Source organism: Ostrea edulis, chromosome 3 (assembly GCF_947568905.1).
Source record: "Ostrea edulis chromosome 3, xbOstEdul1.1, whole genome shotgun sequence".
Taxonomy (NCBI): Eukaryota; Metazoa; Mollusca; class Bivalvia; order Ostreida; family Ostreidae; genus Ostrea; species Ostrea edulis.
The window spans coordinates 41,036,389-41,104,905 of record NC_079166.1 but is presented as its reverse complement, the minus strand read 5'-3'; the positions used below and the strand labels follow the sequence as shown (position 1 = coordinate 41,104,905).

Here is a 68,517-nt window from a genome sequence, read left to right as displayed (position 1 = left end):
TCAATATTCCTCACTACAGTTCAGATACAGAATTACAACTGCTTCTTTCGTTAATCACAAAGTAAATACTATGAGTAATAAAAGACATTGCATTATACTCATAGATAGTAAAGCAGGAAAATTGATGGTAGGCAAACTCAAATCTTGATGCCTAATGGTCTATAAAAATTCCTCCATGATAAAGAATCAATGATTAAGATAATCAACATTGTACGGTGTGATGTATTCGATCAACACAAAATTTCTCATATTGGAATTTTGTCTTACTAGAGTCGCAATAACAACTTTTTATCATGTAACACTTACACTTGTCTATGTTTTGTCTCTACTAAGACTAGTATCCTGTTTTTCGTTGAAAGTACTGTGACAAGCAAATGGTCTCTCGGTATGACATATAAATATATCCTTTAACAGTGTACAATCTGTTTGATCACAAAATATAAGTACAGTGTATTAGAACTATTTATTGCTCCATCGTACCTGTACTAAGATCAATATAATCTAAAATTCCCTAAATGACATCCATGTATAATGACTCTGTTCCAGGTATTTATTTCTTTTAAATGCACACACACAGTTCCGCAATTTGATTATAAAAGTACCTAATTCTATTTACTTTCGTTTGCAACATATTGATGCTTTGTTAGAAATGCAAATAGGTCTATATGTAAATCATCCAAACATATGTTATCATACTATTCATTTCAGAAAATAAACAATATATAATATTTCAAAATGAGTTGAAATAATTCAATAATTGCTAAACATTTATTGAAGCATAAATTTTGAAATGCGCAGAAAATGCTGTCCACCTCAAGAAAAGATAAGGGAAAGATCGAAGTGCGTGACCTTGCTCAACATAATCTGTAAAAATCGAAACTCCATTGAAACTTTCATTTTTCTGACTCTTATTTATTTTATATTCTTTGTGAGATTTATAAGATCAATCACTGTTCGTTATCTTCACTTATCATGTTCAATGTACGGAGTTGACCTATACAATGTTTGGTTGTATATAATCAATGTGCATTGTACACTGTGCATGTACCCACACAGTCGTCGGTTGTATATGCCATGCAGATATGATTTAATCGTAGATTACAAACCTACTTTATATACGCTACCTGTAACTGAAATTAAGTTCCTATATGCATCCATACGGCATGGATTATTTCACGTTGTACACCTGCAGTGGTTAAAGAATAAGATAGGTTACCAGAGGAATATGTAATGGTTCCAGTCGACGAAGGTTGCAATATAACAACCATAGTTCGTAAAACTTGATATTGAAACCTGAAGAATTTGAGTTTAATTCTACATTTGGTAATGGAACTTATGCTCTCAGTTCCATTTCAAAGAACGAAATTCTTCAAAATTTACGTTTCAGTCAATGTTACAAATGAATTGAAGTTATCACACTCATATCGGATTTCAAAACTTCTTCAAAATCGTTACAAAGTTTTTTTTATATACCCATCAATGTTTTGTTTTTGATACTGTGGGTTTCACAGAATGTGTTCCGGTTTTCCGGATTACCACACTGTGGTTTTCTTATTCCGTATCAGTATCCTCTGAAACTGATGTCGTCACAATGCATCAACGCAACGATTTTTTTTGTGGAAAATTTTGACCACATCAGAAAAAAAAAACTTCATGCACATAACATATTTTCACTGTATGTCCGTATTTTTGATGATTTGAATTACATTCATTATCTTATAAATGTGGATTTAAAATGCATAAGAGGGTATATGATAAATTTATCACCACTACAGTAACTTGATCCGAAGAGTTGAATCACGTCTCATTGACTCGTCGGATTAAGTTACTGTGGTAATTATATATATACATGTACTCGTATATTGCGAATCCGGTAAATTATCTATTAAGCTCCTTTCTTTATTCCTCAAAACGTATCGACTCTCGACAGGTTGTTTCAATATAAAAACCAGTGAATTTGTGTAATGCTGATTTTAAACCAGACAGTCAAAACACCAGTACCTCATCTTATTTGTCACTGCCTCGTTGTCAAAATTGATCATGTGCAGAAAATCTCTAATTATTTGAGATATTTAAATAGTGAAGATAACGAATAGTAAACCTACATGTATAAAGAGTATGTTAAACACGAATCATGCTCTTAGTAGAGGAAAGCACTTCCTGTTGACAGGGCACACCAGCCCTACATTTTTGTATTCAAGAGACAGCCTGGATATCAAACATAACTTTGACAAAATGTACACATTCGTCACATTATCACAATTTGGATGAACTCTTCAGTTACACCAGAAATAAAACATCGGCAATTGCGTATTGAACGATGTTATTCTAAAAATAAAATTCAAGCTAAATAAACAGTCATAAAATCACGATGTTTAGTTGTTTATAATTTTGTGTACAAATTTTTAATATAAACTAGTTTTAAAGCAAAACTTCAATGCAAGCATTACAAAATGAAGCGAAGGTTAAACAAAATGGCGAGACAGGTGCAGATAAGCGAAGCGTGTTTAGAATATGAATTCAACATTAAAAGAAAAAAAAATGAAAATGAGGGAACAAGAACTAGGAGAAATATGGACATCTACGATAAGCCGTAAATTAAATATAATGCCCGAGGCTTTAAAAGAAATAAACACCCTCCCCTTATTGCAGATGATATACGATTTATAAATGTTTTATTAGATTTCACTGGCAACTCTTATTACGTTGCCCCCAATATTATGCAATTTCATTGTAACAAAATTAGAAACATAACGACATTTCACTGTATTAGTATTTACGACTAATAATGATGAATGCTGCTCTGCTACTCATCGTATGAGGTGATGTTGTGCACTTACAGTTCATATGAAACGATTTCTAACAGTGATATTTTACTTTAAAAACATAAAGATGGGTATGAATGAAGTTGAAATAGCGTTTAATAAAAAAATATTGTATTTGGATTGATAGGAAAGCTGTAAACTTGTACATAGAATGAATTTGTTACCCGCTTATCGTTTTCGTTTCTATGTGTTAGTGACGTCACAAAGACCCATCGAGGTAAACAACACAAGGAAAATAGTGTAGGCCTACCGTTTTGTTCATCGAAATATCTCACTGCATTTAATGGATATCGTCTAATTTCTGTTTTTTGACGAACTGTCCGATTTTGTGGTTCAACCATATCAGTTTAAACCAGTCAGGAATGATACACGGCAAGCGAATAATGTTCTACAACAGAGGAGGAAACTACTATCTTCTCCTTTTCCGACATTTTTTCGGGGATAATTTCTCCTCCAAGATGTATGGATTCCTTGTTTATCCCATGCAAATTTCGATTTATGTAATCCTTTCCCAATTTTTGTAAGCTTTAGAGGTTGGCCTTCTACCGGTAATAATAGAGACAGTAGACGACCAATCTCTAATTAATACAAAAAGTAGGAAAGTCAAACGATTACATGCAAGGTGAAGATAACGAACAGTGATCAATCTCATAACTCCTACAAGCAATACAAAATAGATAGTTGGGCAAACACGGACCCCTGGACACACCAGAGGTGGGATCAGGTGCCTAGGAGGAGTAAGCATCCCCTGTTGACCGGTCACACCCGCCGTGAGCCCCATATCCTGATCAGGTAAACGGAGTTATCCTCAGTCAAATCAGTGTGCCAGGAACGGCTTAACAATCGGTATGAAACACGTCAGACAGCATTTGACCCAATGCGAGGTTGTATTGACGAACTAGATCGTTATAACGACCATAGAATTTGCGAAATGCTGACATCAATCGAGACTGTTGAAATCCCTGTACCATCAACTTGTTTGTCAGTAGCTTACCTCGATTTAAAAACTGACTATACCCAGAACAAGGTATAACGTTTTCCAAATGAAAAGTACAGTGGCGTATTAGACTTTGCTTATTTTACTTTTACCGATAATTGCCAAATATAATTATCTATCTATCTATCTATCTATCTATCTATCTATCTATCTATCTATGTGGATGTATAATGAAATCTTATACTGAGCATATCCGGGCCAAGACTTTTGACGTGACGGAAAGGTCTTTGACGTCCGGCATCATATAAAAGAGGAAGCGCTGAATCTAATTAGGAGATCGTTCAGTCTGCATTTGAAAATAGTAACCAGTTATGTTTACCTACCAGTTTCAAGTCTTTGCCATGCCTCGTGACGTAAATCATGTTGAAAGCCCAACCCATCCACCCTCACTGGTTTAAACCGGGTTAGTTTAACATGAATGCACGTTATGAAAATCATGAAATACACCTGATTACTACGCTATGTCTGGTTTGCACAGGGATCATGCTTGCCCCTGTCGTGACTTCGTATTCTTCATAGAATTTATGAAACGTATTACTGTTCGTTATTTACATTTGTTCATACGCAGAACAGGAACATTATATATTTCTTAACCTTTGGCGCTAGTGATGAAAATGTGAAGATAATGAACAGTGATCAATCTTTACTATTAAAAAAAATCCTAACATGTTTTCCCGCTATGCTTGTGTCCAAACATATCTTCAAATATCCATTAAAGTCGCATACGACCCGAAATCTCACAGCTTCGAATGATTTCGTTTGTTGACGACAAAACATTTTTATAAGGGGGATCTGTAGCTCTCTGATCTCTCCCAATATTTTCTCAAAGAGCTGTAGTTCTGCTTAATTAATCATATGATTCAATGTACAATAATGGTGCAGTTTAAAATCATAAGGTCGACACCCAAGGCCGAAACAAAGTTATATAAGTTGTACGTTCTACATAATCTTAGACATTAGATTAAATTTGAATTGACACTAAATTTTTCAACTGGATAGAATTCAGTAAGAGATGTGTAATATGTGTGCATCAATGGGATCAGTATTGAACCAGTGAATACTTAGTTGTAGCATCCTGCACAGTTGTGCTCAAAAGTTCAAGAGCTAACTTCCTCAAGGCGATTTAGTCAACAAATACGAGTCAACCGACAAAGACGCACACACGAAAACAGCACTAACAAACAAATGATAGGGAGCAGTTGAGAAAAACCATGAAACAAACAGGAAAGAACGTATACAGTCGGATGCAGTGAATAAATAATGATACACAACATCACTAAAATCCATCAACACCTAATACCACATGTTAGATCCACATAGTGGATAGAAAGGCAAATAAAAATAATTACATAAAACACAAATCTGATCTGTTCGATAAATGATATTTCAACGACATGAACAATTAGATAAATGATACTTCAACGACATGGACAGTTAGATAAATGATACTTCTAACTGATACTTAGTTGACTTATACCACAAAGAGTGAGAATCCCCTCGTGACCAGTAACATCCGCCGTGATTACCATATTCTGATCAAGGAAACATAGTATCTCTAGTCAAAATCAGTATGTAAATAACGGCATAAAAAATTATATGAACCACGTCAGATGGCATTCAACCAAATGATACCAATTATTTGCAATTTAGAACATCGCAACGACCATAGAATTTACCAAGCTCTGTCTTTAAACGAGGATGTTGAAACTCATATAACATAAATTTATTTGTTAAAAGTCTGTCTTTATTTAAAGATTGATCATACACAGAACATTCTCTCGCGTATTAAATCAGTTGAGAGATAAAAGCACCAAATGCAAGTGATAATAGAATATCGCTACACAAATATGGGAAGTTGACGATGGAAAAGATAAAATCATCTCGTTTGCCATACGTTGTATATTCATGTATGAAGCAGACATGTTTCTTAGAATATAAATACCCCCGAAAGTGACCATACTGAATAAAGACTTTACATGTTGAAATAACTGTTGTATTAATACTATCACAATTTTGAGATTTGCCTAGAATCAAAACCACGGGATTGTAAGATTCACAATTTTGGTGCATCCCTTTACTTTTCCTACACCTGCATTAAGTTTTCATGCATGTTCAACAAAAGTTAAAGTCGTCTTTCAAATGATAAAAACATTAAGCACTATGAACATTTTGGTCCCATCCTGGAATTAAAAAAAATGCCCCTGAGATTATCAAATTTACAATTTTGGTCAAGGATTATCTTCTCCATCTACATATCTATTAGTTTCGATTTAGTATCAATAGCATTAGATAAAATGTTATTCAGAAGTTTTCCACATCAACACTATATGACAAGATTTGCCCGGAGTTCGAGTCAGAACCTCCACACCGTGAATCATGATTGATTGATTTGTATATTGTTTAACGTCCCTCTTTAGAATTTTACACTCATACGGAGTCGTCACCATTACCGATGAATGGCTGCAAAATGTATGCCTATGCACGGCGCTTACGTCCTTTGTTCAGGGAGGTGTATTTATCGTGCGACACCTGCTGTGATACGGGACATCGGTTTTTGCGATCTCATCCGCCCCATTTAGTCGCCTCTTACAACAAGCAAGAAGCATGGGGAGGACCTATTCTAACCCGGATCCGCAAAGGATCCATGAATCATGAAATTTAGAATTTTGTTAAAGAATTTTCTGCTCTACATAACTATTTCATTTAGATTTTTCTTATAGATGTGCGGTTATATAGAAGATTTTGAAAAATGGTAAAATTTTGTCAGGTTTGACCGCTGTCCTATGTTCCCATGGTGCAGAAGTCTAGAAATTTACAATTTATGCCCCCTTGTCTCAAAGATGCTTCCTATCAAACTTGAAAAGATATCAAGTTGAAGTTAGAAAAATGTTCAATTGTTTACACACACCCATCCTGGTACCAAAAACTCAACCCTGCAATCATTAACTTCACAATTTTGGCAAAAGCTACCTGCTCCTTCTGAAAATCTATTTTTCATTTAGTTTCAATAGCAATAAAATCTCTAAAATCTTTCTCTAAAATTATTTAATTTATGTCAAAGCAAACAAGCACTGTATATACTCTAATCAGCAATTATCCAATAATTAAGGAAGGAAATACAAAAAAGTCATAGGGTACTTAGCTAGCTATACACGACTGCCTTTCTAAAGTCCACAAAGTCTGGACACATCTTACAAAAGAACTAACGACTAAAGACCAGATTTACATACTGAAAGTTTCACGTTTATTGCAAGGAAATTCACTCCATACAAAACAATGAAACAGTAATATTAAAAGTGAAGTTTCCCAAAAGTTTTCATTGATTCATATATTCTAAAAATTGTGTAATACATTTAAAACTTGCGACTTTGTCGTAAATTGTTTTGTAAATCTGGTCCCTGGACTCCCCAAACTTAACATTACTGTCTCTCTAATGTTCACTAACTATACAATGCTGATCAAGAGTCTCTAATGTTCACAAATCTGGACTACACTAACTATAGGAAAATGTATCTCATGTTTGAATAAACTGAACCATACTATTTATACACAACTGTCATTCTATGATATTCACAAGGTTTGAGATCCACTACCTATACAATATGTGAACTCCATTAAGGGACCGGTCACTATTTATTGGGGAGTTGGGACCGGTGCAAAGTGCGATGGAACACATATTTTTGGTGGGCTTACATACTGAGAGAACTCCATTTTTTTTTTATTTTCAACACTAATAAGACATCAATATTTATATTGCAAATGTATCAATGAAAAAACTATTGAGAAAAAGTGTTCAAAAACTTTTAATTCATATTCCAGAACTTATCTATCTTACGAACAAAACTGTTGAATTCTATGCATGCTTTATTTCATGTCTAAGTTGACAATTTGCAATAAAATACTTGACCTTTGAAAATGATTGATATCTGAACATGTAATTAGATATCACAAAATAAGTGTGAATAAAATTGCAAAAACTTAAATTTAAGTTTTGCATTGAGTATGAATTTCAATCATAGAAAATAAAAGTGATGTATCATGTTAGTCATAACTTCAAGGATACCGACCAGAATTTAAAGTCTAAACACATCTTTCATAATTTCATAGATGATACTGATCATGCGATGTGAAAAATACTTGTATGTACATGAGACAACAATTCAGTAAAACAGTATTTTGTTTTTTAAAAAGGCAGTGTGAACCACTTTCAACAACAATTCAACAAAAGAAAAAATGAGTTAAAAATATCAAGATTTGAAATTTCACGAACAACAATACTGTGTGTGATCGGTAACAAAGATAATGAAGTAAAATTGTTTTTAATCATTACACATATATTCATTCATTAAATAGGACACATACACATACTTTGTTGTTACACATCTGATGTAGGACAGCAACGTTTTTCTATTCTTAGAAGATAAGACATTGATTAAAAAAGAAAGCTAATATGGAATACATCGGTTCCAAATATTGACCAGTTCCTAATTATTTTTTAAAATGTTCTTTGTCGTGTACATTTGAAGAAGACTATCAATGGATATATTTTCTGTTTTGTAGGTATCATTTATTTACAATATACTTTAAAATACTTTACAAAGTCCACTGAAGTACGATCATTTCTGTGAGGAAAATAACAAAAAGGGCAGTGTTGGCACGTGCAAGCTATCTTTCTCATGTTCCAAAAACAAGCATGCATGTACGCATTTTATCTCAAAACGTCATCACTACATAGTTGACAAATTCAGTATTGATAAGAAATAATATTGAACTATGGTACCTTAACAGTTGTTATCAAGTAAATAATGTACTATCACTTTTCATTTGCTTTGTCACTTTAATATTGACTGATGAACATATGGCAATTAAGAAATCAATGGTTTAAAAATATAAAAACTACGTATCATCATGAAGTGGACACTGGGATACTGATTCTGAAGATTGCAACATGGGACAACATTCGACTCATCATTATTACTGTCACCGCGGAGCTGGTAAGATATTCTATGTTATTATACCTCAGTATGAGAATTCTATGCAACGCGTAATCTGATTGCTCTAGACGGTCACGTGCCAGGGTTGACAAAACTTCATATCTTCCTCTCAAACATCATATCTCCCTATCATATTTACCCCTTGGGTAACCTCGTGCAATTTCCATAAATGTCAAGGTAGACGAAGTGTATTGTGACGTCACAATAAGTCATTCTACTTTCATAGTTCGTAAGGCAGAAAATATACGGGTCTCTGATACACAGTTGAGTCGCATGATTTCGGTTGATACAATAACAAGCAATTAAATTAACATTTAAGGAGAATGAAAATGCAAAAACTTGTTATCATATCACTGTATTTCGTTGTTTGTATATATATATATATATATATATATATATATATATATATATATATATATATAATGTTACCTTTTGACAATCACGTAGATTTTATTTTTGTATACATAGAGAACACACGAATTTGATTTTTTCTTCTACAACGTTTTACACAATGAAAATTACGGTTAAGCATGTAAGATTTGAGATCAACAAAATGCAGATTTGTGTATGGCAGATTTATTTGTCGAAATGCCCATCTGGTGCATCAAAATTGGTACCGTATCAGTTTTACATTATGACCCCTGGATCGAGGCCTCTGCTGATGGACTGTTCGTCCCCGAGGGTCTCTACAGCCCAGTAGCTAAGTACTTCGTTACTAGCTTGAAAATACGGATGTATGTTTAATTGCTGTTATAAAATTTAGAAATTCATTTCAAAATTAAAGATTATCTCCCTCACGCATAGCTCTTATCCTTAGACGAATTTGACTCCACTGTTTTGGCACACTGTTTTTCCCTGTAATACATGTAGCTCTAAAACTTCATTGTTATTTCGGATTTCAAACATCTCGGTTGAGCATCACTGAAGAGACATTATTTGTCGAAATGCGCATCTGGTGCATCAAAATTGGTACCGTATCAGTTTTACATATATAATAAAGCACAGAAAATTTCACTTTATTTGGATACCCACTTTCGCCCCTGCCCTTACGACCCGTGGAACCAAATCTCCTAACAGCACTTAACCAGCGCGCTAGACTGCTCGACCATTTAGGCAAGTCTAATAAAACTTGCTTTCGATGACGATGGAATTCTCGCCATGCTGTCACACGCTGCTCGGTCATTGAGAATGGAAATGGGATACAATTTTTTAACGTCCATTAAAGAAGATCATACATGATACACATTGCATTCGAAATATTTATATATAAAGCACATAAATAGCAATGAACTCATATATAACTGCCCTAAGTGAAGAAATATTTAATATAAAGCACAGACAATTTTACTTCATATGGATACCCACTTCCGCCCCTGCCCAGGGTTGAACTCACGACCTGCGGAACCAAATCTCCTAACAGCACGTAACCAGCGCGCTAGACCGCTCGACCATCTAGGCAAGTCTAATAAAACTTGCTTTCGATGACGCTGGAATTTCATGGGTAGGGGCGGAAGTGGATATCCAGTGATGACATACAAATACGTTAGCTCAACATGTCATGTCCGGTGGATCAATCGGCATTATGTCAGTTTCCGTTTCACACGTTGAGACAGTTAAAAGCGATATTTCCAGTAAATACATTTACGACGAAAGCTGGGAAAGAGAAATTTTAGACGAACACAACACAAACTTGACGAACGTACATTATGTGGCACTTGAGGACGGCAATGGTGTAGACGAAATCGATAATTTACCGACAGAAAAGTGCGCGGATCATTCCCAGATTTAAAAACCATTTAATAAGAATTTAAACTTTTTTTAAAAGAACACGACAATAAGACACTGACATTTATATCTTAACATTTTGAATATTTATGTAATATGATAAAACGTTAGCAATCATTACACACGTACGCATAATAGACAGCGAATACAAGGGAAGCAACTCTCGTACTTTCCAATATTCTGCACTCCGGACTCTGTGTAAAACGGCTAATTTCTTTGGAACCACACACAGCCGGTATAGATATCTTATGCAAAGCACTGAGTAATACATAAAGTACTGAGTAATAAATTAAACTTGTCTGATTTTAGGTTTATTTGTTTCTTTATATAATCAAACATCAAATTATCTCAACTGTTTTATGCAAAAACTTTTTTTTCAGTGTGTAGTGGAGTTGGCAAACGTGAGTATGAATTTACAAGTATTGTTTCGAGTAAAATTAAAGTGATGAAATACAATTAGTCACTTGCATACTTTGCAGATAGGCTCATCATAATGACTTACGGTTATCAAATTTATGTAGAGGTTGTGGAATGCAGACAGGCTCGTCATAATGACTTAACCACGGCTATCAAATTCATGCAGAGGTTGTGGAATGCATATACGCTCGTCATAATGACTTAGTCACGGCTATCAGATTCATGTAGAGGTTGTGGAATGATTTCCCTTTTAAATAATAAAAAAAAAAAAAAATACCGAATACCTACATTTCAGAGGGCCACATTCTCTTCAAGAATCAGTGAAACGCTCTGTTTTGTTGCTATTTTATAAAGAAATATGTTCATACTCTACGCACATAGACAAACAGAGACACAAAAGCGAAAACAAAAAACTAACACAATAATGATCATGCCGAACATACTGCACTATTTCATATTGATGACAACTCAAAACGTGCGTTGAAAATCTAGCAAATCTTAAGTCATTGAAATGCCACTAATTATTTTGCTTTGCTATTCTTGATAACTTATTATATATTTTAGTATAAGCCGCAAATTCTGCAGTATCATATTGATTATGTTTAAAAGGGGAACACTTTTGAAGGTTGTATATGTAAGTAACTACACTTTATATGTGAAACAAGTTGATGATTTCTTACGTAAATTCAAATCCCATGTTAGAATGCATTCCCTGTACCGTGAGGGGAGATAATGAGCAATTTGTTAATATAGGATGGGGTAATTCAAAAACATTTCTTCTGAAGAACCTCTAGGCCAAAAAAGACAAAACTGATCAGAAAGCTTACTTTGACGATTTCAAGTTCTAAATTCCTCACATTATTATCCCCGCGAATGTAGGGTGGTGTCACGAATGGGGACCAAAGATTTATATGGGGGTATTTAGAAAAGTGAAGATAACGAACAGTGATCAACTCATACATGCAATACAAAATATGAGTTGGGCAAACACGGACTCCTGGATGTACAAGAGGTGGGATCAGGTGCTTAGGAGGAGTAAGCATCCCCTGTCGACCGGTCACACCCGCTGTGAGTCCTATATTTTGATCAGGCAAACGGAGTTATCCGTAGTCAAAATCAGCATGCCAAGAACGGCCTAATAATCTGTATGAAACACGTCAGACAGCATTTGACCCAATGATAGGTTGTATTGGCAGGCCATATCGTTATAACGACCATAGAATTTGCGTATTTCTGACTTTAAACGAAACTGTTGAATCCCCGGTTCCATCAACTTCTTTGTCAGTAGTTTACCTCGATTTAAAACCTTATCATACGCAGAGCAAGCTCTTGCGTATCGAATTAGTTGAGAGATATAAACACAATATGCAGGTGATAATTGCTGCATAGATATGGGAAGTTGACAATGGAGAAGCTCAAATCATCCCGTCTGTCATAATGTTGAGTTGCTAGGTTGCCGTTAATGTCTACTTTCAATAAAATATCTAAGTATGAAGCAGAAGTGGACGACTCTTTTAAAAACGTTTTTTAAAAGTACAATAGAATAGAGCCTTGATTAGTCATTCGAAGATGCAAGCATCCTCATGTCGTCATTAGAAGAGAAAATTGCATAATTTTATTTTGTGATACTATATCCTATTTTACATGCTATGCATTCCGGAGAGATTGTTTAATGGGACATTTTACACTAGAATAAAGATTTAGATATATGTAGCTGCATCAATCTACAACTACAAATGTAACCAGAATTTATGAAAACTAATTTCAAATTTAGAAGTTCAAATATATTTCTGTGTTATTCCAATGATACATCCAAATCGTTTAAATAAATGCAAGCCAAGTCGACCATTACAGTCAGAATCAAAGTCGCGACTTGTGGAGCCAAAGATCAGGCCTGGAGGTTATAAATTTTTTACCATGCTCATATTCAAACTCAGCCATGTTTGTTTTGAGTGCATCTCTGAGCAAGCTTCGAAACATACTCGGACAAACTTGAACATGTACTCCATTTAAGCATGAGAATGATTTCATAAAAGTGTTATTACCTTCACGTTTGAGTACAAGTATGATTTAGAGCACATCTTTCGAATTTGAGTATGAAAACGTGCTAAAAAAAGTTGTATAACCTCCAACCAAACCAAAAGAATTGCAGGGAACGCCAACTCAGTTGAGCTGCAGAACATCTCTGGAATGACCTTCAAGATAACATCAAGAGGTCAACATCTTTTGAAATTTTCCAATTCGTCTTAAAACTTGTTTTCATCGATTAGCTTTTTAGATTGTTATATGTATAAACTATGACTGCTTTTAATTATCAAACAATCCCCCAAAATTTAGCTATTAGTCTTAATTATATGCCTCGTTCACACGAAGAATTTAATTCGCATTAAACGTAAGTTAATGCGAATTAAATCTAAACCGCGTTCACACGGAGATTTTAATGCGCATTAGTTTACTTCGAATTAAAATTGACGTCGCGATTTAATGCGAATTAAATTTACTTCGCATTAGCTCCGTGTGAACGCTAAGCGAAGCTAATTCGAATTAAATGTAGACGCATGCGTAATGGCCAATTTGGGTCACATGCATCATACCCATGGTCAGCTATATATATTAATGTTAGTTTTGTACGAAAAACTAAGCAAAATGATAATCACTAAAAACATGTACAAACAGCATGTCATCAGATAATGTCAGAAGTAAATTTGTGCTCTGCATAGGCATACTGAGTAATACATGTGGAAGGAATTGTTTTTAAATACGACAAGAATGTTTTAAAATAGTGATATGATTTCTTTTTTTTTTTTTTTTTTTTTACATTTTTTAAAACAAATATGCGGCTCATTGTTAATTTTTATACCATATGACGTCATAGTAGACTTATAATACGTATTAGTAATTAAAAATTACGTCATAACAGTAGTCAGCGGAATGGTGGAAAAGACGTTCCGAAGTTGTTAAATTGGGCCCATGAAGAAACAATATATTGTCTAGAGTGAATGCTGGTCGTCAGAGGAAATAACAAGTAATTTCTTGGGAACATATAAATAAACACGACAAAACTCCTTATGTGTAGATCAGCATGTAAATTGTAAACATATAGTATATACTACATGTATATAGCGTTTTGAACAAAGAATTCTGTACCTACACAATATTCATTAAAATATCTATAAAAATAATTTTCAATAACATACTCTATTCTTTAATTTATTTCGCGCACCCTTTAATAGATATGCATACGAATTTAATGCACATTAGTTTACTTCGCATTAAATATTACCGCCGTGTGAACGCTATTTAATTCGAATTAATTTAATGCGCATTATTTTACTTCGCATCAAATTTGATGCGAAGTAAAATTTAATGCGCATCCGTGTGAACGAGGCATTAGTGTTTTATTTTGATGATTTTACAGATATAAGATCTTCTGTCAAACAGTTATTTGTGTTTTATCGTTGCAGTTCTCTTTTTACCCTTGTAAAGCGCCTTAGAATATTTGTTTTATATTAGGCGCTATAAAAATTATATTATTATTATCATTACTATTATTATTATCAGTACCTAGTTTGTAAATTTAACCTGTCATTATGTCAAATGTTCATTGACATATTTCATATCAATTGTTAGGCCGTTCTTTACATAATGATTTTGACTACGAATTATTCCATTTATCTGATAAAGATATAGGGCTCACAGCAGGTGTGACCGGTCAACAGGGTATGCTTAGTCCTCCAACGCATCTGATCACACACCTGCTCCATGTTTGCCCAATTATAATCAATTTCGACTTCTTTGTATGATTTGAATCCGTGTTCGTTATCTTGCTAAATGCAAACAAATTCCAATGATTTACTAAAATAAATATGTGCCGTTTCAGGTGGTGACGAGACCAATATGTCATCCATTTTGACCAATAATGAAGGTAACCTGCTAAACAAATTTGTTACATGAAATCCATCTCTTCAACAGCTGCTAAATGACAAGAGAGATCTCAGCTGAAGTATTCTTATATTTTACCTGTTTCCTTTCGACCTTTCAGTAGTACTTCTACTAACCCTTTTGTATAGAATGTGAATATAGTTATATATCTTTCATTCTATTAATTGATGTCATATTTGATTATAGTTTCCTTAAACAAAATTCAATAATGATTATTAACGTCTTGATTTCCGAAAGTCTACTTGCATGTATTAATGTTGGCATGTCATATACATTGTAAAATGTTATTTTTCTTTGCAAATCAGCAATGGTCAGAGCGACCAGTTTATGCTTTGCAATTTTGGCCGTCAAGATGTGTATGAGCAAACGCTTCAATAAACACCCAGAGAGCACTGAGGGAATGAAGCTGAAAAATGTTTGGTTTGAAGGGGTGGATAAAATATCAGAGAACACTGCCCTTCCGAAGAGTTTTGATCGAACCAAGGAGACTGACGTCATTATCCATGGCTACTTGGTGGATACGTCACTTCCAGCTATACGAGACCTTGCAGACACCCTTAGACAGGTAATAGTATTTCATTTCTTTATCTATATGTATTCTTTCTTATTTTGAAACACTGGTTGGCTATCATAACTAGAACAGAAAGATGCTCACCTGCCGAGTTTTAACTTGATGAGAACGTCTAAATATCAATTAACTACATGTATTTATACCAAAATCAAATTGCGTTGTGTTCATATGAATCCACAAATGTTTATTTCTAAACAGAGATCATGCTCGGATCATATGATATATTTCATACTGGTATTCCATATCCATTTCTTAGGAGTATGCTTAATAGGGACAAACAAAATTAACATTACGGTTTTAAGGCCCGCGTGTATCCGTTTTGAGGTTGCAGCATTGCCGATTTTATCGAAATTTCAATAAATCAAAAAGTTGGTAATAGACTTTTGTATCTGGGGAAAAATTCGCATTCGTTCTTAATTTTCCCCTTTTGTATTCGAAATTCACTTGCAAATAAAATTTTAAGTCAGACATCGTTACAACAAAAGAGCTATCTACCGAATAAACTTGCATCTTTATGACTTCCAATTCACAGGCCAGTGTATTAATTTTCGTATTTACTAATAAAGAGTACAAGTAGAAAACTTCCTACCCCAGTTCATAAACAAGGATCCGTTATATCAGCTCCAAGTGATTGAAAATTCTAAAACCACCTGCACTTTCACTTAACACAGCCACTTTAACGGGTGCCACTAATACACAAATTGACTTCAATCTGACGTGTTGCATACCGATTGCTAGGTCGCTCTTGGCACACTTATTTTGACTATGGATAACTCCGTTTACCTGATCAGGATATAGGGCTCACGGCGGGTATGACCGGTCGACAGGGGATACTTACTCCTTCTAGGCACCTGATCCCACCTCTGGTGTGTCCAGGGGCTCGTGTTTACCGAATCATCTATTTTGCATTGCTTAGAGGAGTTATGAGATTGATCACTGTTCGTTATTTTTACCTTTTATTACAAATCGTCAAATACCTAAGCTAATGTGGTTTGGATAAAAAGACATAATAAGAACTGCGTGTCTTTATAAAATCTTGTTATCAACATAATTTATGTACTATATTGAGTCATTATTGATCAAAATTTATATTTGGACCTCTAAATTGTTTTGGGTCCTTCATCATTTTGGGACACTTATCAAAATGCCTGTGGTAGTGGATTTGCAGAAGGTTTTACAATTTCAGTAACTTGAAGCTGGAATTGGGGTAAGACATTCCACTTAAAAATGATATTTAATGTTGCACATTCTAGTTCCTTGTGGTTAATTGGTTGGATTTTTACTCACAGCGATTTTAGATACCCTGTATTTAGAGTTAAACACCTTAAAACTCTTTAATCATAGTAAATCCGAACCAAAACAATATAATATTGCCTGTGGTTTGAATTAATCACTTCTAATCAATTATGTTTTTGCTACCCAGTCTCTATTTCAGATGACCATGCCTAAAATTCTGTTGTGGGTGACCCAGATAAAGGAAAGTCTACTATGTTTATGATTCAATTATATAACTTTTACATTTAAAGTTTCTTTTCCAACAAGTTCGGGATTAAACAAATGCATCCCTCATATATCCTATTGCTTATAAAACTGAAAAAGGCCTCCTCTTATCTGTTTTGCGAAAATTGACCTAAGAACGAGAGAATTAATTTTGTGTGTTCTAATGAAATTTCAAACAAATTCCTTAATGTTCAGTGATGATAAATTCAAACAACTGCACATAACTGACTGAGGGGCCTCCGTGGCCGAGTGGTTAGAGCATCGCGCTCAAAATCACACTGCCTATCACCTCTGTCGGCGCGGGTTCGTATCCCGCTCGCGCCGGTACATTGTATCTGGGTTCTCTCTTCCACCAATACAAACTGGGTACCACCAGGTAACTCCAAAATAGTTGAGTGTGGTGGAAAACATCAATCAATCATTCATAACTGACTGACAACCTAACCCATATTTTGTTAATCTAATCCGGGACTTTATCTTCTGTCTCTGTAAAATTATTGGTTCTCTTACTCGATCCATGTTAGAGCGGTTATAAACAAATAATATGATTAGTTTTCTAATAGTATTTGAATGCTGCACTCATACAGTAAATTGTTGTGAAATAATTAGACTAGGTTTGATTTTTTAGTGTGATACCATTTAAAAAGCGGCACTGTGGCACAAATTACCGTCTTACATCCAGGAACAGTCATATGCTAAGCAGTTCAAACAATTCATATAAAACAAACAACTTATGTTGCAATTTAAAACATGAAACATCGAATATTTTATCCGATTTACATGTAGAACATAAATTCAGATGCAATGGCTTTGTGTTCAATGAAGCGTCTTCTGGTACTTCTATTTGGAAATGCGTAACAGATTTGCCACATTTCTTTAAAAGGTTCTTTTTGACATCTCGATCAAAATGCAGAGATATTCCCATACCAACTGACCGACTTTCACAATTTCTGAAATTAGAATCACAGAAGTACAGTATTGTTAAATTAAACCATATTTTATGTCCCGTAGTGGGTTTATCCGTCTGTTTCTCTGTCCGCAAAAAAACTATAACCGTGGTCATCATTTTTGAATGGATCGTGATAGTGATCTCATGTAAAACTTACACGGTACCAATTTTGATGAACCAGATGCGCATTCGACAAATAATGTCTCTTCAGTGATGCCCAACAGAAGTATTTGAAATCCGAAATAACAATAAATTTGTAAGAGCTATTTTAGGGGGGCACAGAGGGCCAACAAAACTGGAGTCAAAATTGTCTAAGTATAAGAGCTATGCATGAGGGAGATAATCCTTAATTTTGAAATGAATTTCTAAATTTTATAACAGCAATTAAATATACATCCGTATTTTCAGGCTAGTAACGGAGTACTACTGGGCTGTAGAGACCCTCGGGGACTAACAGTCCACCAGCAGAGGCCTCGACCCAGAGGTCATAATGTAAAACTTATACGGTACCAATTTTGATGAACCAAATGCGCATTTCGACAAATAATGTCTCTTCAGTGATGCTCAAACGAAATGTTTGAAATCCGAAATAACAACTAACTTGTAAGAGCTATTTTAGGGGAAAGCAGAGGGTAAAAAAACTGAGTAAAGTTTGTCTAAGGATAATATTTCTTGTGAAAAGACCGTTTGTTTAGTAGCAAATTATTTTTAACCTCTTGTCCTTGGCGTTTGACCTACTTTTGAAAAACTTTACCTTAGCCATAACATTTGAATGTAAGTGATAGGGCTTTTATATATTTGATATGGGTAGGATAATTATTTTGCTGTTATATGCGGGCATCAGTGTTTCACAAATACTTTTTGTTCCCATTTCAGTTTAAAAGATAAGTGATGAAAACATTTTACGACTTATGATACTTACAAACTTAACCGTGTGTATGCTTTTTATGTTCCTATTTCAGTTTATAAGATAAGTGACGAATACATTTTCAGATTTATGATACTCACAAACTCAGTCGGGTATATGGTTGTTTTAGTATATGCAAACTAGATGTCCTTTTAGTATCAATATTCTACCGTTGAATTTTCGTTGACTCTAATGCAATAACTCACAAAATATGAAGTTTGGGGATTAAAAGGTCAACCCAATAATCAGTAATGTTTTGAACGCTTTCATATTGTTTTTATTCAATTGTAACTTTGCAAGAATGTGCTTTTCAGTTTTTCGATATACTAATCCCGAAATATTTTGGGGGGGGGGGGTGAATTTTGGAGATACTAAGCTACGTTTGTTATATGATTTTAAAATGAACCTTTTCAATTTTGATCCCGGCCAGTCTTTAAAGGGACTGATTCACGATTTTACCCAAAATTTTGTTTTTCCCTTTTAATGAACAAAATCTACTGTCTAATGTGTTTGAAAGATTTCGCATGAAAATTAAGGTTATACATCATCACAGAAGCTCATTTTAGAGAGTTTATCATTTGTTTTGTAAACAAAGATTGCGGTATGCTATTGTTTACGAAATTTTCAAAAGAAATGGATATCGATCAAAGTATTATTATATCTTTCATATTTCAAGCATTTTTGAAGTAAAATGTGTCATCTAAAAGTTAAAATTTGTGACTATGCAAAATGAAGATGCATTATATTACAAAATCAATATTTCACTTGTTTGTTTGTTTACATAAAAAGACTCGAGTCTTTGTTTACATAACACATATTTAAGGCTAAAATATTGCTTTCATTCTTGCATTCAGAAGGTCAAAATTTTGGCTGTCAACATTAAATGAGTTATATTTCTAATGTTCAACATCAAAAATCAAAAATATTTTTATCAAAAATCGTGAACCAGTCACTTTAACATATACTAGCATCATTGACCATAAAGAAAACCAGATGATAAAGATCGATTATTTTCAGAGGAAACACAATGTTTTGCTGATTGACTGGGCCTTGGGAGCGGGAGTGAACTACGCTCAATCCGCCTCTAACGTTCAAACGGTCGGGGCTTACGTCTATAGATTTCTGGAAAAGAATAAGATTCCGTTGGACAAGGTCCATATCATCGGTCAAGGCTTGGGAGCACACGCTGCTGCAGAGGCAGGGAAACATTCCAAGGGAAAGATCGGTCGTATTACAGGTAGGTATTAAAGTCTGGTCCTAGCATCTAAGACATGTGCATCTTTTCTCCTTTGAATTAACTATACATCCTTTCATTTATGATCAAAGTGATTTATTATCTATATAGTTTTCAACCTTGTTAGCTTTAGAAGAGGATTCGAAGAGCAAATTAAAGTACACATAGTTGCAAAAAAATTCCGTCAACCTCCGAAAAATAGATCAAACATGTCTTTGCAATGACAGAATATAATGCATCACTTTAATCCGAAATTTCAAGCCTTTGTTTTCACTGTTTCTTAAGCTTTAACAATTCACTATACCCCATACCTTTTCTCAGTAGTGGTAAGGATCATTTGGTTTGTTGAAAGTGTTACCTTCACAAACACAAAACGAAGTGTTACCTTCACAAATACAAAGCAAAGTGTTACCTCCACAAACACAAAACAACGTGTTACCTTCACAAACACAAAACAAACTGTTTGCCCAGTGTAAATTGTGAATGTTACGTTTCATAGGTAAGCTCAGATTATTTCAGTAAATTACTAACTACATCATGAATATAATGCATATTCTCCAAATTTGTAACAAATTAACCGAATTTTATTAACATACTTTTATGAAATTCAATCAATATTAAATGTTCGGTTTTTTATTTCAGGTTTAGACCCAGCCAGTCCGTTATTTGAAACTTCAAAGTTTGCAATCAACAAAGAAAGCGCCCAATTTGTAGACATCATTCACACGGATGCGCGACCGTTTGGTGAGAACATAATGCTCGTTCATTTCCTAGTTGACTTGCGTGAATATGGCAGAAATATTAAACGTTTTAAAATTTTTGCTGATCTATAGAAAACTTTTGGATACGATAATTCTGTGGTTTTATAAATTGAATAGCAATGACTTATCAAATATAAAACTCACAGAAAATTAGACCATATACTAGTGTTTCCGAATATCCTTAAAAGTGGTCGTTAATTTATCATCAAATATTGTATAGATAATGTACTTCGTTTTCTGATATAGTATATTAAATGATTAATGCTACTTGGTTATGTGCACTGAATTTAAACTTTGTTATATGATTACATACTTTCTTTGGACTAAACGTTTTCTAAACAATTTTGTTTCTTAGTAATATATTTGCCTATGATTGGTTTAAATTGACATTATTTCTACTTTACAAAAAATCCTGTTTTCTTCTGGGAAAAAGTCCCTCTGACGCTCTTTTGGTGTATGTTGTATATATCTCATCTCAGCAGATGTGCATTAGATAATTTTAGACACGTTTATCAGATACATCAGTAGAGTATCTAATTTCAAATCAATGTCAATTAGTAAATGATCAGTGACATCATGAAATGCAATTAATTTCATATCAATGTCAATTAAGAAATAAACATAACATGCATACATGATCATTGGACACTCCAAGAAAAATACAAACATTTGTAATTCTATCAAAGCACAAATTCATCGAAAATAAGTTCTTACATTGTATACCTTACAAATTCCCTTTAATTAGTGTCATGTATATCTGTTTGACTGCGAATAACTCCGTTTACCTGATCAGGATATAGGGCTCACGGCGGGTGTGACCGGTTAAAAGGGGATGCTTACTCCTCCTAGGCAGCTGATCCCACCTCTGGTGTGTACAGGTGTCCGTGTTTGCCCAACTATCTATTTTGTATTGCTTATAGGAGTTATGAGATTGATCACTGTTCGTTATCTTCACCTTGCATATCGTTATACCAGAAGTATGAATAAAAACAAATAAAATATAACACTAGATTACAAAGATAACAAAGTTATTAAGGTTGTGTAAAATGATTTTATTTACGGAAATAGACCCACCAGGTATTCTAAAGCAGGATTTTCCAACAGATATCATAATGACATTTTCTTAAATTACGCAGTGATTTAAAAGGCAAAACATCGGAAGCCCATTAAAATTTGATAATTGATATATTTTATGAGATAATTTCTCATTGAGGCATAATGCTAAAAGGAAAGCTTGTAACTTTCTTTCATAAGGTCCAGTTTTTTTTTCAAATGTTACTGACTTTTTTTCAAAAACGGATATTGGTATCCATCATGGAAACTAAAGAAAATTCCCGATTACTACTGTATTAAAGACCCCTGAAATGCAATCCTAGGTTTTATTTTATTTTTTTTGCATAAGGTTCACGTCTGTCAGAAACAACAGCAGTAAAATAACGGCCACGTTTTGGACCTTCTAGAGTAGTCACATCTTATTACAAACTGAACACAGTCAAAGCATGTCTTTATCTTTTATCATTTGTAAAGAAATCAGAAATCAGAGCTCTAGAGACATGCCAATTGGCAGGTATATCATGCAATCATATTCATTGAAGAAAATTAAAAAATTATGTTATAGGATTAAAATTACATTATTTCTCGAAATGTGCATCTGGTGCATCAAATTTGGTACCGTATAAGTTTTACATTATGAACCCTGGGTCGAGGCCTTTGCTGGTGGACTGTTAGTCCCCGAGGATCTCTACAGCCCAGTAGCTAAATACTTCGTTACAAGCTTGAAAATACGGATGTATATTTAATTGCTGTTATAAAATTTAGAAATTCATTTAAAAATTAAGGATTATCTCCCTCATGCATAGCTCTTATCCTTGGACGAATTTGGCTCCAGTTTTTGGAACTCTAGTTTTCCTTTTAGATCCTAGAAGTTTATTGTTATTTCGATTTTCCAAAATTTCGGCTTGAGCATCACTGAAGACATTATTTGTTGAAATGCACATCTGGTACATCAAAATTGGTACTGTATAAGTGTTACATCACATTAATATTAGTAAATATGGTCCTATCCTGAGTGTGAAGTATAAATACATGTAGATGTCTACTTGATATGATAAGATGTAAACTTCCATTTCATTTAGGTTATGGAATGAAGAAAAGATGCGGCCATCTTGATATCTACGTCAATGGTGGAAGAAGACAACCAGGATGTACCTATAACCCGAAAAACCCTGTTAAGATTCATACTCTAAAAAGTAAGAAAGTTCTATATTTCTAAACATCCGATAAGAATTGAACGGTCTTTATCTTATTTCATGACAATGTTTCATTCATTCTAGAGGTAACATTCCACAAAGCCTGTGGACATTTGAAAGCTGTAGGATATTACGTGGAGTCGATCTCGGACAAGTGTAAACTCCGAGCCTGTGAATGCACATATATGAAATTTCTTGCGTCTAAATGTACTCCTAACAAGTGTGTGTTCTGGGGTTATGATGCTAAGAAAGGATCTGAAGGAATGTACTACGGCGTTACCGCCACCGCCTACCCGTACTGTCGAACAAACGGTTCCGAGTAGATTCATCAATATGAAGATCTATAGACCAGACCCATGAAATATTTCCTTAAATCGATGTTTTTTTTTTGTTTCTTTAATAAACTATATGCATCAGGCGTTTTCTTTAATGTTTTATTTACTAAGAACGCCATTTTTGCTGCTTCTGTGAATCTGGCAAATTGGTATTTTTCTCTTTGTGGATTGTACAATACTATCCCGTAGAAAAGGTTAAGAAAATATCATACTCCTATAGAGATTACCAAAGAGTAGGACCGGCATGGACTCCTGGACACACTAGAAGTGGATTCAGGTGGCTATGAGGAGTAAATATGCCCTGTTGACCCGCGTGAACCCTCTCTGTTGATCAGGTGAACGGAGTAATCCGTAGTCAAAATATGTGTGTAAAGAGCCAGTTCATTTGAAACACCTCACACAGCATTCGATCTTATGACAGCTTGTATTTGCAATTACCATCATAATAACGAACATAACATTTGCGAAACACTTACTTTAAATAAAACAGTTGAACCCTACCTAACATAAAATTACGTATCAGTATCCATCATCAACTTATCATATTCATCTAATGGGTTTATGTAGCAATATTCCATTATCACCAGCATATTGTGGTTCGATACACGAGAAATATGCAGCTCAGTTAAGGCTTCCCGAGAAAAGTTCCAGTACTTAGTAATCCATATATGTACCTGTGCACTTCGCACCATTTGACGTCACAGTGGAAAAGTACGTCACGACGTATAGGTTCTTGTAATTGTATCGTGGGGAAAATAGCAATTGGTATCAGACAGAATTTTGCTCTATGAAAGGTATTTGTTACTAAAATCGTTAAACGACCATAACATTTGCAAAATAATAACTTTAAAAGATACTGTTGAAACCATTGTAAAGGCAACTTATTTGTCAGTAGCACGCCTCGACATAAAAACTGATCATATGCAGAACAAACTCTTGCGTATCGAATCAGTTCATATAATAGAAAATTGGTGCATTAATATGATGGAGATACTGTCGAAATTTGTTTGTAAAATTGAAGGATTTAGATAACTTTTAATCTCTACTAGATATGTATGTATATTCCCAAGCGAGCTAAGAGTCGTAGAACTTAATACAGTCTGTTTTCCAGGTGATGAGATCTAGGTTTTCTTAGTCCTGGTAGTACTGGCTATTTTTCGTGCTTACAAGTGTTCACTCAATGAATCAATGAAAAAGTTTATAATGTTGTTTCAGGTGAAAGACACTTTAAATACACATAACACACATGTAATCGAAGATAATCGCTTCCAACAAATATTCATGGGAAAAAGGGACACGTATACCATAAATATTGAAAACCTGTAACGCCCCTGTCCTGAGCACTCAAACAAGGCCGTTGAGTTTGACCGCTAATTAGAATATCTGCTTGCGAATTGTTAGGCCCCTCTTTACATACTGATTTTGACTACGGATTGTTTCGTTTACCTGCTAAAGATATATGGCTCACCGCGGGTGTGACTGGTCGATAGGGTATGTTTACCCCTCCTAGAAGCTTGATCCCACCTCTAATATGTGCAGGGATCCGTGTTTGTCCTCCTCTTAATGCTGTATTCTTTATGGGAATCATGAGCTTGGTAACTATTCGTTATCTTCACATTTTCAATAAAGGTAAATATTCATTGTTATATAATAGATTAAATCTGGTAATTGATAACAAGTCCATTTTTTATATTTGGAAGAATCATTCGCTCTTCATAATAAACAATAAGAATGAATATGTGTACATATGAATAATTTTATTTCATATTGTAATAACGTATATTTTTACCCCGATTTGTAATTTTGAAATTACAATTTTTTTTAAAGAATATCTTTTTTAAAAAGGATCTTCCTATATACTTCAAGGGGAAATAAATCAAGTGATGATCAAATTTCTGTAAACTCCTGGGGTGGATTAGGCTTATTTCATAAACCCTACAAAATGATAGTTTTATTATAAGAATTGCCCACTTTTTTATTATATATGAAATATGATCGTTATGCATTTCGCAAATCCAGAGATCCGTGCGTGCCCTACACTTAATTTTGTATTCTTTATAGGAGTTATGAGATTGATCACTATATGTTATCTTCACATTTTTATACATTGATTACCTTAAAGGAAATGTTGAAAATCGTTTAACATCTACTTACTTTTCAGTAGCCTTCTTCGGTTTAGAAAATTATTGTACACAGACCGTGTTATCGCCTATCAAATGAATTGAGAAGCATAAACACCATATGCAGGTGCATCTTCGCAAGCCAAATGTCCAATTCGCTTACTCTCAATTCGAGGAGACTAAGCGAATCAGACACTTGGCTTGCGAAGATGTATACAGGTGATAAAGGATAATTGCTACATGAATATGAGAAGTTGACGATGATAAGCTAAAGACATCACATTTGTCATGAAGCTGAATTTCAAGTTCGCCATCGACGTCTATATTCAATGAAACATCCTACTCTGAAATAGATGTGGAATACTTTGTGGAGATGTGTTTTCAGTTCATTGAGCATATATTAAATCGACATATGAATGAAAGGGGTGCAGTGTTGTTGATAAACAAAACATCGGCCATGTATCTAAATGTTGGATTGCATGTGACTGCAAACAAATTTCATCTCCTGTAAAGGGATTTGAATAATTCTGTTTAATAAGAAGATGAAAACAAGTCAGCCAATAATGGCGCACAATATGTACCCATGGCAGGAACCAATTTTCGTAGGTTGTCTATATTTTGCAGTTTCGTGGTATGTAATTTCATGTATATAGTCCCTGCATAATGACATCATATAATTTGAGTATTTCGTTGCGAAATCCACAAAAATTGGTCCTCTATGAAATTTAATGATTCCACAACATTTCAATTTTTTTCAATATTTCTAGCTCACTAAACACAGATACATGTAGATAGATGGTATAAAACGTTAATTGATCTATACCGTCTGAATGAATATGACATACTTTTCCAGTCACAAATACCGTCAAAATTCCTAGTACGGCGTTCGCAACCGGCAACCATTTTCAAACATCTGAAAAGGAGCGAAATGGTTCACACAAAATGGTTGTCGATTGTGAAGTGCAGCTGAGGAAAGGGATGATTTTTTCCATTTCAAGTATTCGACACATCCATTTTTAAACTCCGGTTAGTTTCCCAATTTCAAAATGATATTAGATGGTGATAGAATGTAATTGTCTAGTTCATTGCAAATGTTGCCGTATACAAAACGATCAAGTCTTCAGAGGGTCCACGTTCATTTCTACTCAAGTTAATCGTTCAAACATTTAAATTGATTACCTAATATGGCAAGAAGTACTTGATCATTTCATGAAATTTGTCGAACATCTAGATTAATTATATGAACGTCGAGAGATATTCAACACAATGTAATGCTATTGATTGCTTTTTTGTAATGGCTGAAATTTAGTATCCTATAAGGGTTGCAAGTTTTTCTCTTTTATATCAAGGGTACCCAGACGTTTAGATATTTCTAATTAATACTCAGATGACCTATAAAGGACAGCAAAGAGTTTGCATCCCCTCGTGACTAGTCACACCCGCCGTTATTAGCATATTCTGATTAGGTATACAGAGTAATCTATATAAATACCATATGCAAGTGATAATGGAATATTGCTACACAAATATGGGAAGTTGACGGTGGAGAAGATGAAATCATCCTGTTATGTATTCACATAGGAATTTGAGTTATCTCTCTTAGACCATGTTAGTAATCAAGGCGATCCGTCTCTGTTTGAACGTTATTGGTTCCGTAATTTATAATTCGTAGTTTCTGCGCACGAGATTCGCTTGCTCCAAGCACATATGTAACAAATTATGGATTGATGCCTCCCTGCACTATGTGTAAGTTGCATTTTTTTCTCAACAAACATTTTTTCATGATATTGTAAGGTATGAAGTCTTTTAGCAATATATATATATATTGGTGCAAGTGGTTTACTATGCTCAAGGCTAAATATTTGTTCCATGTCGGTAAAGTTAACTTTCATATACATTGTTTACCAGATTTTGATGCCTTGTATAAAAGTAACTCGGGGATTATATGTAGAATATTTTGATTATTTATTTTAATTATATCTTTGTCGATGTAACGTTCATGTTATTGTCTAAATTGGAGTGTCTTTGTATCACAAATCGAACATATTGTGAAAAAATTTTCATTTTGTGTATTTCAGTTATTTACCACAATGCACAGTACGACTTGTACAGTAATAAACTTCATTGAGAGAAAAAACATGCTGACTATATTGTGGTTAACATCTGCAAAAAGGCAGAACACATCCCGTTTGTCATTAAGTTGTGTTGTTACGAGTAGTTTTCTGTTGGCATTTATGTTCAATAAAATATTCATATATAAAGCAAACATGTTTCTTAAAATACAAATACTCCCCGAAACTGACCATATTCATGAATGATATTATAATGTGTTATATTAACATTATCACCATTTTGAAATTTGTCGAGAATCAACAACGGGATTGTAAAAGTCACAATTTTGGTGCATCCCTTGTTGCTTTTCCTAATTATACATTAAGTTTTTAGTCTAGTCAATCTAGCAAATCACCTCAAAGTAATTGCAACAGAAACAAACTCGACGGAATTTAATAAACAAAAGTGTGATTAACAACATACAAAAAATCGGACAAAATCGGACAATGGAAAATATTTAAAATTTAGACTTAAATGTTTTAGTAAACCATCGATATTTTGTGGTGTTTACGGCACGCCGTACACGTAAAGGGGAGTGACTTAACTGTGACAGTCATCGGAATAAAGTTATACACGACGATCTAAAGTGCATGTAATAAAAAACGCGATTAAACAGCTTAACAGTTGTATTAAAAAGGTGATTTTAAGACTTCTATATACATACAATATTGCTCAGCATCTCATATTCTTTACCGACTTCCATTCCCGGGGAACTTTCGCGAATAAAGCTTCAAAATATTTTATTTGACCCTCTACTGAATTAATTTTAATTATAAAACACAATATTTACTTTAGAAGTTATGAATAATCAATTATAAATGAAATATTAAAGAATTAGTGTCAATTTACAAGGGGGAATTATGGTTGTTAAAAAAAGAAAGTATGGAAAGCCATTCGGGTTAAAAGATTCAGTTATTTTGTATCTTCATCATTTGAGCAAGCGTTTTGTATTAAAAACTTTTATAAAACTAAGTAAGTAAAGTATTTTTGCTTTTCTTTTTCAAATTCAGGTTTGGGAAGTCATTCATGGGTAATAATAATGATAATAAAACATTGATAATATAAATAATAAAAATCAATGTAAGTAAACACTTGCGCATAGTATCATGATTTGATGTAAAATCGAGTAGTTACTCTTTCTAATTAGTCTTGGGCTCACGACCTGCGGAACCATATCTCCTAGCAGCATGCGAACAGCGCGCTAGACCGCCCGGCCATCTATTCAAGACAAAACTTGTTTTCGATGACGACGGAATTCTCGCCACGCTGGCACACGATCATTGAGAATGGAAATGGGATACAGTTATTTATCGTAAATTTTAGAGGATCATACAAAATGCACATTGTGTTTTAAATGTCTATATATAAAGCACAGAAATAGCAACGAACTCTGAAATAAACATAACTGCCCTAAGGGACGAAATCAATGTCGGATGAAAATTTAAATTCAATTAGTTAGGGGGAGGGGAATAAAAACTCCCGCAAGTTTCTGTCATCCGTCATCGATTACACTTTAGTGGAAAAAGGAAAAAGACAAGCGACTGTTGAATACCACATAATATTTAAAACATATTAATGAACATTTAATAAGATTTATAGAATTAACAATAAATCCATTTATTTTAGCCAGACTTAAATATATTTTATTTCTGAGGATTTTTTCGAAAACACTATTCCGGAATCCTACCGGAAATAAGTTGGCAAATAGAATAGCATTTCCTTTTATGACGAGGCAATTTCGGGAGAACGGTGAGATAACAGTCGAGACAACATTTTAATTTCCCTTCCCACCCATCCCAAAAAGTTGTAAGAATATGTACTGCGGAAAATGTTTTCAATTTTTCAGGTGAGCTCGATTCTTGGATATAGTTCTGGTTATGGGAAAAGAAACAAATACAATGGAGTGTGTTTGAAAAGACTGTCTTGGCAACTTGGGGCCAGATAAAGTACATTTTTGATTACGGAACACAAGAAGAATGCGCGTCTGGTTCCTGTGATTGGACATTGAATGATTTGATTGGACAATATTGTATGTATTGAATTATTTGGTGACAATTTGGTCACATATATATATGATACACTTTGATTGCCGCTCACCGGAATCATAGTCATATGGTTTTTTGTTTAATTGAAAATTGACATTTTAATGATTGATGTTTGGGGGTGATTGCAAATCGTCTCATTGCCGTCAACCGGAATGAGAAGATCTGCTAAATTTGTTGCTTGATTTTATGATATAACATTAGGCAATGATGTGTTTTTGGCCTGTACCATTTGGGTGTCAATACACAGGTGTAATTTACATGGTAAAATTTTAATGTAAAACTTTAAAATTTTACTCATTGCCTAGTTGCCAAGACCAACAACAGCCACAATGGGGAGGGGGTGTTGTTATAAAATACAATAAGTGCAAAAAATAAACTTGTATATAGGTAAACATAATGTTATGTCTTTATTTCCATCCCAGGACAAGGTCAGCTTACAAGTACAATGTACACTACAAACTGCCATCATTTTGAAGTTTTGCAAGGCTGGTCTATAATAATAGATTTAATGTACACTTTCATTTGTGAATAAACAGTAGAAAAGGTATACAGAGGTATACAGAGTGTTATTTATAATCGTACGTTTCTTTTCTTGTTATTTGATTAGTTTCAGCATTTGTCATATTAAGTTTTAAAGGGGGGGGGGTCTTGGTGAAAACTATGTGAACGTAGTTTTTTGTGAGACATTGAATTTTTGATCTTGCCCCTAATATAAGTGAAGAATATCGTTAAAACCAGACGTCTTTTTAGGAAACGAAGTTTGACAATCCTTTCCCTTTCTACATGCATCCACAGGATGCGACACAACGTCAAGAATGTTCGGCATCGGAACAGGTCCTGTATAGTCAAAATGTAGACAAATCGCGAAAAAATTCTGTATATGATTAGTTTTTAAATGGAGGCAGGCTACTGACAAACAAGTTGATGGTGAAGGGGTTTCAACTGTTTCGTTTAAAGTCAGTATTTCGCGAATTATATGGTCGTTATAACAATCTACTTTGCCAATACAACCTATCATTGGGTCAAATCTGCCTGACTTGTTTCATATAGATTGTTAGGCCGTTTTTGGCACAATGATATTGAATAAGGGTAACTCCGTTTGCCTTATTAAGATATAGAACTCACAGTGGGTGTAACCGTTAATCAGGGGGTGCTTACTCCTTATAGCCCATAGGTATCTGATCCCACTTCTGATATATCCAGGGGTCCGTGTTTGCCCACCTCTCTATTTTGTATTGCTTATAGGAGTTACGAGATGGATCACTGTTCGTTATCTTCACCTTCCTATATGAGGATTTCATAGAGAAAAAGATATATTCTGGTGTCGATGTCATATCGACTTTGTATGATGGAATACCATAGAGACACTTATAGGAGATTTGCTATGTGAAGAATTGTCTAACACAATATCATTTTTATAAGTTCAGTCATTGCCACTAACTACTAACTACAGCTGCAGAAAAGGAGCACTGCAAGAATTTTTTAAGTCATAGAGTGGACTAAAGAAATGATTAATTTGGATCCTTCTAATTAGGGCTTATCACTGCTTTCAGCAATTCTTGTATCCGTTAAAAGTAAATTACAAGTCGCGCCAAATAAACTTTTGAACGTTTTTCGCTGTAAATGCAAGGCAAATTGTGACATTAGCCGTTGTACTTGTAAAAACATGGACTGAACTGTACTGCAATTACTCAAATGATCACTTATATAATTATCAGGCACGTAGCAATAATGGCTCTACACCTTTTATCATTACATGCAAAGTTGATAAATGTTTACGTACAGAGGTCGATTTTTAGACAGATTGGTTGCTCTCCCTCCTCTTTTTTTTTTAAATAGCATTGTCGTGAACTGTACACAGTGGAAGTGTAAAATTGAACTGAGAGAACAACCTTAGCCCCCCCCCCCCCACCAACACCACACACACCATCAAGTATTTTTATAACTTTGGATTAAAATTTACTTGTCAATTTTCAGGCAATATTGTGAAATTATCTCCACACACCCCTTTTTATCATGCTGCGTGCCTGATTCATTTTGCTTTTAATTCTATGTGTCCATTGTTTTAAAAACAGATTACTCCTGACATTCTCGGTATTAATTGCACAATAATTTGGATAGAACTAAACATCAAATACGGCTATAACCCCCCCCCCTTCCCAAACTCTAGAAATTGACGAAGTGCACGTATTAAAGATTTCTTTATAAAATCGAAGAAACTGAACCTGTTTCGTCATAGATGTAGTACAAACTGTTAAAACCCAGCTTAATAAAGAATTTGGTAACGTAAGCTTTACTATACACTGTTTGTTTTAAAATACTACATGTATTTATGTGAAACATAGGACCGGAATGGTAAGCGCGCCTCCAACTTCCGATGTAAGGGGAGTATCTGCAAAAATGTAGGTCATCTTTTACAGACCATTTTTGAAAGGGCACTTGTTTTGTGTTAACAGTTTATTTTTATGTATAAATCTTCATGTGGTAACTCATATATGCCAAATGGACAGGAAAAAGTATTTTCTTCCAAAATCCAGTTTTTAACGATTTTTGTAGGAAAATGAAGATTTCAGCCGAAAATTCGGCAAGGGAAAATAAATTTTGGTGCAGAAAAGATAAGTTGTGCATTTGGACGTTTATTCTTAAATTTATAAGATCAATGCCATCTCTTCTATAAAACAGTCATTTCCTATCATTTCCAGTTTTTCACTATTTTTCTTTTAGGAAAAGGTAGGTTTTCCTACCTAATATGGTATTTTTCATATACATTGCCAATAATCAATATATCTTACTTGTTGAGCGGTTTTTAAAATAAATCCTAACTTCATTTTTTTATTGTTAGATTCAAATGTATGACAAAATGTGGGTTTTTTTTCTTAAAATTTCAATCTTTAACAATTATATTAAAAAAAACAAAACAAGATTTTACCCAAAAATTACAGTCAAAGAAAGAATATATTCTGCTGTAAAAAAAATTAATCGAACATTTCCAGGTTGAAATTTGAGATATGAAACTTATTTTCACTGCATGTTACATAAAATGGACATTTTCTTCAATTTCCAGTTTTAAGCGATTTTCATGAAAAAACACATCCTTTTACCCCAAAATTCCAATTTTCCCATGGAAATACAAAAGCCGATTTTTAATATGTTGTTTGCATGTGTTTTCTTGCATGAATAATCAAAATTTCATTTCTGTTGCAATTAGTTTGAGGTTTTGCTCATTTTTGAGCTAGATTGACTAGACTATTTCATGCAGATTCAGCAAAAGTTAAAAGTCGTCTTTCAAAATGATAAAAACAATAATCACTATGAAAATTTTGGTCCCATCCTGGAACAAAAAAAAATCCCTACCCCTGAGGCTAGTGATTATTGTTTTGTAGGAGTCCTCAAATTTGCAATTTTTGTCAACTTTGTCCCAACAATGTTTCATATCAAATCTGAAAAATAATCAGAAGTTTAAAACGTTAAATTGTCAATGCACGATGGACTCTAATCAGCAATGATCTAATAATTAAGTGAAGGAAATACAAACTACAATATACTGGACTTAACTAGCTATGCACGACTGTCTTTCTAAAGTCCACAAGGTCTTACAAAAGAATTAACGACTAAAGACCAGCTTTACATTCTGAAATTTTCGCGTTCATTCCAAGGCCATTCACTCCAATGCAAAACAGTAAAACAGTAATGTTAAAAGTGAAGTTTCCCAAAAGTTTTAATTCATTCATATAAACTAAAAATTGTGTAATACAATTTAAGACTTTGCGACTTTGTCGTAAATTGTTTTCTAAATCTGGTCCCTGGACTCCCCAAACTTAACATTACTGTCTCTCTAATGTTCATTAACTATACAGTGCTGATCAAGAGTCTCTAATGTTCACAAATCTGGACTACACCAACTATAGGAATATGTCTCTCATGTTTCAATAAACTGAACCCTGCTATTTATACACAACTGTCATTCTATGATATTCACAAGGTCTGAACTCCAGTACCTACATGTATACATATTACTGTCAGTTACAGTTAGGCTACCTTTGTGCTACTAGGTTAAGACTAATTAACTTTTTGTCGCTGTGGGCTTGAGAGTCAACATCACAGACCATGTCTGCTATCAAAACCACAACATGCTGGGTTCATAGTGAATAACTGAGGTATTGCATTGTGGTTTGCCTGCTAGGTCGGGTAACCCACGTATAAGCTTTTACCTGTAATTTAGCAGTTTCAATATTACAAATGGATATGACTGTCCCATTACAGAATGTGGACACTTATTCACATGTTGCATTGAAACCGCAAATAAATCTAAAAGCTTGGCAAACAGACCCCTAATTTATCCATATTTTTTTCAACAATGCAGATCTGAAGTGTATAACGCTAAAAATAATGTTTTCGAACATAAAAATGCAACGACATTTTCGAAGATTTCATTCGTAAATCGCACTTTGAACAAACATGGATAGACGAATAGCGTCCATATTTCAAGCTGTTCTCCTAGCTGTCTACTCGTGTAATCTTTGTAGTGCCTCAAACAGGTCCCAGATCTTCCGCGATATCAATAATGTGAGGGATCCCGATGTAGCTCCTTTCGAATCCACCAAAACCAGTATCACTGTAGAAGTGGATATTGCACTCTTGGGAATTTTCGAAGTCAATGAAAAACAAAAAACGATGTTCGGGTCATAATGAATGTTTTTTTTCATGGAAAGACGATCGTATAATGTGGGATCCAAGTTCGTACCAGAATAGTAGCTCTGTTCAAGTAAAAGCCAAGAAGATTTGGATGCCAACTTCTCTTTGTATCCTTAATGGAATAGGAAACGAAAATTGTATTAGCGATGATAAAGGCATTGTTACTGTCTATTCAGGTGGATATGTTACCAATAAGCTGTTTAAGGAAAACACTGTCCGATGTGGTATAGATGTGACGAAATACCTATTTGATTCGCAAACTTGTTATCTGCAGTTTATCAACATAAATGTAGGAACTGAATATCTTACATTTGAGGAAGAAGATTCCCACTTTTATCCCCAAAATTACGAAAAAACACCCGAAGTCTCGAACATTGTGGCTACCACAGAAAGCATATGTGAGATTGGAAATCCCACTGGTATACCAGAAGTATTGACATTCAGAATGGTGTTACAGGGATAATCTTTGTATGCAGTCACATTCACCTTGTTACCTGTAAATATTTTATCAGTGATCAATCTGTTTTGTTTTTTGTTACCAATTAAATCCGGAGAGAAGATGAGTTTCTGCATGGCTATCTTTCTAACTTTTGCAGTGTTTTTGACGATCATTAACGACTCCATGCCGCAATCATCAGACAAAGTGCCATATTTCACAATATACTTAATAACACAAGTCCTTGTCAGTGGTTTAACCATTGTACTACAAGCCACCGTGCTGCTTGTTCATTTCCATTCTAAAACAACAACAGCGAGCTCTCAAAGTAGCTTACAGCCCACTGATAAAGTGAAGAAATTCAATGTGACTAATGTACTATTAGATAAGACTTTCTTCCTGTTCATTTGTGTCATTGATACATTTTTTGTGCTTTACTATACTATGAATGTGTGTTAATTAGTGTCCCAGAATTTTTTCTATGCAAGGTGAAGATAACGAACAGTGATCATTCTATATCAAACATGATTGTCAAATTCGACATGAGAAATTTGAGATGATGGTGGAATTTGAGATGATGGCGGAGAAAACATTTATTGCATATAGAGATTGTAAAAAGAGCGATAAGCATGATTCAGGCACCCATACTAATTCATGTTAATACATTCTCTTCCATTGGACTAACAGTTGATTATTTTACATTTCATCTTAATAAATGTCCATTAATCAATATTTACATTTTAAACCATTGTTTTAAGATAAGTGTAATAACCACATTTCAAAAGAGAAAATCAGCATGAAAAGATACTAAGTGAAAAGCATAAAACATCAGTAAATTAATTAGAAACCGTTAGTAAAATGTGAAATTCAATTAAATACCGTATATAGAAAACATAAATGATAATCGTAACAGAAAATTCTTCATAACTTGATATATTTACATTATGTAAATATTCAAATCTAAATATCATTTATACACCCACTGTATTATATACATGTACCTATATGATCTAGCATCTGAAATTCAACATGATCGACATTAGTACAAATATCGGTTTTCATACCGAGCTTGGCATACGCTTTAATATCTCTCAAGCATACTACGATTTCTTTCTTTTTCATACAACTGATCTGTATGGAAATCAATACAATCATATGAATATCATATTGTAAACAAATGCATTATATAGTTTTAGTTTTATGAACGCAAATGCATTCACCCTAATACAATCGTTTTCCGCTTCATTTCACCAGTGAGCATGTGAAAGCATATGTAATTCTTATAAAGACAAGAAATTATTTTGTGGATGAAAGGCGAAGATGTTGGAGACATTTTCCTTTTTTTTTTGAGATTCCAATGACATAAATGAAACTCATTTGATGTTGGGGATATATGTACACAAACTTGCTACGAAATATAAGGCTATGCAAAGCTAAAGTTTTCGTTATTAAGGTGATACGGCTCCTATAGCCATGCTCTTGTGCATTGGACTTTTGACCTGTTGGCATCACGAAAACTTTCTATCACAAGATCACCTTAGATTACAAGTAATTTGTTTTCAGTATGATCCTCCAAAGACATGTTAACAAATTTTTACTTTTCACATTATGCTTTTAAGTTATTTATATTAGGGGCCTCCACGACCGAGTGGTTAGTGCATCGCGCTGAAAATCACACGGCCTCTCACCTCTGTCGGCGCAGGTTTGAATCCCACTCGCGCCGGTAAGTGAGAAGGTTTCCCAGTTTACTTTCGGAAGGTCGGTGGTATCTTTCCAGGTTCTTCTGGGTTCTCTCTTCTACCAATAAAAACTGGGCGCCACCAGATAATTGAAAAATTGTTGAGTGTGGCGGAAAACATCAGTCAATCAATCAATTTTAAGTTTTTTATATAGCCTCTTGACACAAGCTGCAATACGAGTCTGGTTTAAGCTTTTCAATATTTTTTTCAGAATACCGACCTGTTAAAAACTTCCCACTTAATACCCAATGATACTGACATTGTCGAAATGGTTTCAATCGTTTTGACTCAAACAATACTTTCATATTTTCCCGATGAGATCTTAACGCTCTTGAATGGAAGCCAATGTTTTTTGTTATACCGTGATTTGAAATTCCGGTGGTGGTGCTTACACACAACATGGGCATTTAACTGATGTATATATCCTTATCATTTTAGTTACTGGGAATATGATATTTGAGGCTTGAAAGAAAGTTTGTCGGATGAGCTAAAATGATGACTTAGGGGTTACTTTTACAATACTTAGACACTTGAAATAAAATTTTAGATAAAAGGCTAGGGAGAACTGTTTCGCCCAGTCTTAAATTTTCACACTGACAAAGGGAGGGACAATAAAAGGGGGCAAGTGTTCCCTTGGGTATATTATTTATTTTATAGGTATTACACATTTCTGTTTGTTTTTAAAGGGGGCAAACGTATCCTTGTGTACAACATTTATTTTATGGTGTGTTATACATTTCTGTTTGTCTTCCCATACGTACATATGGCCAGTGTTATAGATTGATATAAATCAATTCATTCAATTACAAGGAGACAAGTTTGAAATTCAAGTAAAACAAATAATTGATATAACAGATTAACAGTGAGACCTAGACAGACATTTAAACACCATACATGGAAGTATTCTTACCAGAGCATTGTTTTAGAATAGATTACATACCTCGATGTTTGCAATTCCATCTGTCCTATTCCAGGGTGAAGCAGAGAATGCCAAAGTGGGCAGGTATGGTATTGTGGTATTGGAGAATATGACGTGAATGATAATAAGCCATGTCATTACGGGTTCATCTGGCTTGGTCTATATTAGATAGATAACGCTTGCACACACCTTGCTCTCACACACGTAGCTCGGGAAAATTAATAACGATAATACGTACAAGCTGTAATTTGATATATACAATGATAATTCTGGTTAAATATCCACACCCGTCATGTTTTTATACGTTCACCCCTATAGTTCCAAAATATTACTTCCTCCATTTCATGAGGAAAATTCAATAGTTTAAACATATTTTCTGTTTTGAATGACAATGCATTTTCATGACGTCATTATGAGATACTGATTACTCAATGAGTCTTGCGCCTCTAAATCCACATCACAAGGGCATCGATCGAATCAAGTTTTTTCCTAGATGTCGTGTGACGAGGCAGTATTTTCTTCTCAAGAGAACGTGTTTCTGTTCAGATTGCAATGATCTATTTAGCCACGACAAGGCCTTTGAACAATATTTTCCCAATTTTAAAATACACCTCCCAACGCATGGTACTCATACATATATTGTATCGATATGTTGTTTAGGGGGAAATGGAGTTGTGTTGTTTGTTATACTTCTAACCACTTGGATATATGTGTATGTACGTTCCAATAACAATATCAAATAGAATTCAAAGAAGTGTATAAGAAACATTTTCAAATATTATCAACCTTATGAATAAGTAATTAAGACATACATTACAAATATATACATTGGTGAAAATACGCACCTGAATTATCATAGTTTCCAATGTACAGAAGATATACTTGTTCATGATCCACTTTTGATGAACTTTGAGATGTATCTTCGGATTTCAAACATTTCGGTTGAGCATCACTGAAGAGACATTATTTGTCGAAATGCGCATCTGGTGCATCAAAATTGGTACCGTATAAGTTTTACGTCTTGATATTTTTCATAGTAAAAAACGAAAGAAATTGGAATTTATTTATCCGAAACGTTATTATTTCTATTGAATTTAAACAAGGTAGACAAGTTGATCCTTTATTAGCATATGAAACTTATACGTCTTAACAAGCAAGTTGATGGTGCAGAGGTTCCAACAGTCTCGTTTAAAATCAGCATTTCGCAATTTCCATCGCCGATTTAACTATCTAGTTTGAAAATACAATCTATCATTGGGTCAAATGCTGTCTGACGTGTTTCATGCCGATTGTTAGGCCGTTCTTAACACACTGATTTTGACTACGGATAACTCCGTTTGCCTGATCGAGATATAAAGCTCACGGTGGGTGTGACCGGTAGACAGAGGATACTTACTCCTCCTAGGCACCTTATCCCACCTATGGTGTATCTAGAGGACCATGTTTGCCCAACTCTTTATTTTGTATTGCTTATAGGAGTTATGAGATTGATCACTCTTAGTTATCTTCACCTTTATAGGAGTTATGAGATTGATCAGTGTTCGTTATCTTAACCTTTCATAGTTGTATCATAGATCAAATCACGGTCACATTTCGATTATATAATTTCTTATTTGCGAACAAACCTTTGTCTTTATTCTGGAAAAACACAAAAAAAATCATATAAGATAACAGAGCTTGTATTCTTTGACGGTAGAACCATACATCATACATGTATGAGGTGCTTTTAACCAGCCATTTAATAAAATCGTGGTGTAATGAACCACCTTAATATGGTAGTATTGAGTGGAAGTTAATATTCGAACAATCATTCAAAGTTATCGAAAATTACAACCTTCAGTGGTTTCAATATAGAATTATTGATTAAATGCTAGTTACAAGCTTATCTTTATATCAGGAAAAGAATAGAGGTTCTAATTCTCGCAACTTCTGACACAGAGAAGAGGAAACAATATAACACATTGTTTGGGCTTGTGGTAAAGTTCAGTATTTCTTGACACTGTAACACATTGTTTGGGAATGTGGTAAAGTTGAGTATTTCTTGACAGAATTTGATATACAGGTGCGAATGTACAAATAACAAAGTTACGTTTGTCTTTCATTTCAATTAACATTGTATAAGGTTTACTTCTACAAATAAAAGGGCAGACATGTATGTTTCAACGTGAAATTGTGGGTAAATGGTATATCCATATTATGAATGTGCAGATAAAACATCAAATGTGAATCCGACATAGCCTATCAGAATTTATTATTAATCTCAAAAGCCGTTTGTGTCGCTTAAATTGTTATCAGAGGGTTTAGCAATATCCATATGAACAGATGAAATTCTTCATCATTGATCTGTACAGATCAAATTTTCAGATTTAGCAGCATTGGTCTGTATAGTTCCAGTTTAGCAGCATTCTTATGTAGAGTTCCGGTTTAGCAGCATTGCTTATGTAGAGTTCCGGTTTAGAAGCATTTCTTTTATATAGTTCAGGTTTATAAACAGCCTTGGTCTGTACAGTTCAGGTTTATAAACAGCCTTGGTCTGTACAGTTCAGGTTCATAAACAGCCTTGGTCTGTACAGTTCAGGTTTATAAACAGCCTTGGTCTGTACAGTTCAGGTTTATAAACAGTCTTGGTCTGTACAGTTCAGGTTTATAAACAGACTTGGTCTGTACAGTTCAGGTTTATAAACAGCCTTGGTCTGTACAGTTCAGGTTTATAAACAGCCTTGGTCTGTACAGTTCAGGTTCATAAACAGCCTTGGTCTGTACAGTTCAGGTTTCTAAACAGCCTTGGTCTGTACAGTTGAGGTTTATAAACAGTCTTGGTCTGTACAGTTCAGGTTTATAAACAGACTTGGTCTGTACAGTTGAGGTTTATAAACAGCCTTGGTCTGTACAGTTCGTTTTTATAAACAGCCTTGGTCTGTACAGTTCAGGTTTATTAACAGCCTTGGTCTGTACAGTTCAGGTTTATAAACAGCCTTGGTCTGTACAGTTCAGGTTTATTAACAGCCTTGGTCTGTACAGTTCAGGTTTATAAACAGCCTTGGTCTGTACAGTTCGGGTTTATAAACAGACTTGGTCTGTACAGTTCAGGTTTATAAAAAGCCTTGGTCTGTACAGTTCAGGTTTATAAACAGCCTTGGTCTGTACAGTTCAGGTTTAACAGCCTTTGGTTTCTATAGTTCATGTTTAGAATCATTACTATCTACAGTTCAGGTTGATTAACAGCATTCGTCTGTACAGTACAGGCTTATTTACAGCATTTGTTTGTAGAGATCGAGTTAATTAACAGCATTGGTCGACACATTTCATGTTCTGCAGCATTGGTCTCTATAATTCAGGTTTAATAGATCATTTGATTGTACAGATTTGGTATGTATAATTCAGACTTAGCATAATCTTCCTTCTGTACAGTTCGGGTTTATAAACAGCCTTGGTCTGTACAGTTCGGGTTTATAAACAGCCTTGGTCTGTACAGTTCAGGTTCATAAACAGCCTTGGTCTGTACAGTTCGGGTTTATAAACAGTCTTGGTCTGAACAGTTCAGGTTTATAAACAGTCTTGGTCTGAACAGTTCAGGTTTATAAACAGCCTTGGTCTGTACAGTTCGGGTTTATAAACAGCCTTGGTATGTACAGTTCGGGTTTATAAACAGCCTTGGTCTGTACAGTTCAGGTTGATAAACAGCCTGGTTCTGTACAGTTCAGGCTTATAAACGGCCTTGGTCTGTACAGTTCAGGTTTATAAACAGCCTTGGTCTGTACAGTTCAGGTTTATAAACAGACTTGGTATGTACAGTTCAGGTTTAACAGCCTTTGGTCTCTATAGTTCATGTTTAGAATCATTAATATCTACAGTGCAGGTTTATTAGCAGCATTCGTCTGTACAATACAGGCTTATTTACAGCATTTGTTTGTAGAGTTCGAGTTAATTAACAGCATTGGTCGACACATTTCATGTTCTGCTGCATTGGTCTCTATAATTCAAGTTTAATAGATCATTTGATTGTACAGATTTGGTATGTATAATTCAGACTTAGCATCATCTTCTTTCTGTACAGTTCATGTATAGCAGCATTTTGTGGGTACATTTCAGGTTTAGCAGCATTGATTGGTACAGTAAAGGTTTAACACCATTGATCTTTACAGGTTAAGTTTATCAGAATTGGTGTATATAGTTCAGACTTCACGGCATTGATCTGTATAGTTTATATTTCGCAGTATTGATTTGGATAATTCATGCTAGTCATAATTGGTCTGTATGCAAGGTGAAGATAACGAACAGTGATCAATCTCATAACTCCTACAAGCAATACAAAATAGATGGTTGGGCAAACACGGACCCCTGGACACACCAGAGGTGGGATCAGGTGCCTAGGAGGAGTAAGCATCCCCTGTTGACCGGTCACACCCGCCGTCAGCTCCATATCCTGATCAGGTAAACGGAGTTATCCGGAGTCAAAATCAGTATACTTTTAGGTTTAGCAACATAGGTTTGTGTAGTGTGGGTTTAGCAGCATTGGTCTGTGTATTGTAGGTTTAGCAGCATTTGTCTGTATAGTGCAGGTTGTGCAGCATTGGTCTGATAAGTGCGAGTTTAGCAGCATTTGTCTGCATAGTGTGGGTTTAGAAGCATTAATCTGTACTGTTTAGATTTATCAATATTCCTCTCGACAATTTTGACAATGCATTACAACTGCTTCTTTCGTTATTCACAAAGAAAACTACGATGTGTAATAAAAGATATTGCATTATACTTATAGATAGTAAAAACAAGATATCTAATGGGAGCCAAAATCAAATCTTGATGCTGAATGGTCAATAGAAAAATGCATACATGAGAAAGAATCATTGCTTAAGACACGACACTGTAAGGTGCATAGCTTCATTGGCTTATTGCACCAACGCAAAATCTGTTATCTTGAAGATTCCACTTATTAGATTCGCAATAACAAATTTTATCTTGTAATATCTACATTATATTTTGTCTCTATTCAAACTAGTATCTCGATGAATGTACCATGAGAAGCAAGTGGTCTTTCGATATGACATATAAGTCTATCCTTTAACAAGGTACAAACTATTTGATCACACAATACAAGTATTAGAATTTTTATTGCTTCATCCTACCTGTATTAAGATAAATATAAGCTAAAAGTCCCTAAATAACATCCACGTATAATGATTGGCTTCCAGGTATACATTTCTTTTAAAAGCTCACAGACAGATCCGCAATTTGATTAGAGAAGTATCTAAGTCTATTTACTTTCGTTTGCAACATATTGATGCTTTGTCAGAAATGCAAATATGTGTAAATTATCCAAATGCATATATTAGCATACTACTTATTTTCAGAAAATAAGCAATATATATAATATTTCAAAGTGAGTTGAAATAATTCAATATCTGCTAAATATTTATTGAAACATAAATTTTGAAATGCACAGAAAATGCTATCCACTTCAAGGCATTTAAAAAGATCGAAGTGCGTGGACTTTTCAACATAGTGTGTAAAAAGCGTGAATTATTCTTTCAATGGTAAAACCACACTTCATATTGGGTGCTTTAACCAGCCAGTTAATAAAATTGTAGTGTAATGAACCACCTTAACAGGCTGATATTGAGTGGAAGTTAATATTCAAACTATCATTCAAAGTTATCGAAATTACAAACTTCAGTGTTTTCAATATATGATTATTGATAAAATGCTAGTTACAAGCTGATCTTTATATCAGTAAAAGAATAGAGGTTCTAAGTACCATACATTCTGACACAGAGAAGAGGAAACAATATAACACATTGTTTGGGAGTGTGGTAAAGAGCAGTATTCCTTGACAAAATTTGATGTACAAGTGTGAATGTATTTTAATGCAAAGGGCAAATTTACGTTCGTCTTTCATTAAAAGTAATTCTGTGTAAGGTATTGCTCCATAAATAAAAGGACATATATGTTTTAATTTGAACTTGCGGGTCAAATGCTATATCCATATTATGAATGTTCAGGTAAAACATAAAACGATATTGATTGAATATGCAATAGCATATCGGAATTTGTTATAAAACTTAAATAGCAATTTGCGCCGAGTTAGTTTGTTATAAGCAGAGGGTTTAACAATCTTCATATGTACTGATCAAACTTTCCAACATTGACCTCTACAGTTTAGATTTAGCAGCATTAGTCTGTACAGATCAGATTTAGCAACATTGGTGTGTATTATTTAGATTTAGCAGGATTATTCTGTATAGTTCCGGTTTAGCAGCATTCTTATGTACAATTCAGGTTTAGAAGCATTGCTTTCATACAGTTCAGGGTTATAAACAGCTTTGGTCTGTACAGCTCAGGTTTAGATGTATTGCTTTTTACAGTTTGGGTTTATTAACAGTATTCGTTTGAATAGTTCAGGTTTATTAGCAGCATTGGCTTGCACAGTTCAAGTTTATTCAAAGGATTGATTTCTACAGTACAGGTTTCTTATAAGCATTCGTTTGTACAGTTCTAGTTTACTAACAGCATAGATCTGCATATTTCATGTTTAGTTGTTTAATTATATCTTGTTTAACGGCCCTATCGAGAATTTTTCACTCATATGGAGACGGCATCAATTCCGGTCAAGGGCTTCAAATTTAGGCCTATGCTCGGCTCTTACGACCTTTGAGCAGTGAATGTTCTTTAGCGTGCCACACCTACTGTGACATGGGACATCCGTTTTAGCAGCATTTGTCTATACAGTACATGTTTATTTACAACATAGATGTGTAGAGTTCATGTTTATTTACAGCATTGGTTGGTACAGATTCACCTTTATTCACTGTCAGCATTGGTTTGTATAGTGTGGGTTTAGCAGCATTAGTCTTTATATTTCAGACTTCACACCGTTTTTCTGTACAGTTCAGGTATAGCAGCATATGTGTGTATATTTCAGGTTGGCACAGTTAATCAGCATTGATCTTTAGAGCTTAGGTTTAGCAACATTCGTCTGTATTTAAGATTTAGGAGCATTGGTCTGTATGATTTAAGATTATCTGCATTCGTATCTATAGGCCTTTCCGAAAACGTGAGTTATCTCTCTTTGTATTCTTACATTTAGTGTGAATATGACAACTTCCGGGTAGTAACACAGTCAGACTGCGCATATATTATATATATAGTTATATTAGTATGGGCGCTTTTCAAAATCGAGAACAGTTGAAATCATTTGTACGAGTGAGTTAGAAAATGTTAATGGAAAAAAAGAAGAAGAATTTCTTGATCGAGTCGGGAATGATTTTCGGGGGAGGGGGGATTTTAAAAATTAAATTGGAAATCACCCAGACATTCATTTGTTTACATATGTATCCAATAACGACTGACATAATTATTTTGTAGGCAATTTTTTTTTATTATAGATATTTAAAACGTCGAGTGCCTGTGGTGAGAAGATCTTGCTTACATGTAAAATCCCCCCCCCCTCTTTTCAAAATAAAAGAAATCAATTAAAATAGGAAATCAACGCTTTCATTGTTTTATCAGGGTTAAATTTATTCCACCACCACCAATCGACTCTTTCAAAAATAAACCAGATTGCAATCATTGGGTAACTTTCTTCAAAGTACCAGGACGTGGACGTGCAAATCATTTTGTACACTGCAGCATGAAGCTAGGATTGTTAATATCAACTGATATGTTTAAAATGCAGTAAAATAGGTAACTAAATAATATTTTTTATTAATTTTGTTGAATATTGCTAGACTGATATAAATTATTTTTCATAAACCTGTGTGATCCCGGAAGGGGGGGGGGGCATATTCTCAAATGTACTCTCTGGGGGATAGGTAAGTTTACTCCCCCCCCCCCTCAATGCTTTTGACGTCTCTGTATCTTCCCTCTTTTATTCGTTTTATCCCCCTTGAAATCTATTTGATTATGTATAGGCACGTATCTTGTCATAAAAGAAATTGCAATGACAGATTTAGACACCCCCTTTCGCCACAAATTTACAAAATAATTTGAGTAAAACTCCGAATATTTTACTCAAAATGGCTGTATTTACAGGTACATACTCTTGCCGACTATAAATTCAGGGTGTTCAATTATAAGTTATTTTATTTTCAAAGCATTGCATGTCAGTTTAAAGATGGTTTGTGACGACGAAATTCTTTATGGTTATACTTGTATTTGAAACTGTATAAAATTTGTGGGCAGACAGCTGGAAATCTGTCAGTGGCCTCTGCTTCATTTACAAATTTTACTCACCAATCGAAGGAGATGAACATTTTCAGAATCCAGATGTGTCAGTCCGACATACCTAGACGTACATCGTGGCAGAACTTTCATCACTGAATGTACTACATTGATATTGAACAAGTAACTTCTGACATTTTATTATAAATCTGACTGTATTAAAACACGGGCTATAGATCCTGAGGAAATGTATGCAATATATGATATATACTAATTTCAGTTATAAAACACGTGAAATCCTGGAAAATGGGGGGGGGGGGGGTTAGTTAGAATAATCTTACTGCGTCTCGGGACAGGCCCGTCGTAGGAAATTACATCAGTTTAACGATAGAACATCCTATCGGAGAGGGGGGGGGTGTCCTCCTCTACTTACAACATTAATTTTCTATTATTTTTACAGGCAAAGTTGGTTATTTGCACGTGTATGAAGTAAACCTATGCATTGAGATCTTTTATTAACGTTAACATATTTGTTGGCGTGATTACTGTAAAATTATACAGCATTATCTTTGCGGCCTTCTGCACTGTTGATAATGACGCTTCTCGAATATACTACCCGGAAGTCTTAACCTACTGTTACGCAAGCGTACTACGTTCCGGATCAAGGAAAGATAACTCATGTTTTCGGATTGGCCTATAGTGTGGGTTTAGCACCATTGGTCTGTATAGTGTGGGTTTAGCACCATTGGTCTGTATAGTGTGGGTTTAGCAGTATTGGTCTGTGTAGTGTAGGTTTAGTAGCATTTGTCTGTGTAGTGTAGGTTTAGCAGCATTTGTCTGTGTAGTGTAGGTTTAGTAGCATTGGACTGTATAATGTAGGTTTAGTAGCATTGGTCTGTATAGTGTAGGTTTAGCAGTATTTGTCAGTAATGTAGGTTTAGCAGCATTTGTCTGTGTAATGTAGGTTTAGCAGTATTGGTCTGTGTAGTGTAGGTTTAGTAGCATTGGTATGTATAGTGTAGGTTTAGTAGCATTGGTCTGTATAATGTAGGTTTAGTAGCATTGGTCTGTATAGTGTAGGTTTAGCAGTATTTGTCAGTAATGTAGGTTTAGCAGCATTTGTCTGTGTAATGTAGGTTTAGCAGTATTGGTCTGTGTAGTGTAGGTTTAGTAGCATTGGTATGTATATTGTAGGTTTAGCAGCATTGGTCTGTATAGTGTGGGTTTAGCAGTATTGGTATGTGTATTGTAGGTTTAGTAGCATTTGTTTGTGTAGTGTAGGTTTAGTAGCATTGGACTGTATAATGTAGGTTTAGCAGCATTGGTCTGTATAGTGTAGGTTTAGCAGCATTTGTCTGTGTAATGTAGGTTTATCAGCATTGGTCTGTGTAGTGTGGGCTTATTAGTATTAGTCTGTGTAGTGTGTGTTTAGCAGCATTGGTCTGTGTAGTGTAGGTTAAGCAGCATTGGTCTGTGTAGTGTGGGTCTAGCAGCATTGGTCTGTGTAGTGTGGGTTTAGCAGCATTGGTCTGTGTAGTGTAGGTTTAGCAGCATTGGTCTGTGTAGTGTAGGTTTAGCAGCATCGGTCTGAATAATGTGGGTTTAGCACCATTGGTTTGTGTAGTGTGAGTTTAGCAGCATTAGTCTACTGTTCAGGTTTATCAATATTCCTCACTACAGTTCAGATACAGAATTACAACTGCTTCTTTCGTTAATCACAAAGTAAATACGATGAGTAATAAAAGACATTGCATAGACTTGCTCAAGTCTCTATGTTTAATAATAGTGCTCTCTTTAATACTTTTGATAATGCCAAACATATGTTTGGTGACATTAAGTATGGTAGAGAGCAGAGAAACACAGTAAAATTTGGATGAAATGATAATGTAATAAAAACAACATAGAGACTTGAGCAAGTCTAGACATTGCATTATTCTCATAGATATTAAAGCAGGAAAATTGATGGGAGGCAAACTCAAATCTTGATGATGAATGGTCTATAAAAATTCCTCCATGATAAAGAATCAATGATTAAGATAATCAACATTGTACGGTGCATAGGTTATTCTATCAACACAAAATTTCTCATATTGGAATTTTGTCTTACTAGAGTCACAATAACAACTTTTTATCATGTTACATTTACACTTGTCTATGTTTTGTCTCTACTAAGGTTAGTATCCTGTTTCTCGTTTAAAGTACTGTGACAAGCAAGTTGCCTTTCGATATGACATACAAGTTTGTCCTTTAACACTGTACAAACCGTTTGATCACAAAATATAAGCACAGTGTATTAGAACTATTTATTGATTCATCCTACCTGTACTAAGATCAATATAAACTAAAATTCCCTAAATGATATCCACATATAATGACTGGTTTTCAGGTATTTATTTCTTTTAAAAGCACACACACAGTTCCGCAATTTGATTACATAAGTACCTACGTCTATTTACTTTTGTTTGCAACATATTGATGCTTTATTAGAAATGCAAATAGATATATATATTAATCATCCAAACATATGTTATCATCCTACTCATTTTCAGAAAATAAACAATTTATATAATATTTCAAATTGAGTTGAAATAATTCAATAATTCCTAAACATTTATTGAAACATAAATTTTGAATGCACAGAAAATGCTGCCCACCTCAAGAAACTATAAGGAAAAGATGGAAGTGCGTGACCTTGCTCAACATAATCTGTAAAAATCGAAACTCTATTCAAACTTTCATTTTTCTGACTGGTATTTATTTCATATTCTTTAAGAGATTTATAAGATCGATTACTGTTCGTTATCTTCACTTATCATGTTCAATGTACGGAGTTGGCCTATACAATGCTTGGTTGTATATAATCAATGTGCATTGTACATGTACATGTACCTACACAGTCGACGCTTGTATATGCCATGCAAATATCTTTTAATCGTAGATTACAAACCTACTATACACTATTTGTGACTGAAATTAACTTCATATATGCATTCAGACGGCATGGATCATTTCACGATGTACACCTGCAGTGGTTAAAGAATAAGATTACCCGAGGTATATGTAATGGTTCCAGCTTGCAATATAACAACCATTGTTCGTAAGACTTAATATTGAAAACTGAAGAATTTGAGTTTGATTCTACATTTGGTAATGGACTTATGCTCTCAGTTCCATGTCAAAGTAGGAAATTCTTCAAAATTACGTTTCAGTCAATGTGACAAATGAATTGAAGTTACCACACTCATATTGGATTTCAAAACTTCATCAAAATCGTTACAAAGTTTTATTATATACCCATCAATGTTTTGTTTTTGATACTGTGGGTTTCACAGAGTGTGTTCCGGTTTTCCGGATCACCACACTGTGGTTTTCTTATTCCGTATCTGTATCCTCTGAAACTGATGTCGTCAAAATGCATCAACTTTTTTTGTGGAAAATATTGACCGCGTCAGAAAAACACTCTGTATACACAAAAACATATTTTCAATGTATGTCCGTATTTTTGATAATTTGATTACATTCATTATCTTATAAATGTGGATTTAAAATGCATAAGAGTGTATATGATAAATTTATCACCACTACAGTAACTTGATCCGAAGAGTTGAATCACGTCTCGTTGACGTCAACTCTACGTGATCCGACTCGTTGGATGAAGTTACTGTAGTAATTATATATATATATATATATATATATATATATATATATATATACTCGTATATTGCGAATCCGGTAAATTTTCTATCAAGCTCCTCTCTTTAGTCCTCAAAACTTATCGACTCTTGACAAGTTGTTTTAATAGAAAGATCAGAGAATTTGTGTAATGCTGACTTTAAACCAGACAGTCAAAACACCAGTACCTCATCTTATTTGTCACTGCCTCGTTGTCAAAATTGATCATGTGTAGAAAATCGCAAATCATTTGAGAGATTTAAATAGTGAAGATAACGAACAGTAACCCTACATGTATAAAGAATGCCAAATTGACTGTATGCTAACCACGGATCATGTTCTTAGTAGAGGAAAGCACTCTCTGTTGACAGGGCACACCCGCCATCAGCCCTACATATAGAATTTTATTCAACAGTCTGGATATCAAACATAATTTTGACAAAAGGTACACATTCGTCACATTATCACAATTTGGATGAACTCTTCAGTTACATAATTTTATGTACAAATTTTAAATATAAACTAGTCCTAAAGCAAAACTTCAATGCAAGCATTACAAAATGAAGCGGAAGTTAAACAAAATGGCGAGACATATGCAGATAAGCAAAGTGTATTTAGAATATGAATTCAACATTAAAAGAAATAAATGAAAAAGAGGGAACAAGAACTAGGAGAAATATGGACATCTACGATAAGCCGTAAATTAAATATAATGCCCAAGGCTTTAGAAGAAATAAACACCCTCCCCTTATTGCGGATGATATACGATTGATAAATGTTTTATTAGATTTCACTGGCAACTTTTATTACGTTGACCCCAGTATGATGCAATTTTATTGTAACTTAATTAGAAACATAACGACATTTCACTGTATTAGTATTTACGACTAATAATGATGAATGCTGCTCTGCTACTCATCGTATGAGGTGATGTAGTGCACTTAAAGGTCAAATGAAACGATTTCTAACAATAGTATTTTACTTTAAAACATAAAGATGGGTATGAATGAAGGTCAAATAGCGTTTTAAAAAATATTGTCTTTGGATTGATAAGCAATAAAGCTGTAAACTTGTACATAGAATGAATTTGTTACCCGCTTATCGTTTTTGATTCTATGTGTTCGTGACGTCACAACGACCCATCGAGGTAAACAACACAATGAAAATAGTGTAGGCCTACCGTTTTGTTCAACGAAATATCTCACTGCATTTAATGGATATGGATTAATTTCTGTTTTCTGACGAACTGTCCGATTTTATGGTTCAACCATATCAGTTTAAACCAGTCAGGAATGATGCACGGCAAGCGAATAATGTTCTTCAACAGAGGATGATATTGAACAATGCACAGGCACCTGAAGTATGGCAACCACTATCCCCTCCATTTCTGACTTTTGTTCGGGGATAATTTCTCCTCCAAAATGTATGGATTCCTTGTCTATCCCATGGACACTTCGATTTATGTAATCCTTTTCCACTTTTGTAAGCTTTAGAGATTGGCCGTCTACCGGTAACAATAAAGCCAGTAGAGGGTCAATCTCTAAATCTTACAAAAAGTGGGAAAGTCAAACGATTATATAAATCGAAATTGGGATGAGTAAGATTGGGAATCCACATATTTTGGAGAAATTATCGCCGTCAAAATAAATTAGAATTGGGGGGGGGGGGAGGGGGGGGGAGAGGGTTAGTACTGTCCATACATCAGATGCCTGTGGATTTCAAGACCTCATGCCATCATATACTGATATTTAACTATCATTTTAAAAAGATTAGAAGTCGTATGAACTTGTGTACATTTATTTATGAATATCGTAATAAAAATAATATAAAATCTGTAATGATAATCCCATTTTCCTTTTTATACGATTGATTGAATATTGTTTTACGCCCCTCTCGAGAATATTTCACTCATATGGAGACGTCACCACTGCCGGTGAAGGGCTGTAAAAGGCCTATTCTCGGCGCTTATGGCCAATGAGCAGGGAGGGATCTTTATAGTTCCACACCTGCTGTGACACGATACCTCGTTTTTTTGCGGTCTTATCCGAAGAACCACCTCTTTCGACAAGCAAAATGGTACTGAGGTCCTATTCTAACCCGGATCCCCACGGTATACGAATAACCACAATATTGAAATAGCGTTAAAATGTTCTTGTAGGTGTAGAGTACCCTAGTTGTGGCAAATGTATCATGTATGTCATCTGTTGTACTGGCGCACAGTTCTTCATAATCAGCTAGTGTTTCCCGTGTGTCCCAATTTAAGAATAAAATTCCCAGCTCGTTGTTTTTGATATGGGAGGGGGTGCTTCTATATTTTTCAATTGTAAGTTATATATAAAAATTGCTTACGTTTAATTCTATAGCAGGTATTTACTTTCTCGCTTTACATCCCCGCTGTTCAAATATTATTTTAATGGAAGAAAGAAATTATCAATTTTTAAATAAACATGTTTAGTTCTCAGTACTGATACAGTATATGGAATATAAGTTATAATTTCTGAACGATACTTCATTATTTCCTTCTTTAATTTCAGAATAAAAGGTTTATTTACAATTTTGATTCAATTGAATTTTACAATTAATAATAAGAAAATAAGAATTACACATGTTTGGGATACTAGTGTAGGTATGTTACACGTATTTAAGCCTAGGCCTAATAAACATGAAACTATACGAATATCGTTGACTAGGCTTTATATAGTTTCATATGACCTTTAAGTCATTCGTCATCTGTGTTAACCTTATTTCATGTCACAAGAGTCAAGTATGGATTTATTGATTTCAAAATAAAAGATGATTGACTATATATTTTTAGACACTCATATGCAGATAAGGGACTATAACGGACATTAATGCACGTATAGAATTGGTGGAGGCGTGACCTTGTGGCCATGAACGTCTTGAGTCGAAACTCAACAGGTTTTTCTGATTCAAATCTGAGAATATTTCTCAAAATGCAGAGTTGAACTCAAAGTATTCCAGGAAACTTTGAGTTTTACTGAAGTTGAGAAAATGCTTCAGTTTCTCTTAAAAAGAGGAGTTTGCTTAATGAAAGGTGAAAATAATGAACAGTGATCAATCTTATAAATCCTATAAGCAATACAAATTAGAGAGTTGAGCAAACACGGACCACTTGATATACCTAGGAGGAGAAATTATCCCCTATCGACCGGTCACACCGGGTCGTGAGTCCGATATCTTGATCAGGTAATAGAAGATGAATCACTTACAACACGGTCATCAAATTCAAGATCAAAACTTCTCATGTTATGAGATTGATCACTGTTCGTTATCTTCACTTCTATAAGTCTGTGTTTTGGTGCGAAAACTACAAGTTCAATTTTTTTTCATTGAGTTTGAGGAGGTTGATACTCATCCACATACGTATGTCCGAAAAACAATTTTAGAGTCTTTGAGACATATCGGTCCAATTGTCATAAAGTTCAACGATGATATAGATCTGGGTGTCATCGGTGTATATATGATACGTCATATCATGACGTCTGCATACTTCCCCTAAGGGTTTAGAAAAAAGACATTAGAGTCTCGGACCCAGGACTGAGCCTTGCGGTACACCACATTCGAGAGGACAAGCACTGGACAACGATGAAGCGACGGCAGCACATTGATATCTATCACTAACATGTATAAAGTATAATAAATAAAGCTACAGCTCTCTAATTATAGCCATATTTTCCTGAATTCTTTGGTTACGTACTTGTTTTCTTGTTTTATAACAAGAAATGGAATAAATGTGAAATCTTTCACTGAAATTTTTCTATATTTAGTATTTAGCCTTTACCAAAGAATTATTTTGTTCATATATATATATATATATATGAACAAAATACCTCTCCATATGAATGAAAAATTATCGAGTGAGACGTAAAGCAAGATACAATCAATCAATCAATCAATCATATATATATATATATATATATATATATATATATATATATATATATATAGTGAAACTTCTTCAAACCTAACCCTTAGAAAACCGGTCTTCCATGAATATCAGCCGATTATTAAGTCCCAACAGAAATCTTAATAGTTCTGTATGATTTATAACACATACCACCTATTTGATTGTTTAGTTAGGGAAATTAAGTTTCATATATTCTCTTGCGAGGAAGTACGAATCGTTAGTCAGGCTGTTTTATTACTTATATCATCATTGTTAGATAATCGTAAAAATATATTGTGCAAAGTTTTCGAAAATCTGATAAAAGTTTCGCAAATTATTGCACCTCACATTGAAAGCATTTCTCATGGTTTACGGACAATTTTACTGTATTTCTATGGGGTTGTTGAAGTAAAATACTATAAAATAAAATATCTTACCAGCTCCATGATGACAGTTGTAACTATGAGATGATCTTTGTCCCATGACACTGTCTGACAATATAATGTATGATTTATTTCTCAAAACAATTATTGTCACAATGCTAATGCATTATCCATCCCTATTAGATTATCCAGAAATTCACACTAAATTACACCGAACAAGTCTTGTGACAGTCATCTTATCCATGGGTTTATTAATAAGACAAGTATGCTGTCTGACGTGTTTCATACCGATTGTTAGGCCGTTCTTGGCACACTGATTTTGACTACGGATAACTTTGTTTACCTGATCAAGGTATAGGACTCACGGTGGGTGTGATCGGTCAGCAGGAAATGCTTACTCCTCCTAGGCACCTGATCCCATCTCAGATATATCCAGGAGTCTGTGTTTGTCCAATTCACTATTTTTTATTATTTTGTTGGTTATAGGAGTTATGAGATTGATTACTGTTCGTCATCTTCACCTTTCAGGATAACCATACCTATGATTATTCAGCATACGTTTACACCCCCACATGCCCTTGGGATAACGGGGTCACTTGAATATATGATATCTAGTTGAAAATCGGCTTATTGGTCACTCTGAGTCTGTATAACATACTTTGCAGTGTACACTATGAAACTGTTTTCAGCTCGCATCAAGATATTAAGGAATTGTAGTAGAATTCGAAATATTCTAAATATGTACAAATAGAGAGAGAGAAAGGGTTTCATTATCTGATCAGTTTATTTTTCGCCATATATAGAGGGGGTATTATGTGTGCATGTTTAATTATCTTTGTCAAATGGTGAGGTAGTGAGCTAGAGGTGATTGTTTTCTTTTATAGGGATATCATATGTATAAGTGTATAAGTGTGTGTGTGTTTGTTTAATCTGATTGAGGCCCATTACAGATAATAAGGTATGAACTGTGTTTTGGTGAAAAAAGAACTTCATATCTCCAATGAAGATATATTATTTAAACAGTTACAAGATCTCAAAGTGATTAAATACTAATCAAATCAATCATGCAAATGTATCTCTATCTAACTTAGAATATTTGATACAATGAACATGAATTGTATATAAGTTCTATAATCAAAGTTATCAAAAGAGGAGGATCACCATTTATACTTTTATATACATATACATGGAAGTCGAAGATAACGAACAGTGATCAATCTCATAACTCCTATAAGCAATACAAAATAGATAGTTGGGCAAACACGGACCCCTGGATATACCAGGGGTGGGATCAGGTGCCTAGGAGGAGTAAGCATCCCCTGTTAACATGCAAGAATTAACAGTAATTAATCAACTATTAATCGATTACACCCTTTAAAGTAATTGATCACAGTCGATTACGACCGGTTGCAGCGGTAGCTCAGTGTTTGTTTGATATTCGTAGGATTGGTTAACTATATATATCATTAACCGATTGGTGACTGTATTATCTGCCATAATACTATCCATCTCATTGCGATCCAGCCTCACCCTCCAACACCTCCCAAATGCACCAACATAGTGAAGTTGAAGTGTGTTGTAGTAACATACTTATGCTCCGTATGAGACGTATGGGTTGTCCCATGATTTAAAAATAAATAAATAAGGACCATCGTGTACCAACACGTCTGATGACTGCGGTACTGTCTTTTGATGGCCGGACACATACATGTGGTCGTATGTCATAAATCATAATGAAATAAAGAAGTAACTTATATTTATTAAAACTAAATAAAAAGTAAAAAATTAATAAAATAAAATATATTTTTTATTTATATGATAATTTTAATAATAATATTTATCTAATTTATTCAATAAATTAAAATTTAAAAAATAAAATAAGTAAATTAAAATTAATTAATTAAAATAATTTTTATTTATGATTAATTATATTTTTTATTTATATAATAATTTTAATAATAATATTTATTTAATTTATTCAATAAGTAAATTAAAATTTAAAACAATTTAATAAGTAAATATAAAATTAAATATTAAAAATATTTTTTTATTTATTTGGATTCTAATAGAAGGTAATAATTAGTAATCGCACGAGTGTCCGTCCTTCGTCCAAATAAATCAAGATATACCGAAATAAATATACCATAATTATTACATAATTAGTAATATTAGTAACAGGTAATAATAATAGGGATGTAGATATGTATATACATGAAAAATAACTAAAATATATACAGAAAAGAATTAGGGTAGGGTCGCCAAAGAAAATTTTGATAATAGAGTGCCACTAGTTATTACTTTGTTAATCATAAATTATAAAATTATGCCAGACAACAACTTTGAGATCGTCATCAGGCAAGAATTTTGAGGTCGTCGTCAGGTGCTACACCTCAGACCCTGTACCATGATTCTGTAACTGGATCCAGCTCGTAGCACGACATGGCTCCATAATTCTTATTTGATAGTATGTATTATGTGTATAAAAGTGAAGATGCATAATGTAATAAGTGGTGAGTTTGTACTTATGTTAAAATTGTATGACAGATAAAATATCAACCATAAGAAGTGGTACACTTAATTACATAACATATAGATTTAATTAATTAATGAAAATACAGAATAGGTGCAAAATCACAAATCGCATACATCCAACAAGCTTAGATATATTAAGTATAATAGTATTGTAAATGTATCAATGAAAAAACTGCTTAGAAAACGTATTTCAAAACTTTTGATTGATATTCCAGAATTTATCTATCTTACAAACAAAAATGTTTAATTCTATGCATGCTTTATTTCATGTCTAAGTCGACAATTTGCAATAAAATACTTGACCTTTGAAAATGTTTAATATCTTAACATGTAATTAGATATTTCAAAATAAGTACATTGGATTCAGTTGTGAATAAAATTGCAAAAACTTAAATATAAGTATTGCATTGAGTATGAATTTCAATCATAAAAAATAAAAGTGATATATCATGTTAGTCATAACTGAAGGATACTGACCAGAATTTAAAGTTTAAACACATTTTTCATAATTTGATAGATAATACTGATCATGCGATGTGAAAAACACTTGTATGTACATGAGACAACAATTCAGTAAAACAGCAATTTTCAAATTTTCAAAAACAAATGCAATGTGTACCACTTTAAACAACAATTTTAATAATTTTAACCAGAAAAAATGAGTTAAAAATAACGATATTTGTAATTTCACTAAAAACAATACTGTGTGTGATCTGTAACAACAATGAAACAATTACACATATATTCATTCATTAGATAGGACACACACACTTTTTTTTATTACACATCTGATATAGGACAACTAATATGGAATGCATCGGTTCGAAACCTCCCACCCTTAACAAATATTGACCAGTCTCTAATTATATAAGACTGTCTTTTTAAAAATATTCTTTTTCGCGTACATTTGAAGAAGAGTATCAACGGATCTATTTTCTGTTTTGTAGGTATCCTTTATTTACAATATACTTTAAAATACTTGACAAACTCTACTGAAGTACAATTATTTATGCGAGGAAAATAACAAAAAGGGCATTGTTGGCACGTGTAAACTATCTTTCTCATGTTCCAAAAACAAACATGCATGCACGCATATTATCTCAAAATGCCATCTCTACATAGTTGACAAGTTCAGTATTGATAAGAAATAATATTGTACTATGGTACCTTAACAGTTGTCATCAAGTAAATAATGTACTATCACTTTTCATTTGCTTTGTCACTTTAATATTGACTGATGAACATATGGCAATTAAGAAATCAATGGTTTAAAAGTATAAAAACTCCGAATCATCATGAAGTACGCACTGGGATACTGATTCTGAAGATTGCAACATGGGACAACATTCATCTCATGGTTATCACTGTCACCACGGAGCCAGTAAGATATTTTATGCTATTATCCTTCTGAATAATACAGTCAATTTCATTGGTTGAGGGCTGGTCACGTGGAGGGAGACAATTCGTGATGTCTCCCTCACGCGCAGGGTGACAACTGTGTTGTCGCCCTTTATAACATAATTTCTAATGGCACAAGCGAGAAAGCTCTATCAAAAAATAATTGAAAATATGCAGGATCGTAAATCATAAACTTCAGCGTCAACATTAACGGTCACAAATAACAATCGAAAAGAAATACATTTCCATTCTAATGCAATTTTGCATTTCACTTGATGTTTACGTTTTTCTCTTGAAATACGTTACGAAATGTTTACGTTTGACGTTATGTTTTTGCGTCATTCTACTGTGACGTCACAATTGAAAGCTTTCTCTCGTTTAACGTTCTCAAACCTCAATGTTTTGCTTTCGTTAATATATATATCTAATAAATGTATGACATTGAGTTAAAAAAAAAAATAATGTATGTAGTTGAGGTTAACATTGATTTCACCCCTCGAAAACTATTGAAAAGTTATCAGAATTTTCTGCAGAGAAAGTTATTACGAATATGTTGACGTTTTAAATTTTAAAAAAAACCCAGATACATGGTACAAGTCAATAAATGTGTGATAGTTTTTTTAACGTTCACATTCTTCAGGATAATAAAACTATTATGGACTGTTTAGCAGGGAGACATCACAAATTATCATGTCTGAGTAGGGTTATCACCCCTGGGTGCATATTTATCTGTCATAGCAACGTAATGCAAGACTGCATACACAAAAGTACTATGACGTCACAGTAAGTATCATACCATTGAAAAGTAACGTCGAAGTTGATATTGCGCGAAAAACATTTGAAAAAGGTAAGAATCTAATAATAAAATGAACAATACTCACCCGACCTCGTGGACACATCTTGAAATATGACTATGCGTATAATTAAATATTTGGTAAGTAATGTAGCAAAATTTTAGGACATGTTTCTTCACAAAGCAATTCTCTTCTGGCCTACGTGAATACAACCAAGATTTATTAGAGTAAGTAGTTAATCGTAAATACATCAATATTGTTAAAATCAGTTATTATAACACGTTCTTCGTATTACTTATTAGAGACAAAAATGTTCCCTTTTGTTTATTCCGAATGGTACATAAGTATTCAATTTTTTCTTCCATAAATTTTCTCTAAGCGACGATAAATGTTATCTTTGTAAAGTTTTTCAATTCCTATTATAGAATATTCGTCAATACTATGACAATCTATATAGAAATGAATAGCAACAGGGTCATCAGTTTCTCGTCTAATAAATGACAAATTCAAAACATTCATTTGATATAAAGTTACCCCAGTTTCTCCCACATATACAATTTTGTTGCATTTTTTGCAAAACACTCCATAAACTACATTGCTGGATTTACAATTGATATAATTTTTGATATGATATTTGTTACCGTTGCAGTCCTCAAATTGATTATAGTTTTAATGACATATTGACATAAAGTACACTTTTCAGCACCACACAGCTCGCATAAATTTTCTTTTCTAAAAAATAGATTATTGTGTTTGTTATGTACCAGAATGTCTTTGAACATTTTGTCTCTTTTAAAACCCACTATGGGCATATCTATAAAAACGTTTTTGAGGCGGTCAGAAATTTCAAGAATTTTTGACGTTATTTCTTAAATCTTATGAACAATGGGAAGCCATATAGAATAATTTATCAGGGTCTCTACAGCCCAGTAGCTAAGTACTTCGTTACTAGCTTGAAAATACGGATGTATATCTAATTGCTCTCTCTCTCTCTCTCTCTCTCTCTCTCTCTCTCTCTCTCTCTCTCTCTATATATATATATATATATATATATAAATCAGTTACATGAGATTCAGAGATATAGAAATCACTGAGTAATGAATTAAACTTGTCTGACTTTTAGGTTTAATTTTTCTTTATATAATCAAGCATCAAAATATTACAACTGTTTTAAGCAAAATCTTTTTTTTTCAGTCTGTAGTGGAGTTGGCAAACGTGAGTATGAATTTACAAGTTTTATTGTATTTTTTCGCGTAAAATTAAAGTGATGAAATACAATTAGGCACTTGCATACTTTACAGATAGGCTCATCATAATGACTTACTCACGGCTATCAAATTCATGCAGAGGTTGTGGAATGCTTTCCCTTTTGAATAAAAAAAACAAACAAATACAGCGGGTGTGACCGGTCAACAGGGTATGCTTACTTCTCCAACGCACCTGATCACACGTCTGGTCCATGTTTGCCCAATTATTATCAATTCCGAATTCTTTGTATGATTTGAAATTTATCCGTGTTCGTAATCTTGCTAAATAGAAACAAATTCCAATGATTTACTAAAATAAATTTGTGCCGTTTCAGGTGGTGACGAAACCAGTATGTCATCCAATATGAACAATGCAGGTAACCTGTTAAACACATTTGTTACATGAAATCCATCTCTTCGACAGCTGCTAAATGACAAGAGAGATCTCAACTGAAGTATTCTTATATTTTTATATGTTTCCTTTCGACCTTTCAGTAGTATTTCTACTAACCCTTTTGTATAGAATGTGAATATAGTTATATATCTTTCATTCTGTTAATTGATGTCATATTTGATTATAGTTTCCTTAAACAAAATTCAATAATGATTATTAACGTCTTGATTTACGAAAGTCTACTCATTAATGTTGCCATGCCATATACATTGTACATTGTTATTTTTCTTTGCAAATCAGCAATGGTCAGAGCGACCAGTTTATGCTTTGCAATCTTGGCAGTCAAGATGTGTATGAGCAAACGCTTCAATAAACGACCAGAGAGCCCCGAGGAAATGAAGCTGAAAAATGTCTGGTTTGAAGGAGTGGATAAGATATCAGAGAACACTGCCCTACCGAAGAGTTTTGATCGAACCAAAGAGACTGACGTCATTATCCATGGCTACTTGGTGGATACGTCACTTCCGGCTATACGAAACCTTGCAGACACCCTTAGACAGGTAGAAGTATTTCATTTCTTTATTTATCTCTATTCTTTATTTTTTCAAACACTGGTTCGCTATCATAACTAGAACAGAAAGATGTTCACCTGCCGAGTTTTAACTTGTTGAGAACGTCTAAATATCAATTAGCTACTTGTGTTTATACCAAATCAAATTGTATTGTATTCATATGAAACCAAAAATGTTTATTTCTAAACAGACATCATGTTTGGATCATATGATATATTTCATACAGGTATTGCATATCCATATGCATTGATATTACGGTTTTAAGGCCCGCACGTATTCGTTTTGAGGTTACCGCATTGCCGATTTTATCGAATTTTCAATACAATAAAAAGTTGGTAATAGACTGTTGTATCTGGGGGAAAATCCGCATTCGTTCTAAATTTTCCCGTCTTGCATTTGAAATTCACTTGCAAATCAAATCAAATAAAATAATCTTTATTTTAAGTCAGACATCGCTACAACAAAAGAGCTATTTACCGACTAGACTTGCATGTTTATGACTTCCGATTCACAGCCCAGTGTATCAATTTAATTCATATTTACTAATAAAGAGTAAAGGTAGAAAACTTCCTACCCCAATTCATAAACAGGGATCTGTAATATTACCTCCAAGTAAATGAAAATTGTAAAACCGCCTGCACTTTCACTTAGCACAGTCACTTTAACCAGCGTAACTAATACATAGATTGACTTCATTATTACAAGAAAGGTGGAGATAACGAACAGTGGTCAATCTCATAACTCCTATAAGCAATACAAAATAAAGTTGGGCAAACACGGATCCCGGGATATACCAGAAGTGGGATCAGGTTCCTAGGAGGAGTAAGCATCCCCTGTTGACCGGTCACACCCTCCGTGAGTCCTATATCTTGATCAGGTACATTGTAAACGGAGGTATCCGTAGTCAAAATCAGTGTGCCAAGAACGGTCTAACAATCGGCACGAAGCACGTCAGACAGCATTTGACCCAATGATAGGTTGTATTGGCAAACTAGTTCGTTATAATGACCATAGAATTTTCGAAATGCTGACTTTAAACGAGACTGTTGGAACCCCTGCACTATCAACTTGTTTGTCAGTAGCCTGCTTCGATTTAAAAACTTACCATACGCAGAGCAAACTCTTGCGTAACGAATCAGTTGAGAGATATAAACACCATATGGAGGTGATAACGGAATATTACTACATAAATAGGGAAAGTTGACGATGGAGAATTGAAATAATCCCGTTTGTCATACAGTTGAGTTGTCAGTTTGCCGTTGATATCTACTTTCAATAAAATATGAAAGTATGAAGGAGAACTGGATGACTCTGTGGTGTCCTTTATTTGAAGTTCACTGGAATATATTAAATCGACATGTGAATGAACATTAATCGCCAAATACCTACGTTAATGTGGTTTAAATAAAAATATACATAATAAGAACTGTGTACCTTGATAAAGTCTTGTTATCAGCATAATGTATGTACTATATTGAATTCTTATTGATGAAAATTTATATTTGAGCCTCTAAATTGTTTTGGGTCCTTCATCATTTTTGGGCACCTGTCAAAATGGCTGTGATAGTGAGTGTGCAGAAGGTTTTACAATTTCAGTAACTTGAAGTTATTGTGGAACTCAATTTACGAATTAGGGTAAGACATTCCACTTAAAAATTATATTTAATGTTCCACATTCTAATTGCTTCTTGCAATGCACAAACATTTTGTTTAGTGGTACAATATAATGAAGATTGTGCGAATATATTAGAATACAGAATAGAATTTTCAATCACGTGATTGATTGTTTGGAATTTTTCTCACGGCGACCTTAGATACCCTATATTTAGAGCTATACACCTCAACTCTTTAATCATAGTATATCCGAATCGAAGGAATATAACATGGCCTATGTTCCGAATGAATCATTTATAGTCAGTTATGTATTTGTTACAGACATGTTCTGCAGTCTCCAGTTCAGATGACCTTGCCTAAAATTTTGTTGTTGGTGGCCCAGATAAGGAAAGTCTACTGTGTTCATGATTCAATTACATAACTTTTACGTTTAAAGTTTCTTTTCCAACAAGTTCGAGATTAAACAAATGCCTCAATCATCTATTTTCTTGCTTATGAAAGTGTGAAAAGGCCTTCCCTTATCTGTTTTTGCGAAAATTGGCCTCTCTGAATCAGAGAATTGATTTTATGTGTTCTAATGAATTTTCAATCAAATTCCTTAATGGTTAGCGATGATAAATTCAAACACCTGCACATAACTGACTGACAACTTTGCCCACATTTTGTTATTCTAACCCGGGACTTTATCTTCTGTCTCTGTATTAAGCACCGAATTTGAATAGTTTTTTAATATGATTTAAATGCTGCATTCATAGAATAAATTGGTGTGAAATCTTTAAACTAGGTGTAATGTTTTAGTGTGACACCATTTATAAAGTTACGCTGTAGCACAAATTACCGTCTTACATACAGGAACAGTCCTCTGCTAAACAGTTCCAACAAATTCATATAAGACAACCAACGTACCTTCCAATTTAAAACATGAAACATCGAACATTTTATCCGATTTGCATGTAGAACATAAATTCATATGCAATGATTTTGTGTTCAGAAAAGCGTCTTCTGGTAATTCTATTTTGGAAATACGTAGGAGATTTGCCACATTTTTTTTAAAAGTTCCTTTTTGACATCTCGATCAAAATGCAGAGAGAAATTACCCTACCAATTGACCGACTTCACAATTTCTAAAATAAGAGTCACAGTACAGTATTGTTAAAATGAACCATATCTTATGTCCCGTAATGGGTCTATCCGTCTGTTTCTCTGTCCGCAAAAACTATATCCGTGGTCATCATTTTTGAATGGATCTTGATAGTGCTCTCATATTTTGAAAAGACCTTTTGTTTAGTAGCAAATTATTGTTAACCTCTTGCCCTTGGCGTTTGACCTACTTTTGAAAAATTTACCTTAGCCATAACATTTGAATGGTAAGTGATAGGGTTTTCATATATTTCATATGGGTACGATAATTATTTTTGCTGTCATATGCGGACATCAGTGTTTCACAAATACATTTTGTTCCCATTTCAGTTGAGAAGATAAGTGACGAGTACATTTTCAGATTTATCATACTCACAAACTCAGCCGTGTATATGCTTGTTTTAATATATGCAAACTAAATGTCCTTTTAGTATCAAAATTCTACCGTTGAATTTTCGTTGACTCTAATGCAATAACTCACAAAATATGAAGTTTGGGGATTAAAAGGTCAAGCCAATAATCAGTAATGTTTATAACGCTTTCATATTTTTTTTTATTCAATTGTAAGTTTGCAAGCAAACACTTTTCAGTTTTTCGATATACCAATCCCGAAAAATTTCGGGGGGTTGAATTTTGGAGATACTAAGCTGCGTTTGTTATATGATTTTAAAATGAACCTTTTTTATTTCAATTTTGATCCCGGCCAGTCTTTAACATATGTTAGCATCATTAGCCATAAAGAAAAAAAAACCGAGATGATAAAGATCGATTATTTTCAGAGGAAACACAATGTTTTGCTGATTGACTGGGCCTTGGGAGCGGGAGTGAACTACGCTCAATCCGCCTCTAACGTTCAAACTGTCGGGGCTTACGTCTATAGATTCCTGGAAAAGAACAAGATTCCGTTGGACAAGGTTCATATCATCGGTCAAGGCTTGGGAGCACACGCTGCTGCAGAGGCAGGGGAACATTCCAAGGGAAAGATCGGTCGTATTACAGGTAGGTATTAAAGTCTGGTCCTAGCATCTAAGACATGTGCATCTTTTCTCCTTTGAATTAACTATACATCCTTTCATTTATGATCAAAGTGATTTCTTATCTATATAGTTTTCAACCTTGTTAGCTTTAGAAGAGGATTCGAAGAGCAAATCAAAGTACACATAGTTGCAAAAAAATTCCGTCAACCTCCGAAAAATAGATCAAACATGTCTTTGCAATGACAGAATATAATGCATCACTTTAATCCGAAATTTCAAGCCTTTGATTTCACTGTTTCTTAAGCTTTAACAATTCACTATACCCCATACCTTTTCTCAGTAGTGGTAAGGGTCATTTAGTTTGTTGAAAGTGTTACTTTCACAAACACAAAGTAAAGTGTTACCTTCACAAATACAAAAGGAAGTGTTACATGTACCTTCACAAACACAAACAAACGTGTTCCCTTCACAAACACAAAACAACGTGTTTCCTTCACAAACACAAAACAATTATACGTGTTACCTTCACAAACACAAAACAACGTGTTACCTTCACAAACACAAAGCAACGTGTTACCATCACAAACACAAAACAATTATACGTGTTACCTTCACAAACACAAAACAACGTGTTACCTTCACAAACACAAAGCAACGTGTTACCATCGCAAACACAAAACAATTATACGTGTTACCTTCACAAACACAAAACAACGTGTTACTTTCACAAACACAAAACAATTAGACGTGTTACCTTCACAAACACAAAACAATTAGACGTGTTACCTTCACAAACACAAAACAATTAGACGTGTTACCTTCACAAACACAAAGCAAAGTGTTACCATCACAAACACAAAACAATTATACGTGTTACCTTCACAAACACAAAACAAAGTGTTACCTTCACAAACACAAAACAACGTGTTACCATCACAAACACAAAACAATTATACGTGTTACCTTCACAAACACAAAGCAAAGTGTTACCTTCACAAACACAAAGCAAAGTGTTACCTTCACAAACACAAAACGAAGTGTTACCACCACAAACACACAACGAACTATTTGCCCAGTGTAAATTATGATGTTACATTTTGCAGGTAAGCTCAGATTATTTCAGTAAATTACTAACTACATCATGAATATAATGCATATTGTCCAAATTTGTAACAAATTAACCGAATTTTATTGTTAACATACTTTTATCAAATTCAATCAATATTAAATGTTCGGTTTTTTATTTCAGGTCTAGACCCAGCCAGTCCGTTATTTGAAACTTCAAAGTTTGCAATCAACAAAGAAAGCGCCCAATTTGTAGACATCATTCACACGGATGCGCGACCGTTTGGTGAGAACATAATGCTCTTTCATTTCCTAGTTGACTTGCGTGAATATGGCAGAAATATTAAACGTTTTAAAATTTTTGCTGATCTATAGAAAACTTTTGGATACGATAGTTCTGTGGTTTTATAAATTGAATAGCAATGACTTATCAAATATAAAACTCACAGAAAATTAGACCATATACTAGTGTTTCCGAATATCCTTAAAAGCGGTCGTTAATTTATCATCAAATATTGTATAGATAATGTACTTCGTTTTCTGATATAGTATATTAAATGATTAATGCTACTTGGTTATGTGCACTGAATTTAAACTTTGCTATATGATTACATACTTTCTTTGGACTAAACGTTTTCGAAACAATTTTGTTTCTTAGTCATATATTTGCCTATGATTGGTTTAAATTGACATTATTTCTACTTTACAAAAAATCCTGTTTTCTTCTGGGAAAAAGTCCCTCTGACGCTCTTTTGGTGTATGTTGTATATGTCTCATCTCAGCACATGCGCATTAGATAATTATAGACACGTTTATCAGATACACCAGTAGAGTATCTAATTTCAAATCAATGTCAATTAGTAAATGATCAGTGACATCACGAAAAGCAATTAATTTCATATCAATGTCAATTAAGAAATAAACATAACATGCATACATGATCATTGGAGACTCCAAGAAAAATGCAAACATTTGTAATTCTATCAAAGCACAAATTCATCGAAAATAAGTTCTTACATTGTATACCTTACAAATTCCCTTTAATTAGTGTCATGTATATCTATTTGACTGCGAATAACTCCGTTTACCTGATCAGGATATAGGGCTCACGGCGGGTGTGACCGGTTAAAAGGTGATGCTTACTCCTCCTAGGCACCTGATCCCACCTCTGGTGTGTCCAGGGGTCCGTGTTTGCCCAACTATCTATTTTGTATTGCTTATAGGAGTTATGAGATTGATCACTGTTCGTTATCTTCACCTTGCATATCGTTATACCAGAAGTATGAATAAAAACAAATAAAATATAACACTAGATTACAAAGATAACACAGTTATTAAGGTTGTGTAAAATGATTTTATTTACGGAAATAGACCCACCAGGTATTCTAAAGCAGAATTTTCCAACAGATATCATAATGACATGTTCTTAAATTACGCAGTGATTCAAAAGGCAAAACATCGGAAGCCCATTAAAATTTGATAATTGATATATTTTATGAGATAATTTTTCATTGAGGCATAATGCTAAAAGGAAAGCTTGTAACTTTATTTCATAAGGTCCAGGTTTTTTTCCAAATGTTACTGACTTTTTTTCAAAAACGGATATTGGTATCCATCATGGAAACTAAAGAAAATTCCCGATTACTACTGTATTAAAGACCCCTGAAATGCAACATCCTGGGTTTTATTTGTTTTTTGGTTTTTTTCTGTTTGTTTGGTTTTTTTTTGCATAAGGTTCACGTCTGTCAGAAACAACAGCAGTAAAATAACGGCCATGTTTTGGACCTTCTAGAGTAGTCACATCTTATTACAAACTGAACACAGTCAAAGCATGTCTTTATCTTTTATCATTTGTAAAGAAATCAGGAATCAGAGCTCTAGAGACATGCCAATTGGCAGGTATATCATGCAATCATATTCATTGAAGAAAATTCAAAAATTATGTTATAGAATTAAAATTACATTATTTCTCGAAATGCGCATCTGGTGCATCAAATTTGGTACCGTATAAGTTTTACATTATGAACCCTGGGTCGAGGCCTTTGCTGGTGGACTGTTAGTCCCCGAGGGTCTCTGCAGCCCAGTAGCTAAATACTTCGTTACTAACTTGAAAATACAGATGTATATTTAATTGCTGTGATAAAATTTAGAAATTCATTTAAAAATTAAGGATTATCTCCCTCATGCATAGCTCTTATCCTTGGACGAATTTGGCTCCAGTTTATGGCACTCTAGTTTTCCTTTTAGATCCTAGAAGTTTATTGTTATTTCGATTTTCCAAAATTTCGACTTGAGCATCACTGAAGACATTATTTGTCGAAATGCACATCTGGTACATCAAAATTGGTACCGTATAAGTGTTACATCACATTAATATTAATAAATATGGTCCTATCATGAGTGTGAAGTATAAATACATGTAGATGTCTACTTAATATGATAAGATGTAAACTTCCATTTCATTTAGGTTATGGAATGAAGAAAAGATGCGGCCATCTTGATATCTACGTCAATGGTGGAAGAAGACAACCAGGATGTACCTATAACCCGAAAAACCCTGTTAAGATCCATACTCTAAAAAGTAAGAAAGTTCTATATTTCTAAACATCTGATAACAATTGAACGGTCTTTATCTTATTTCATGATAATGTTTCATTCATTCTAGAGGCAACATTCCACAAAGCCTGTGGACATTTGAAAGCTGTAGGATATTACGTGGAGTCGATCTCGGACAAGTGTAAACTCCGAGCCTGTGAATGCACATATATGAAATTTCTTGCGTCTAAATGTAGTCCTAACAAGTGTGTCTTCTGGGGTTATGATGCTAAGAAAGGATCTGAAGGAATGTACTACGGCGTTACCGCCACCGCCTACCCGTACTGTCGAACAAACGGTTCCGAGTAGACCCATCAATATGAAGATCTATAGACCAGACCCATGAAATATTTCCTTAAATCGATGTTTTTTGTTTCTTTAATAAACTATATGCATCAGGCGTTTTCTTTAATGTTTTATTTACTAAGAACGTCATTTTTGCTTCTTCTGTGAACCTGGCAAATTGGTAGTTTTCTCTTTGTTGATTGTACAAAACTATCCCGTAGAAAAGGTTCAGAAAATCTCATACTCCTATAGA

The 68,517-nt window shown here is 34.1% G+C and overlaps 2 protein-coding genes and 1 long non-coding RNA gene across 3 annotated transcripts; 2 read left to right on the top strand and 1 right to left on the bottom strand.

Moving 5' to 3' along the window:
- The first annotated feature begins 8,735 nt into the window (after positions 1 to 8,735).
- On the top strand, positions 8,736 to 23,549 carry LOC125673170 (pancreatic triacylglycerol lipase-like). The gene is made up of 8 exons (XM_048909592.2): positions 8,736 to 8,816; positions 10,982 to 11,002; positions 14,899 to 14,943; positions 15,266 to 15,525; positions 19,905 to 20,124; positions 20,764 to 20,865; positions 23,018 to 23,131; positions 23,216 to 23,549. The coding sequence occupies exons 1-8, from the start codon at positions 8,771 to 8,773 to the stop codon at positions 23,452 to 23,454; spliced, it is 1,047 nt and encodes a 348-aa protein (XP_048765549.2). The 5' UTR covers positions 8,736 to 8,770; the 3' UTR covers positions 23,455 to 23,549.
- A 10,608-nt stretch (positions 23,550 to 34,157) lies between these two features.
- LOC130053457 (uncharacterized) lies at positions 34,158 to 37,605 on the bottom strand. The gene is made up of 2 exons (XR_008802038.1): positions 37,554 to 37,605; positions 34,158 to 34,550 (listed from the first exon to the last, which is right to left on the bottom strand). It is a non-coding gene; the product is annotated as an uncharacterized LOC130053457 (long non-coding RNA).
- A 19,884-nt stretch (positions 37,606 to 57,489) lies between these two features.
- LOC130053456 (pancreatic triacylglycerol lipase-like) lies at positions 57,490 to 68,379 on the top strand. Its single transcript, XM_056160731.1, has 8 exons — positions 57,490 to 57,564; positions 59,570 to 59,590; positions 59,958 to 59,999; positions 60,317 to 60,576; positions 64,122 to 64,341; positions 65,569 to 65,670; positions 67,852 to 67,965; positions 68,050 to 68,379. The coding sequence occupies exons 1-8, from the start codon at positions 57,519 to 57,521 to the stop codon at positions 68,286 to 68,288; spliced, it is 1,044 nt and encodes a 347-aa protein (XP_056016706.1). The 5' UTR covers positions 57,490 to 57,518; the 3' UTR covers positions 68,289 to 68,379.
- Positions 68,380 to 68,517: the final 138 nt, after the last annotated feature.

Coding starts and splice junctions, on each gene's coding strand:
- LOC130053456 (XM_056160731.1), top strand. CDS start 57,519: ATGGGACAACATTCATCTCATGGTTATCACTGTCACCACGGAGCCA. Junction 59,591..59,957: donor CTGTAGTGGAGTTGGCAAAC/GTGAGTATGAAT, acceptor GTGCCGTTTCAG/GTGGTGACGAAACCAGTATG. Junction 64,342..65,568: donor AAAGATCGGTCGTATTACAG/GTAGGTATTAAA, acceptor TTTTTATTTCAG/GTCTAGACCCAGCCAGTCCG.
- LOC125673170 (XM_048909592.2), top strand. CDS start 8,771: ATGGGACAACATTCGACTCATCATTATTACTGTCACCGCGGAGCTG. Junction 8,817..10,981: donor TTACTGTCACCGCGGAGCTG/GTAAGATATTCT, acceptor CTTTTTTTTCAG/TGTGTAGTGGAGTTGGCAAA. Junction 14,944..15,265: donor CATTTTGACCAATAATGAAG/GTAACCTGCTAA, acceptor TTTGCAAATCAG/CAATGGTCAGAGCGACCAGT.